Source organism: Ictidomys tridecemlineatus, chromosome 11 (assembly GCF_052094955.1).
Source record: "Ictidomys tridecemlineatus isolate mIctTri1 chromosome 11, mIctTri1.hap1, whole genome shotgun sequence".
Taxonomy (NCBI): Eukaryota; Metazoa; Chordata; class Mammalia; order Rodentia; family Sciuridae; genus Ictidomys; species Ictidomys tridecemlineatus.
In genome coordinates, this window is record NC_135487.1 from 121,088,021 (window position 1) to 121,159,422 (window position 71,402).

At 40.3% G+C, this 71,402-nt stretch overlaps 5 protein-coding genes across 5 annotated transcripts; 2 read left to right on the forward strand and 3 right to left on the reverse strand.

The window, feature by feature from the left end:
- Window positions 1-8,127: 8,127 nt before the first annotated feature.
- Window positions 8,128-11,453, reverse strand: LOC101958725 (T-cell surface glycoprotein CD1e, membrane-associated). Its single transcript, XM_005339432.3, has 6 exons — window positions 11,320-11,453; window positions 10,710-11,006; window positions 9,893-10,171; window positions 9,387-9,665; window positions 8,910-9,003; window positions 8,128-8,818 (listed from the first exon to the last, which is right to left on the reverse strand). Exons 1-6 carry the CDS (start codon window positions 11,378-11,380, stop codon window positions 8,653-8,655), a joined length of 1,176 nt encoding a protein of 391 aa, XP_005339489.2. The 5' UTR covers window positions 11,381-11,453; the 3' UTR covers window positions 8,128-8,652.
- Window positions 11,454-21,668: 10,215 nt separating this feature from the next.
- Window positions 21,669-25,303, reverse strand: LOC101959005 (T-cell surface glycoprotein CD1b). Its single transcript, XM_078027838.1, has 6 exons — window positions 25,195-25,303; window positions 24,690-24,938; window positions 23,784-24,056; window positions 23,310-23,588; window positions 22,984-23,077; window positions 21,669-22,200 (listed from the first exon to the last, which is right to left on the reverse strand). Exons 1-6 carry the CDS (start codon window positions 25,301-25,303, stop codon window positions 22,179-22,181), a joined length of 1,026 nt encoding a protein of 341 aa, XP_077883964.1. The 3' UTR covers window positions 21,669-22,178.
- An 11,420-nt stretch (window positions 25,304-36,723) lies between these two features.
- Window positions 36,724-39,679, forward strand: LOC101975458 (T-cell surface glycoprotein CD1b). The gene is made up of 6 exons (XM_078027839.1): window positions 36,724-36,784; window positions 37,042-37,308; window positions 37,922-38,200; window positions 38,394-38,675; window positions 38,918-39,011; window positions 39,661-39,679. Exons 1-6 carry the CDS (start codon window positions 36,724-36,726, stop codon window positions 39,677-39,679), a joined length of 1,002 nt encoding a protein of 333 aa, XP_077883965.1.
- A 7,049-nt stretch (window positions 39,680-46,728) lies between these two features.
- LOC144367797 (T-cell surface glycoprotein CD1b-like) lies at window positions 46,729-49,719 on the reverse strand. The gene is made up of 6 exons (XM_078024945.1): window positions 49,659-49,719; window positions 49,096-49,362; window positions 48,193-48,465; window positions 47,704-47,997; window positions 47,394-47,475; window positions 46,729-46,750 (listed from the first exon to the last, which is right to left on the reverse strand). The coding sequence occupies exons 1-6, from the start codon at window positions 49,717-49,719 to the stop codon at window positions 46,729-46,731; spliced, it is 999 nt and encodes a 332-aa protein (XP_077881071.1).
- Window positions 49,720-61,972: 12,253 nt separating this feature from the next.
- LOC144367798 (T-cell surface glycoprotein CD1b-like) lies at window positions 61,973-62,796 on the forward strand. The gene is made up of 2 exons (XM_078024946.1): window positions 61,973-62,081; window positions 62,368-62,796. The coding sequence occupies exons 1-2, from the start codon at window positions 62,018-62,020 to the stop codon at window positions 62,793-62,795; spliced, it is 492 nt and encodes a 163-aa protein (XP_077881072.1). The 5' UTR covers window positions 61,973-62,017; the 3' UTR covers window position 62,796.
- The last annotated feature ends 8,606 nt before the right edge of the window (window positions 62,797-71,402 follow it).

Here is a 71,402-nt window from a genome sequence, read left to right on the forward strand (position 1 = left end):
CATTAGGGAAACTAATCCCTCCCACTTTTGTACCTTAAATTGAATACCGGGTGGTGCCTGGATTGACAACACACTGATAAAGATCGGCACGGCAGTAGCAATACGTGGAGGTTTGAAGTTTTGCTGGGTCTGCCACACATGTAGTCAGAGCACTTTCTTCCAGATGACAATAGTTCATACATGGCCTGTCACCAGCATGACAGGCCTTCCAACAACTCTCAATGGTTTTAATAGGAGAGAGACAGAGTTAGTGCAGGTTAAGATTCATAGAGTGCCTACCACTCCATATATCAAATTTACCTCTAACTTAGATATAAAATAACAGGCAAAATAAGTCATACACAGAAAATTAAAGGCCAGGTATTTTCTTTCACATGTGGAACCTGGAACAAAATAAGGGAAAGAAGACAGGAGGGGACATAATATCATAAATATATAGGGAAGAACAGTTTAGCAGAAGGAGGAGATTGAGAGGGAGGGAGGAGGGATAGGAAAAGGGAGAAAATGTGGAATCAAATTAACAAAAATCACATTATTCACATATATACACATGCCATACGGAATTCACTTTAATGTATGTGTAGAAAGCACCAATTAAAAATAAATAAATGAGTGAAAGGAAGATTAGTAGAGAAAAGAGAATATGGGCAGGGAGAAAGGAAGGGAAGAGGGTAAATTAGGTCTATAATGGAGTAAACTAAATTCCATGAACATATGATTTTGTTGAAGTGCACCAAACTTCTGTGTATAACAAAAGTGCTCTAATAAAAATTATTAAATAAATAGATAAATGGGAAAAAAACCCTCCTGCATTTGATTCAATGCATACTTTGTTATAACTACTAACTTTAGTTCTCCCTCTCTTTAGTCTTGCCTGCTTACACAAACATACATATAAATGAATTTATAATTACTAGAATATTTTATGCAACAGGTCTATTAAAATTAATAAATATCATTGGGCATGGTGATGTACACCTGAAATTACAGCTACTTGGGAGACGAAGGCAGGAAGATTGGCACTTCAAGGTCAACCTGGGTGATCCAGCAAAACTAAGTCTCAAAGTAAAGAGGGCTGAGGATATAGCTCAGTGGTAGACCATAAGCCTAGCATGCAAAAGGCCTGTGTTCAGTTTCTAATACAACACACACACACACACACACACACACACACACACACACACACAGAAAAGAGAAAGATAAGAAAGAGGATAAACATTAAACACATTCTATAACATTCTAGCATTTTTGTATTTAAAAAGTGTTTATTTTGCTTTCATATTTTGAGAATTATTATTGTTCTTCATTTGAAAACTATTGGTAGCCTAAATGCTTTCTTGACCCCCCGAAATAATGGAACCAGCTCTCTCCCCAAAAGGAATTTCTCCTTTTCCTTTAAATGTAAAATCTGCCTACTGGGGTAATACATATGCATTTAGTGGCAAACAAAGATGCCACTCCTAGTGTTTTGGAAATATTTTAAGAATAACAAGTTGAAAATACTTTTTAGTTCTTTTAACATATCGAGTTCAAATTGAGTCTATGCAAATCCTTTCAAATCTGTGAGATTTTTTTACCACAATTTAGCTAATTTGGCCAGCCAGTGGCTTAAAGGAAAATGATGAAGAGATTCTTTGTTTCATCCCAAGACATAGGGGAGAGTCAGAAGCTGATGCTCTTGCACTCAGGAGACTTCAGAAAACTAAACACAAGCAAGGCAGCTCCTGGAACTGGTTTTCAAACTGAGGCTAGGAACTGAGGAGTGATCCACATTTCATGTCTTCCTATGAAGCATCCCTCCATAACGTCACCTAATAATTGCTCAGAAGCTTTGAAAGAAGCAGGTGGTAGCAACCCCTGGTATAGATATCACTTTCTCATCATGGATAACAGCAGCTGTGAGGCTGCTGTAAAGAGCACTTCAGGCAGCAGAGAGTTGGCAAACGGAAGTATGTACTGGCGAGAGAACACAAAGCAGGTGCTACTTGTCACTTGCTGGAAGGCTGTGTTGTGGAAATATTTAGAGGTTCTGAATTTCTTCGGGTGCAGATAAGCTGATTGGGATCATAGTAATTTTGGTGTAGATACAATCATGCCCCATTTTGTTATCCCTGATACTTGTGTTTAAGAATTAGTATTTTTTTTAACTACTTGACATGAAAAAAAAAAACACCTCTATACACCTTGTATAAAACTCAATGAGTTTGAGAAGATATACCTATGAAATAATCACCACCAAAGCCACACATATATTTACTACCTCTTAAAATTTCTTTCTTCCTTCTTTATGATTTGTAGTAGTATTGTGTGTGTGTGTGTGTGTGTGTGTGTGTGTGTGTGTGTGTATGGTAATAACACATAAGATCTACCCTCTCAGCCAATTTATAGTTGCACACCCTATGAGGTCTAGTACATGTCCAGAATATGTTATTTATACATAACTGAAACTTTGCACCCTTTAACCATCCCTCCCCCTCGTATTTCTTCCCTGCTGTGACCCCTGCAAGCCATGATTCTGCTCTCTGCTTCCGAGAACTCATCTCTTTTGACCTGCAACAATTTTCAATACGTGTGCCGTGGCCTTTAAGGTCCCTAAATGGTCTGACCCCAACTCACCAGCCTCATCTGCTACCAAGTCCTTCATCACTTATGCCAGTCCAATTACAGTCCAGCTACTGTAATCCTCATGACATTTAGAAAAGTCCCAACGTAATGACACTTCATTTCTTGTTCCTTTATTTGGAATTCTGTTTCCCCCAGATATGCACAGATTGCTTCTTGTTCTTCCTTGAGGTCTCTTCTCAAATACCACATTCTCTCTGGGCCCATTTGTCTATGATCTTTAAAATGATGGCCCTCGTTTCTCTCTGTTCCTCTCTCTTGATTCAGTTCTCAATAGAAGCATATCTCATCACTTCATGTATAATATTTTTGTTTACTGTCTCCCATACTCCTCCACTATTAATTTAAGCTCTATAAAAATAGGGTATATTATTCTTGAGTCTCTGCTGTATTTCATTACCTGTAATAGCACTGATCATGTAACAGGTTTCCAATACATATTTGTTGGATGTATAGTATAGTAGTGAAAGAAGAAATTTTGGAGGATTATTAGGAGGACAATGTGAATTGATATGAATAGGTATGCAAAGAGTGTCTGACTTACCAAAGGCTCCATTCAAAAAAATTTATTATTCAATCAGCTGAAACCAAAGAAGAGATACCTCTCATTTGCTTTAATAATTGAGTTTATGCTCAATCATTACTTTATCATTACTATATCATTGATAAAGGAGTCAATAATTTGAGTTCACACTTGGATCAGCATCATAAAGGGAGTGAGAGGTCAGACAACTTATAAGGAGGCATTGGTGCCTGACTATATTGGAAGAATGACGACACAATCCAAAGAAAGATTTGATCTTGATAAACTAGTAAACTGATGGGATCATTTGCGGAAGAAAGTGAGAATGGGAAAATGGTAAATGAGGAAAGATGATGAACTGGTTCTCAGAAATTAAGGGTAAAGTCAAAGTTCCAAAAACCTCCAGGTACTTTCTGTGAGTAATTTGAAGAAACAGCCCTGTGCTTCAACCACGCTGCTCTCTTTGAACACAGGCTCCAGGGCAGGTGTGCACGTGTATCTTTGCAAATCTGCAGGTGGTGCACTGGGAGGCCCAGATCCAAGTTTCAGTTTACACTGCTCCACTTAATCAGGTCTTCCACATCCTCAGCTTGGCTCATTCATTAGGCAGAGAACATCACACAGGCATCCTCCAGGGCCCTGGTCTCCTGAGTGGATATGGCTACCATGCCCTTCTCAGCTTTGACCCCCACATATTTTGATTCTTCACGTTTTTTTCGACCTTCTCCAGCAAGGATGCTATTTCAAGAGCAAGGATACCTCCTCAATCTCTTGTTCCAAGCTCAACATCTGTCATTGCTAGAATATTTGTGTTCACAGTAGAACAAATTAAGTGGTTTTATTTTTGGTGGACATGGAAAGTGCTATCTTTTCTTTCACTCTTTTTTTTAAATAATAGTTTCTATGTTTGAGCCAAAATGATATAGTTTACAATACTAGACAACACCTGTCTCCTGAAGTGATTTAGGGTCATATTTCTTTTTCAATACAAGAGTTTGAATCCTGATCCAGTGTTTTTGTTTAAACAGATACATTTTTTTTTAATCTGAAAGTTTCTTTTCCATCTTTAGTTTTTGTTACAATTTAGTTTGTTGAAAAACCAGGTTCTGTGTTATTTAAACTTTCCACAGTCATGCTGTTTGCATCCTCATGATGTAGTAAACACTGCATGAACTTTTCAAGGATACTTATTTTATACCTATGATATTTAGGGAAGGAGATCAGGAATCTTATATGTACATATATAATCTCAGTTTTTGAGAACATGTTTCATTCATTTTAGGTTTTTTTTTTCGTTAGTTTTAATTATACATGACAGGATTATTAGGAGGATTATTATTACAGTCAATTTTGACATACAACATGGCATATATCTCATTATTGGATCCCAGTCTTGGGCATGTACATGATGTGGAGATTCACTGTGATATGTTATGTCAGATTTATTCCACTGTCTTTACTATTCCTGTCCCTCCTCCCTTCCCTTCATTCTTCTTTATATAATCCACTGAACATCTGTTCTCCACCCCTTATTGTGTGCTAGCATCCACATATCAGAGAGAACATTAGATCTCTGGGTTTTGGGGATTGGCTTAGTTCACTTAGCATGATGGTCTCCAGATCCATCCATTTACTCACAAATGGCAAAAGTCGTTCTGCCTTATGGCTGAGTAATATTCCATTGTGCATATATATCATGTTCCTCTGTTGAAGGACACCTAGATTGGTTTTATAGTTTAACTATTGGTTTCATAGCAGATATTGAGCTGCTATAAACATCGATGAGGCTGTGTCACTGTAGTGGGCTGATGTTAACTCCCTTGGATATATAGAGAAAAGTGGAATAGTTCGGTCAAATAGTGATTTCATTCCTAATTTTTTAAAGGAAACTCATACTGCTTTCTAGACTGCAAATTGCATCAATTTATAGTCCTACGTGCAATGTATGAATGTGCCTTTTCCCCCACATCTTCACCAACATTTATTGTTACTTGTATTCTTGATAATTGCCATTCTAACTGGAGTGAGATGAAATTTCAGTGTAATTTTAGTTTGCATTTCTCTAATTGCTACAGATATTGAACATATTTTCAAATATTTGTTGACCGCTCATATTTAAGAAGTGTCTGTTTAGCTCCTTTGCCCATTTAATGATTGGGTTGTTTGGTCTTTTGGCATTAAGCTTTTTGAGTTTTTTTGTATGGTGAAATTACTCAGTTTAAAGGCTTACATGGCAGGGTTAGCATAAAATGTTTATGACAATATCCTGGATCAATATTGAAAAATTCCCCAAATCACGTTGATCTGGTGTTTCTTATCAAATGATTATATGTCCTCTGACTTTTTAAAAACCCATCTGTGCCAGTTTTATGAGGATTGGGAATGCACATGAGTAAGTAGCCTTCATCCACCTCTCCAGGAAGCATATCTTGTGCTTCATTCAAACCTATGCCCACATCTCAACTAGAGCACCTTCTCACAAAAAGAACTAGACTGCATTAAGTTAGTGCGTTCAGAGACCTAGAGTTTCCTCAAAATCACAGCACACAACAGTCATCCTTCCCTAGGAGACTCCCTGGGATTTACCAAAGCATAGCAGGAAAAAAACCCACAGTAGCATGTTATGGGCAACGAGGCTTTTCACTCTTAAGATATAAGAGTCAGATTAGATGCTTTGGGATTGCCTTCCTCCTTCCTAAGTCTACATCTGTACATAAGATGCTGTCATATACAGAAAGATTATAACTGAAGGAAAGAGAGAACTTAGAGTGAGTAATTTTTCATCTTTGAACAATATGAATGATGTACCTATAGCTTTTAGTGACACCAGCACTTTGGAAACTCATTGGTACCTGGAAATATATCACCCATCAGATAAAGATTGGTGTCACTAAAAGCTCTTCTTGAAAGTCAACAGTTGGTATCACTTTTTAATTGAAATATATATTTATTTTAATATACATATTCATTAGCCCAAAATGTCAAGCTATAACCTAAGCAAGAGGCTACAATGTGATCAAGACATTTAGGATGTCTTGATGAAATTTAGGATGACATACTTCCTATGCTTTAAATGAAAAAAGTCAATAAATGCATAAAACAATGAGGTAATTACAACTAAATTAAATATTCAAAATAAACAGAATACAATGCAGTAATGATAATTCTTGGAAATCTGGGAATGGAACCACCAGTTGACCCAGCTGTCCTTCTCCTCTGTGTATACCCAAAGGACTTAAAAACAGCATACTACAGGGACATAGCCACATCAATGTTTAGAGCAGCACAATTTACAATAGCTAAAATGTGGAACCAATCTAGATGCCCTTCAATAGATGAATGGATTAAAAAAATGTGGCATATATACACACTGGAATATTATTCAGCAATAAAAGATAATAAAATCATGGCATTTGTAGGTAAATGGATGGAGTTAGAGAAGATAATGCTAAGTGAAGTAAGCCGATCCCAAAAAACCAAATGCCGAATACTTTCTTTGATATAAGGAGGCTGATTCCTAGTGGGATAGGGAGAGGGAGCATGGGAGGAATAGATGAACTCTAGATAGGGCAGAGGGGTGGGAGGGTAAAGGAGAGGGCATGGGGTAATTAATGATGGTGGAATGGGATGGTCATTATTATCCAAAGTACAGGTATGAACACACAAATTGGTGTGAATATACTGTGTATACCACCAGAGATACAAAAAATTGTGCTCTATATGTGTAGTAAGAATTGTAATGCCTTCTGCTGTCATATAAATAAAAAATATATAAAAAGATATTTGAAATAAACTAAGAAAAAAACAAACAGAATATTGGAATGGGGTACGACTGAGGTGGAGTGTGTTACTTAGACTAATCGGCAAAATTCTTTCTATACACGTGACACTTGGAACTGAGAAGAAGCTTGATGTAATTGAGGGACAGAAAGAAATTGAGTGTCACAGAAACACAAGATGTGGTAGAGGAAAGATCATGGAACCATGAAAGTTAGCCTGTGTCAGATGGCGGCTTCAAAAATTATTGTGACTGGAATAATGGCAAAAAATATTTAAATAAGAAACATAGGAAAGATGTTTCACTAGATACCTTGTCTTAGAAATGAAAGGTCTGTACCTGAACCTCTTTATTTTCAAAGAGGTCACCCTCACAGGTTTAAACCATGGAGAGAACACTTGGCTTCCAACATTTGCTGCTCCAAACAACCCCTCAGAATCCTGCCTTCCTCTCTGGCCTCAGCAAAGCCTCTAGATTAGCTAACCGAATGCGTCATACAGAGGGCGATGGACTCTCACCAGTGGAAGGCAGCCTCAGGGCCTCCTTCTTAGGCAAAGACTCTGCCCTGGATAAGTGACTGCTGAAGTTGAAAATGCTTCACATGAAGTTATTAGCTTACACTAAGAAGCCTCCACACTCTGTTCTATTATCTCATGCAAAGAAAGGAGTTGAATGGACATCTGCATGAACTCTGTGCTCTAATAGTTTCTCGTATTCCAACAAGCTCATTCCAATGTATCTCAACTCAACTAGATAATTTAATAATTTATGTAAAAAGAAGGGAAACAAACTATATGATGATGGTGATGAGGATGATTTTCCTCTGGCTCCACCCATTAAAATTGTCCTCCAATCACATGTTGTCTTCCTTATTTCTCAAAATGTACAATTTTCCCCCAGAATATGTGCATCAACAAAGACATAGACATTTTCTTGGAAGTAGGAATGATAATTTGAACCTGTCCTGGCTTGACAGGTGATATCCCACGTGATATGGTTTTATTTAAATATCCTGAAGATGCATTAACATTATTATGCAAATCACAGTAGAGTCTGAGGCATTTACCTGCCTCCTTTGCCTCTGGTGAGAGGGAAATAAGAACTGCTTTAGTGAGCACACAGTGAAATGATGCAGAGATTTCAGAGAAGAAATGGACTAAGACAATATTGGTTTATGTGAAAGTAAATATATTTTGGCCATCATTGGTTAAAATATATTACATCCAGGCAGAAACAGAAACATCATTTATGAGGCTAGTGCCAAATGAAAATGCAATATTTCTTGGGGTATTTTGAAGCATTAAACCAAGACGGGTCCTTTCAGAGCAAGAAATCATGTGCTTACAAGTACACACATCTAAATCCTACTTTCAAGCATCTGAGAGGAAAGGGAAAAGCAAAAAAACCCTAAAGGATGATTGATCAGAGCAGGAAGAGGTGAGTGTGTTGGGGAAGACCAGTCCAATCTGGGGAGTACAGAAGAGCTTTCAAATGGGCAATCCTGGGAAACAACCATGAGAAGAAGGCATCTGAGTTCCATCTCGAAGGATCAGTGGTGATGAACAAAGCAAAAATAAAAGATATTTCCGGAAGATGAAAAGCAAAGGGTGTCCAAAGGGATGGATATCTCTGCCACAATAAGTTGTTTGAATGATATCATATTTTCTTCAGAGGACAAGAGGCATATGTAAGAAGTAGACAAGGAGTTTACGTTCAAGGCAAACCAATGTCACCAGAGTTGGTTTAGACTTGTTTTCCACTTCAAAATTCTCTTTTTGATCCAGGACTCTGATGTCATGTGAAGCTGATGTGCTGGATTCCTGGGGTCCTGGGTTTTGGCTCCCAGGGGAAAGGCAGACTTGGATCTACAGGGAGATGGGATTTTCCAATTGGAGCTGTGAGACAAGAAGAGGATCTTAATCTTAAAGAAGGGGAATCACAGAGAAAGGGGATGAACAAACAAAGAATAAAAAAAAAAAATCACACCTCTGCTTTTTACACCACAAGTGCAGTCCAAACAGCAGGACCAAGGTGATGATGGCAGCCAAACACACCAGAAGCAGCAGGATGGTGTATCCACCTGGTTGGGATAACACAAGCAGAGGGACCCATGAAATGCTCCTGATCCGCCACAGGTTAGGCTTCGGTCAGGAGGGCAGGGGGTTTCCTGGGGTTCTCACTGTGTTCTAGAGCCTGTATTTCAATCCCCCCTCTCTATGTCCATCATGTACCCACCCCAACCCTCTTCCACCAAATCAATCGTTTCTTTTTTCTTTAGTTCCTCAAATTTCTGGTTTCCAATTTCTTTAAATTTACTTGCTATCACTCCCTCCCCCTTCTTTATTTGGATTTTCCCACTCTTATCCTTCCTGCACTTAGGATTTCTACCTATTTTCCCAGTTCCTCACTGAAAATCCCTAGGGCTATTTTCCGCCATTCCCCGCTGGGTCTCAGTTCTCTCACCCCAGTGAATGATTAAATCATGGCTTCCCAGACTGCTGTGCTTCACCCTGCAGGCCAGGCCAGCTGCCTCCCGAGTGGCCACATTCAGAGTCACCCGAAGATACCACGTGCCGTCAGCATTGGGCAGGAGGTCACCTCGCTGAGTGCCCCGTTGCTCCTGGTCACCCCGCATCCACATCACCCACACGGGCTTTGGGTAGAAACCAGAGACGTGGCACACTAGCAGCAGACGGCCAGGCCCAGGACTGGGGCCACTGGACAGCCAGACCTCAGGCTTCACTATACAGGGGAGGAGTGGGGAGAAATGGAAGTTGTGTGAGCACTTTGAGCTCAAATTCAGGTGCCTTAGACGTTTGAGTTATCACTTTTTTCATATTTTCTTGGGAAAACAATCCTGAAGCCAGGCGTCTCTCCCTGGGACCTCTTATTGCGTGTTTCAACAAGATGATGAGAAAGGGCGAATCCAAACAAAGGAGTAAGAGCAATAGGAGTAGGAGGGGACTCACCTTGCCGCTCTAGCTCTGACTTCCCTGCCGCAAGGACGCCTGCCAGAAATTGAGGGCAAGTGTCATCGAGGAGGCTCTGCACTATTTCCTTGATATCTTCGTAGAGATTGAGCACCCGACAGACGTTCTGGGCCCGACTGCCTCCTCTTGGAGATGGCTGCCAGGAACCCCCTTGGAAGCTCAGGAAGTCTGCTCCCTGGTATGCTCCATTAAAGAAGCTCTCTGAGGCCTGCCCAGCATGCAGTCTACAACCTGATGATGTCTGGAGCTCAAGGGGGTCTGAGAATGGACAGAAAAGAGATTCAATATGAACATTAAAAAAAAAAAAAATCCAGAGAGCGGTGGAATTCAAAGGAGCAAATTGCTGGGGAATCCTATAGGAAACTAGAATTGAGATGCATTAAAATGGGAAGCAGATGTGTGGGAAGAAAACTGGAAGCTGATAAATGTATATTGGAATAATCATACTGGAATAATCGATAGGGAAGGCATAGAAGACAGGAGACCGGTCTGGGAAAACTCCCGTGGAGTGGTGAGGTCAAGGTCAGGGCATGCGAACACTCAGTCCAATGACAGAGGGGCAGAACAGGAGGGTGTGTCCAGGGTGGGAAGAGAGAAGCTCAGGCGGGCCCTGCTGTGCACATGGCAGGATGGGGGTGGTGAAGGGTGAAGCAGAGAAGTGAGTGTGAGCCAAAGGGAGGCAGGGAGCAAGGTCAGGAAAGGTAAAGATGGTAGAATCTGGTCCACCACTCTCCCCCCACCTTTGACGATGGCCAGAGAGCACAGACAGAAGAGGAGCTTGGAACACCACACTCACATTCAAACTGGAACTGGCTAGAAAAGGCCTGCACCACCCTGATGAAACCGTGGAAGTACATCTGGAACAGTGACTGAAGGCTCTTCACCTCCTCCTTGCTGAAGTTTCCAAGGGACCAGGGCTTCAGGTCCTCGAGGGAGCCTAAGACCTTGTCCCAGCCCAGAATCTCCAAGTCACCCAGCCAGCCGGAGGCCTGGGTGCTGGCCCAGCTGTGGTTGGCAAAGGAGGAGATGTGGACTAGGCGGAAGGAGAGGGGCTCTTCTGCTGCTGCATGATGTGGTCCCAGAGCCTGGGGAGCTGAAAGGGAGGAGAGTGGCCGGTGGAGAGAAGAGATAATGCAGGAAGAAGAGGAATTCAGGGTGGAAAGAAAGAATGCAGATAGTTACAGTTTGCAACTATCCCAGTGCCCTCTATTCCCTAATCCAGGCCCCTATTGCTAAAATCAGAGACAGAAACTGAGACGAGAAGCAAGAATTCTCTCCCAGGATGCAGTCTGGAGTGTAGACTCCAAGGGCAGATTGTAAGAGAATTGCCTCCTTCGGGCAGATTCTCCAAGGGCTTTCTCTCCTGTGCCTGACCACAAATATCTTTTCACCTGAGCTCTTCTTACCAGTTGTGCTTTGCCCATGGCAGAGAAGTCCCTCGAAGAGGAGAAGGAGCAAGAGCAGCATTTGGAGCTTTGATGTCTTGGCCAGGAAGCTCTCTTCAGAAGTCAGATATATGCTGCCCTCCCCACACCTTCTCCTACTCTCCTCTGTCTCTCTTTGTGGCACAGACTAACCTCTCCTTCTACCCACTTCCCTATCAGAAAATCCTCACTTGCCTTGCTCAGCCACAGCCTCCCATAAGGTCTCTCATTTCCCTCTCTCTCTCCCACTGTTGGCTTCCAAGTTTTTCCTCTCTTACCTGCATTCTCCTGACCTCCTTTATTGCACCAGCTGCACAAATCCCGCAGTCTTGGATTTGGACAAAGTCTGTAGTCTGTCATATGGCTACAAAAGTCAATGGCATTTGGCCTTAGAGAAATCTAGTTCACCAGTGTTGTCATCTGCAAAAGGAAGTGGTGGAAGTCACGCAGGTGGTGCACACTAACCTTCCTGCAATCTTCCCTTTGCTTATCTATCTGGGGTCTTCTCCTCTTCATCACCTTTTCTCCCTTTTATTGGTTCTCTCTGTCTTTCTCTACCTGAGTATTATTTTTTGCCTCTATATGTTTATTTTTACTCTGTATGATTATAATCCACAAACTTCTTTCTTAGAATGACATGTTTGCTGGGGTGGTATCCTACCCTGAAAATAGGCACTGTGCTTGCAAGAGAAACTAAGATAGATGAACTTCCAAGAGAAACTCCTTTATTCTTTTTTAAAAAATATTTTTAGTTGTAGATGGACACAATGATTTATTTTGTTTATTTAGTTTTTTTTTTTTTTTTTTTATGTGGTGGTGGGGATCCAACCCAGGGCCTCACACATGCTGGGCAAGTGCTCTACCACTGAGCTACAATCCCAGCCAGAGAAACTCCTTTATTCTTGCTGAAAGTTGAAAGAGCAAGTGCATCATGTTCCCAAAAGAGTGGGGCTTGTTGTGAATGACAGCTTCTTATTTCTGCAGAAAATTCAGGTTACTGTGACATATTTATTTTAAGTATCATCGGAAAAATTTGAACCATCCTACATATTTTTACTAACGATATCAAAAGGGGTATATGCCATACAACATGATAAAATCTATTAGAAAGCTGATATTAAAACAGATGTAAATGTAGAGGGAAGTCAGTGCTAGAATTTAGGGAACAAAGAAAGAGTCAGTACAAGAGAAATGAGTAAACCTTGACTATGAAAGATTATTCATGCAACACTGGAAAATTTTTCTTTGTGTTTTTTTTTTTCATGAAAGTGAAAGATGCTAAACATAGAGTGATGTGGTAAAATGGCATTTAGGAAAACTGCCTAGATCCCAGTTGGATTAACTGGAGGATGCATCAGAGTGGTAACACGAAGATGGCAGAGGACCATCGTGATCGGAATAAAGGCAACAGAAGTGAGAACTGAGAGGAGTGAAAATAGCAAAGATAATACAGACTTAATAATTGTGACTGGGAGGAAATGATATGGGGCCACACAGCTAGAGAACACAGGTGTTATATGGTCAAAATTCAGATGCACAGTTCAATGCGTATTGTGTTATTGTGGGTTGTGTTGAAATTCAGGCTGTACTTGGAGGAATTTAGATGATTCACGTTATGTGGGTTGTTGCAACGGGTGTTATGAACTAGAACCTCCCAAGCATGAGGTGGCACAGAAAAAAAGACTTTCCCCATCTCTTTCAAATTATATTTTAAACTTACTTTAAGAATGTCATCATCTATGCTTTGGGAAATAATCAAGTATCTTGAAATGTGTTCATTTATACATTCTTTGAATCATTATAAATGTTCATTGAGTGCTTACTATATGCCAGGCATTTTACTTAGAACTAAAAATATAATGGTAGTTCAAATTAACAGTGGGGAGAATATATAGTCCTTGTGCTGGTAGAGTTCAGCATGGAGAGAAGAAACCATAGAGAGGAATAGAGGACCATAATTGTGTAAGCACCAAATCTGGAAGAATACAGTACTTTTACAACAAATGATAAGAGAAATATACAATGGGGCTGGGGATGTGACTCAAGCGGTAGTGTGCTCGCCTGGCATGCATGCATCCCGGGTTCGATCCTCAGCACCACATACAAAAAAAGATGTTGTGTCTGCCGAAAACTAAACAATAAATATTAAAAAAATTCTCTCCCTCTTTCAAAAAAAAAAAAAAAGAAAAGAAATAGACAAGATCAAGGAACAGTTTCCAGAACACAGTGACAGACCATGGTCCAAGGGAATATTAAAAGTTAACTTGGAAAGAGAATCTATTACATGAAAAAACTATGCAATTATGGGGAATATCTTCCATCTGAGGAACTGAAAAAGTTACAATTCACTTGTATTTCACAACAAAACTTCTCAACCATTAAAATGTACTTCTCTGTTTTAATCATGTCTTTTCTTGAGAAAATGGAAAAAAAAATAAATTCAGACATGATCACCCACTGGATCTCAGAGCATACTCTAGCAACAGTTATATCATGTTCACATTCAATGACAAGTTCAGAAGACTGGTCATCTGATCTTGACCCAGTCCGCCCACAGTGGCCTGCCACATCTGCAATTTTCAAAATCGGTAGTAGGCGTTTTAGATCTCATTATTCTATCAGTTCATTGCGTTGTAAGTTTCCCTTGTGCTTGTCAACCATCATTTTCAGAGAGACAGCTTCTCCGGTAAACCCTGGGTGGTCTGGGTCTTCCTTCTGCCTGCTACATGTTAGGCGGAAGTGAGCTCAAGTAGAACACCTCACTTCGGCTACACCATCACCTGTTAGGCCCCTGAGGTCCCTTTGAACATCCAACGAGCCTCTTCTAAAGTTCTTTGATTCTGCACGACACTGCATCTTCAGAGGAGTGGGAACATTCACAGTGCATGCTAAGACCCTGCAGTTGGAAGAGTCGTTGCTATAATTTTACTGTAGGAAATTTCCAGAATGATAGAGTAAGGAGCTTGGCTGACTATCTCCACCTAAAATAGTGATAAAACTATAAAACTGTGATCACACTATTAAAAAACAATCACTTGAAGATCTGGAAAGGAATCAAAGGTATGCAACTAGTTGAGAAGTGCTGATTCTAGAAAACAATTGAACCTAGGTAAGCACAGTTGTAAGTCCATCTCTTTCCCATATACAGTACCTTCACTGCTTTGTACCAGGGCAAGGAAAGAAAGAAAGAAAAAAAAGCATCTTTGCTGGATGTGGCTAACTTGATTTAGAGTGCAGTAGGAGGAAAAACAAGAAACCCAACATTATTACCAAAAACAATAACAAACTCCATGGCAAACAAATGGGAAAAGTTTGCTTCCCAGTGGGCATGAGGGTGTAGCATTGAAGGAGGTGAGCAGACATACTGTGAAAGAGGTGAGGAGAGTACCTGCAGACCAGCCAGAAAATCTTGAGAGACATACTGTGAATAAGATTATCAACTGGACCAGAGTAGCCCCCACGTGTTCCTGGCAGTCTGGAAGAATGCCCACAGGTACACAGCTGCAAGCATGCTCCCAGAGATCATAAATGACCATCATTTGCTTTCTGCAGTTCCCTGCAGGAGTGTGAGGCTTGTGTACAGGCTAGGAGGAAACAGAAATAAAGTGGAGCAAAAAGGAAAAGTCAGCACTGACTTGCAAACTTCCAGAGCTTGCAGTAGACTTCCCAGCCTGAGGGAAAAATCCAATGGCAAAGGGCAGAAGCCTTAACAGCTCAAAATGCTTGAACAGAATCTTGGACCAAACACAGAGCCATCACTATGCTGTGTTGACATAGAAGTGACCTGTAAGGAATTGGACTTAAGAAGAAAAAATAAATAAAACAATTTTTACAACTCAGAAGAAGAAATAACAGCACCTGGTACCATTCTGAACAGGAGATGATACTATTGAAGAATCAGACTAAATACATGATCTGCAGATGCATTTTTTTTCAGCAATAAAAGATGCATGAAAATGAAGAGGCACATAATACTGTACATGGGGGCAGGGAAGGAGTCAACAGAAACAGCATTTGATGTTGCTTAAATGTTGAGCTTAGCAGAAAGATCCCAAATCTCCTATGAAATATGATCACTGACCAAAGCCCATATTGAAGAATTAAAATAGAGTACAACAACAATGAGAAGAATAATGGAGAATACAATTAAAAAGAGAGAAATAATTTTTTAAAGATAAATGGAAATTCTGGAGTCTAAAAGTACAATAAATTTCTGTTAGGTACAAGATAAATATACAAAAAATTATATTTGTATATATATATATAAAGTCTTGCAAAAATGAAATGGGAAAGTGATTTTATTCACTAAATGGTCAAAAAGAATAAAATATCTAAGAACAAATTTAACCGAGGAAATGCAAAGTAGGTACATTGAAAACTATACAATAATGCCAAGAGAAATTAAATATCTAAATAAGTAGTGATATATTATTATATACTACTAATATGCAAAATAAAGATAATAAATAAAATGAAACACATAATACTTAAATTCATCTTATATATACATATATTATAAACAACTCATCTTGCATTTGTGCAAATAAAGCTGATTTTCTGGGCTTTTTTTTTTTGTTGCTTGATATCACTTTGAATAGATAAGGGTCAAAGGAAAATTCTATAGTATAATATTGGTGCGTTTATTTAGCATGATTTATCTACATAAACCACTTAATTTTTATTTTTAATTTCTATTCCTTAATATGTTCTAAAAGACAAAATTCATGCCCACACCATCTTTCTTACACCATTCATATTATTTACTCATTGACGATCCAGCAGCACCTGTCTTATTCTTAAATTTGATGTTAAATATTCCAAATTTTTGTAATTAATTTATTTCCAACTTGAATTTTGTTTTCTATACTTTGGCTGTAGTGACACCAAATGATATGATCAGCTCCCTTTTATTCCAGATTGATAAAGTGTCCCCCCATCAGTAAATACTTGATTATACTGAGGGCATTATTAACTAATAATAAAAAGCCCAATGGTTAATTTTTTTCCTTTTAACCTCATAATATAAACAGTTACATTAATTGACTTTATCTTAAAAAGTAAAATGCCCATCCATGCCCATCCTTATAATTATTATGTAATAATCCTACATATTTATGGGGTATAGTGTGATACTTGAATAAATGTATGCAATGTATAATGATATTTATCAAAATCAAGATAATTCATATTTTTAACTCATTTCCATTTCATTATGCTGTGAGACTTCAAGTTCCTCTCTTTTACCTCTTCATAAAATATGTAATGCCTATTGTGAACTAAAGTCACTCTATTTTCGATAGAACACTAGAACTTTATTCTCCTAAGTTTTGGTGCCCACTGTATGTCACACAGGGAGTTTAGAATTTCACGGTTGCCCTGCTTGGTTTCCGTCTTGCTCTGGTATGATCCCTACTTCTATTGTCTTATCTTCCCCTTTTAAAATAGAAACATTTGATCCGTGCCTGCCTCACATTGTATCCTGGAAGTGTGTAACTTTTTGAAAAAACAGGGGCTTACATTAAATTTGCCTTGAGTCTCAGAGGAGAGTTTAGATTTGAACTATTGAGCAATGTGAGAACAGTTGACTTTGGGACTCTTAGTGATGGAAAGAATAGATTTTGCTCTATGAGATGTATAAATCTTGGGGATCAGGGGCAAAAATACGATGACTTTAATACGAATGTTGTCCCCCAAAAGCACATCTGTTAAAGGATCGGGGTCCCCAGATTGGCTCAATTAGCTCAATTACAAGGTGCTCTGAGTCTTCAGGAGGTAGGGCTTTATAGGGGGTTCTTTATCAATTGGGATGTACCCCAAGGTTGATCAAGGGATCCATGCCCATCCTCAGTCTCTGTTCTTTTTCTCCCTCCCCGACTCCCTCCTTTCTGCTTCCTGACCCATGATGTAAAATGTTTGCTATGACATGAACATTGCCTTAAGATACCCTCACAGTCTCACAGAAGCCAAAAAGCAAAGGAGCTGCCCAATTGTGAGCTGGTGCCCCAGAAATATGAACTAAATAACCTCTTTACCATATTTATAACTGTCTTAGGCATTCCACTTTAGGGGTAGAAAATTGAATGATACAGTAATCAAATTAAAAATGTTAAGCAGTTATTATCCATGTTGTTCTGATTTTCAATAATGGTTACGTGTCCAGCCCACAAACAAGCCAGACACCCACTCTCACATCTAAATCTTCAAGACAGACACCATTTAGCTCCATCAGGAACCCAACACAACTGCATGATGACTGCAATGTTTCTGTTAAGGACTTTTGGGATGGATTGCTACAACATAGGACTCTTCTCCATCCACACTATCTACACTGTGGTTTATTATATTCAATGGCTAAAGATTCTTTGCACTATTAGTGAAGTACACAGTAGGATGGTGTGGCCATTGCATAAACCTGGTTTCTCACTACCAGAAGTGTCACTGTTCTGATCAACTCTAGGCAAGGCAGGTGACACAATTCAACAGGTTCAAAAAGCTACTCAATGTAAAATATTTGAGTAACAGAGATAATACTAAATTTCATACTTTAAATTTTCCATCCTAGTCAATTCAACATAATGAATATTGATTTAAAATTTAAAATTTTCATCCTACTACTTCACTCCAGGTTTTTTAAATAAGCATAGTTTTTAGTTTAAATCATAGAGTGTGTGCCCTCTTTCATGTAGTACCTACATCCCTTTTCTAACAGTGAGTAAAAAGCCCTAAGTTTCTATTTTCCCAAAATGTTACCCAAAAATAAGAACTGAAACAAGAATAAAATAAGAAGTAAGAAAAGATGAATCCTAACTAATTTTATTGACTTTTAAAATATCACTGGACTTTTACTTATGGGAATGGTGGATTACGTTATTTAGGCTAAGCTATTCTCAAGAGTACAACTAGTCATAGGCTGAAAAATTCTACCTGATGACATCTGAGAGCTATTAACACAGTGAGGAATTAGAGAGCTACAAGCCAGGAAAGGAAAGAAGTCTTGCCAGGCAGAGCCCAGGGTCTGGAGCCACATTTCCTTCACCCAAAGACCACAAACTCTAAAGACACAGGGGCTGAGCAGAACATTTCCCAGGCTTGTGGGGCCAGGGAACAAAAGTTAGGATTCTGTGGGTGCAGAGGAAGAGAAGTCCTGGTAAACACCACAGGCTTTGTTTTGCAATTCTAAAGCCTACATTGTCAATCTCTCTACCCCAGGATAAAGTAAATCATAAATAGGAAAAAGAAAATGGAGCATCTGTGGTTAAAATCCAGATTTGAATATTGCATTACTGATCTGATTCAGATCAACAAGCATGGCTGGTCCTGAACTCTAACTGTGAAGTGGAGTAATAAAAAGGATGAAAGAATCAAAGTCAAGTTTACCACATTGTATGCAAAATTTATTTTGAAAGTTAAATTTATGTGTGCTGTAAATTCAAATACACAACAATCATAGGACACAGGAAGTGGATAAGTGATAATAAAATATTCCAAAGTAACTAAACTAGCAAAGTGGTAAAATATTAACTAGTTTTAGGAAGTAAATAACATTGCATCGATGGAAATAATAACGTTAAGATGATGGGAAAAGACAAATAAAAACACTAACCCGGAGGAACCTGATCAGGCCCTACTCAGTCCTGAAAACATGACCTCACTGGCACGGAAACATTAAAATAAGAAACACAAGGAAGATGTAGCATTGTTAAATATTTAGGCAGGTGATAGGACATTCTCTAAATTATGAATCCAATGATATTATATTTAAAAAGATATTAAAAGTGTATAATTTTGGTGGAGATTTTTATTCACATACCTATGTGAATGATCGAAAAAGTAAATTGCTGAATATGTATTAGATGTGCACAACACAATTAATAAAAGTGACCTAATTGATGTATTTAGAATTCAATTTTTAACACCAGAACCAGAATTATCTTCCAATAAACATGGAACACTTATACTGAAAACAATGTTTATCCATAAAACATTGTGAACAAATTTCAAAAGAGTGAAAAAACACAAAATATTTTTGCTGACACAATGGAATTTAGTCACGACAATGCTATTCCTGGAAAATCTCCACCCTACCTGGAAATTTAGAAATACAATTGTACATGTTACAATGAACAATTAGAAAATATATTGAATTGACAAAAATGCAGTATATCAAGCTGACTTACAAGCACTAAAGCCCTGTTTAATGGAATTTTTAGCCTTTAAATAAAGTAAATGTGGGAGAATGAAGTACCTATAAATTTCCACCAAGACATAAGAACGAGGAAAGCAAATTAAACCTGAAATATGTAGAAGAAAAAAAATGAAAATAAATTGCACAATTTGAGTGACTTGTACAATATACTTGAAACTTATTAAACCTAACAAAAAGTAAATTCTGGATACACAATAAGAAGACCTAGAAAGATTCTTAAAAACTTGTCACAAAACAGTCTAGATGCCCTTACACACACACACACACACACACACACACACACACATACACATACAGTGAAATTTTACTCAGCCTTAAAGAATTAAATTATGGCATTTACTGGTAAATGGACGGAGTTGGAGAATATTATGCTAAGAGAAGTAAGCCAATCCCCCCAAAACAAAGGCCACATGTGTTCTCTGATAAGTGGATATTGATCCATAATGCGGGGCGGGGACAAGGAAAGAATGGGAAAACTTTAGATTAAGCAGAGGGAGAGGATGTGTTGGGGAGAAGATTGTGGAATGAGGTGGAGATTATTATCCCTATGTATGGATATGATTACACAGATGGTGGAACTCTACATCATGTTCAAGAAGAGAAATGAAAAATTTTGCTCCATTTGGGTAAAAAGTAAAATTAAATTAATAAAAAATATAACTGGCCACAAACCCCAGTTCGGGAAGCTGAGGCAGGAGGATCACAAGTTCGAAGCAAGCTTCAGCAATTTAATGAGGCCCTAAGTAATTTAGGGAGACCCAGACCCCAAAAGCAGGGGGAGGGTGCTGGGGAAGTGCCTCTTGGGTTCAAACTCTGATGAAAAAAAATGGTCACAAAATTTGATACTTTTCTATTAAGGAAACAAACAACCTTCCAACACATGACTCTCAGGAGTCCAGCCCCAGTAGGGATCCAGGATTCCTGAAGGATGAGTGGCATCTGCGAAAGAAGAGACAGGATGACAGGTTGCAAGTTAGGAGCAGTCTCCAGAAAGATCTGCCGCCCCTGGAGGGCCCTTTACTTTTATACCATTTTTACAGGTATACTTTCAGGTAGTAAATGGATAGCCTCAAAGCCCAAAACTTCTTTGATTTACATGATTTTCAAGAGTTACAATCTTTTCTGACATATATAGATTACATAAGATGTTGAGTACATTGTTTAAGATATTTTTCTATAACCTTTGCCAATCATGATTAAGCTTTTACGTTTTCACCTCAATCACTATGCAACTAGACTACGTCTCCTGTCTTACTATTAATGTTTTAACTTTAAAGCATCCCTATAATTATATGTTAACTTCAAAGCATCCCTATGGTTATTGGAAAGCTTTCTTACTTCTAAACTAAAGTCCCAATAAAACACACTTAAAATAGTGAAAGTTTATTACTTAAAAGGCTACTATTCTGAAGTGCCTCTAAAATATATCCGTATTAATTCTACATTAATTTCCAAGGTAATTTCCTTTTCTTCATTTGACCCATTTAACTGCTTTCTTACAGAGTTTCCTTGATCCTTGGTCAAAGCACACCAATTCTTATGTCTTTGTGATCTTTAACTAAAGGGCAGACTCCTCACCCTAACCCATTTGCCATCGATATTAACTATGTGTTTCCCATTCTCATCATGAATTCCTGCGTAAGGCAAAGGGGGGGTCTGTTGGTGGGGGGCGTGTATGTTGCACAGGTTGTGACTTTACAATGGGGGGCTTAGTGTAAATTGTTAAGCTTTTCTCAGGAACCTTGATTTGCAATCTTTTCCCCATGAATTTCTTGGGAAATAATAACACTATTGTTTGTATCCTGATATTGAACACACCTTGGGGCATGTCTTAATTGTATGCTTAGTCTCATTCTGGGAATTTTCCTGCAACCCCAGGCAATACGTACTTTTATTATTCACTGACGTATGCCCTACTCTCCATAACATGAGTATCATAAACAAAACACTTAACATTCCCCACGGTTCCGGTGCCCTACCTCAGCATCCGCCACCCTGTGACCCTGTCAGACAGCAGGTGCAGGAACGCCTTCACCACATGTGAATTCACTGCACTACTGAATTCTGCTAAATCTACACAAAAACATGTAAATGAAAATAAGCACAAACAAAATGTCACACACTCTGGAAAAAAAACAAAGAACCATTTTTAATCTCATCTTGTGTAGTCAAAAAAATCCTTTGTACCAAAATCTGAACAGAACACTCTAAGAATTAAGTGAACATACATGTAAAACCCAAAACAAAACATTTAAAAAAACTGAAGCCATGTGTATATATTACATGCAAAACAGGTAAGTTACGGACACATAATTTTGTTCTGCCATTTGAAGATCATTAAGTGTAGGTCACATAAAAAATATATAAAACTCTCAAGAAATTCAGAATATGTTTCTGATGAATGATGAAATATGGGTGGGTACTACCTTTGATAGCATCTCAAAATAAATTCACAGTTCTTAATTGTTTTTCTGCTTGTATATAAATTATATATATATATATATATGGGGAAATGCTTTGATCAGCATCAATGCTAACTTGATGAAATGTATCAAGGTTGACTTCTGGGATGGCATCCTAAGTTTCTGAACTTCTTGGCACTTATTTCAGATGGGAGAGAAGACATGGTGAGAGCTCACTGGATGTCCTGATACGACCTGTCAAGAAACCAGAACAAAAGCCAGTTGTATCTAAGACATGTGTGCATGTCCTCACTTATAGGAGAACCATTCACAGTAGCCAAAAGTGGAAATGGTCCAACATCCAGTAATGAATGAAAAAAATGTGTTGTCTACACATGGAATGGAATGATATGAAATATTATGCCTCCTAAAGAAAGAAGGAAATTCTGATAGGCTACAACAGACTTGAACACTTATTGCTAAGTGAGATAAACCAGTAACAAAAATGACAATTACTGTATGTTTCAGATTGGAAGAGTTACACAGGGTAGTCAAATTCCAAGAGATGGAAAGTGGAAGGGCCACCAGCCAGCGGGGAGAAAGGGAACAGAGAAGTGGTTTTTCTTTTTTTTTCTTTTTACACCTTTATTTTATTTCTTTAATTTTATGTAGTGGTGAGGATCGAACACAGCACCTCACATGGGTTGGCGAGCCCTCTACCACTGAGCCACAACCCCAGCCCCAGAGAAGTGTTTTTTATGTGAAAAGTGAGTTTCCACTTTACAAGATGAAAAAGGTTTGGCAGAAGGATGATGGTGGTGGATGCAAAGAATGGAAATGAGTTTAACACACTCAAAAATGGTAAAGATGGTACATTTTGTGTGATCTTTTCCACCATTTTTAAAATTAATTCTAAGCAGGTAGCAGGAGTGAAGAGGAAGTTCTGGTGGAAAGAAGGAGGTTTTGTGCTGCACATAGATGGCAGGAGAAAACAGTGGGAGCACCCACAGAGAAGGAAGACTAAGGAAATAAACTCACCTGCGCCTCCAGAACCACAATGCAAGCCCTAGAAAAATGAGCGCACAGGGCACTATGATTGCCAAAATGACCAAGCCAACAGAGAGGGGGTGTCCTGTGAATGGGGAGAGAGCACAGGGGATAATGTCCCTTCAAGTCCTGTACATTCACCTCTTCCCTTCCCTTGCGTATCTCCACAGCCTTCATTCTCTAAAGTCCCTTTGTCCACTCTTCTCTCCTGCTCCCTGTCCACAGCCCCCACACCAACCATTCTATTTTCCACTCAACCTTCCAATCTCTCCCTCTGTGCTTGAGCACCACCTCCCCCATCTACACCCCTTTCTCACCCCAATAGAGGACGAGGTCCTGCCCTCCTAGGCTGCTGTGCTTCACCCTGCAGGCCAGGCCAGCTGTGTCCTCAGCTGCCACATCTAGGACTGCTCTGAGATACCACGTCCCATCTGCATTGGGCAGGATGTCACCTCTCTGGGTGCCCAGCTGCTTCTGGTTACCTCGAATCCACATCACCCATATGTGTTTGGGGTAGAAGCCAGAGACATGGCACACCAGCAGCAGACGGCCAGGCCCAGGACTGGGGCCACTGGACAGCCAGGCCTCAGGCTTCACTGGGACAGGAAAGGGAAGGAAGGAAGGGTGTCACATTATGACACTAACCCAGAGCACAGGGACCCACACACCCATTTCTATCTCTACTCATTTGGAAATGAGAACAGTGACCCATGAAGCCCCTCTTCTTCTCTGGGTACACCCCTACTCCTGGGCTGAAGAGGCAGTGGACAGTGACACCCAGCAGGACCTACCTTGCCTCTGCAGGTCTGCCTTCCCTGCTTCCAGGACGCTCAGGAGATATTGGGGGCAGGTTTCTAACAGCAGCTTCTCCACTGTTTCGCAGATACCTTTGTACTTCGTGATGAATGTGCAGAATTTCTGTGCCCTGAGTTCACCTTTTGGGGAGGGCCAAGCTGACTTGAAGCTTATGAAATCCATTCCTTTTAAAGACCCCCTCAGGAAGCCCATGATGGTTCCCCCCGAGCGCAGCTCACAGCCTGCTAAGCCCTGGATCTCAAAAGGGTCTGTGCAGAAGGAAAACAGAAAAGTTACTAAGTAGCAAATATGAAAGAAAGGGATGTGGGGAGACCCCAGGTTGTTAATTCCCTGGGAAGATAAAAATCTGGAAGGTGCCATGTACAGCCTGAATAATTACAGCATTGAGAGACTTTCAGGAAGAAAGCACTGAGGGGAGGTATGGACATTGTGAACAGGGTATGAATCCGTGTATAGAGTGGGTATAGGAGAGAGGAGAGCCAGAGGGTAAGGAAGAGTGTCCTGCAGTCACCAGCACAACTTTCAAAGGAAACCAGAGCTTCAACATGGAGAGGAGAAGGCTGAATGGATGATGAGAAGAGGAGGCACATTTTTATGTCTCTCAGGAACAAAGAGGAAAGGAAGGAGCAAGATTCACAGGAGACACACACAGGGCTGGTCACAGAGGAGAGCATACCCATCAGATCAGGTGCACATGCAACAACATCTGGAGGTGTGGAGTCAGAGCCAGAGCCCACTCTAGAGAAGAGTGTGATTGCAGCTTAGTAAATAAGGGAGGAGGGGGAAGGACCTCAGGGAGCAGTGCCCTGGAGCAGGGGAGAATAAGTCAATAACGACCTTTCAGGTCTGAGGGCTGCACTTACATTTCAACTTGAACTCACTGACATGATCCTGCACTTCGCTGGTGAAAACAGAGAAGTAACTGCGGAAGATCTCTTCCACCATCTGAATGGCCTCATCACTGAAGTTGCCCTTGGCCCAGGGCTTTAGGAAGATGGCAGTGCCTGTGTCACTCTCCCAGCCAAACACCTGCACATCATCCAACCAGCCTGAGCAGTGGTTCTGTGTCCAGGTGCTGTTGACAAAGGATGAGATTTGGATGACATGGAAGGAGGTCGGCCCCTGGGAGGCTGTGAAGAAGGAAGGAAAGAGAGTGAAGAGAAAGGGAGAAGCAGGAGGGAGAGAGAAATCATGCGTACTGACATGCATCATACCTGACACACCTGAGATCCCAGGACCTCAGGCTGCAGCCCCACCTCCAGCAGGTGGAACAGGGCTGGAGTCAGGAGGGGGCAGGACCTCAGAGTCCAGGTGCACCTGCGCAAGGCACCCTGCCTTCTATCAGAAACTCTGCGCCAGTTTATGAGCTGCCCAAGCACTTCTTACCTTCCTGATTGTCACCACCTGGGAAGAAAATTGCTAGCAATACAAGTAGCAGGACCAGCTTTGCACTGAGAGAGGACTCTTGACTTTCAGCTGATATTTGAACTCTCATTTCAGAAACCCTGTGTGTCAGCACTCGGTAGTGACTTCCTCTCTTCCAACTGACAAATCTCTTCCTCATACCAAGTGCATAATGGAGAAGTACAGTGCCTCCCACAGCCCTGGGGACTCCTACTCCACCTCCTATTTCCCCTGTACCCCTGACTCTAGATTTAGTTTCACCTCCAAAGTTTCTAGCTGCCCCTTAGGTCCTCAGGATCCTTGAGATGAAATCAGAAAAATCCATATGTGATTCTGAAAGGTCTCTTCATCTCCCTAAGCCTTTATCTGTAAATTAAGGGAGTAGTAGGTCATTTCTCAGCTGCTCCTGTGTTAGGAAGGGTCTTCCTGGTTGACCCAACCTCTCTCCATTCCATGTGCCTGTATTCTCTGGTATTTTTGTTATTCCTTCCCAGGATTAGATTATTAGTGTCTCCTTTTTCTTGTGTCATCTCCCTTGTCTGGTTACTTCAAACTTGACCTCAACTTGGTCAAACTCTTTGAATTTCCCACTGTAACTGTAAAGTCAGACAATCTACCAGAGTCCTGGGAGAAAAATCAATAGATATAATATAGATGACCAGACAAGACCACAGAGAAAATGAAGAAAAATCTCACTCTTATTTTACTTTCCCTATTTCATTTACCAAAATAGAATACAAAGAAATGAACACAAAACCACTGATGTTGAAAGATTTCTTTCAGTTGAGTCAAGTGAAAATGTCATTAACGCCTATGATGGAAGTGGAAAGATGACAGGTGATACAGTATATAGAAACCCTGGACCAAAGAAAAACATAAAACACTGTGAGGCGAGGGAGGCTTGCTCTGTTACTCTGTCCTTAATGGTTTGTTGGTATTATTGTTTCCTTTTTGAACACTGGGAACTTCAGTGGTTGCTTTTGTTCTTTCTCTACAAGTGTATGTTACCCTATCCTTAGTCCTGGGCCTGTATGTGAAGGCAGACAGACAAACACACTAAGTGTTGGAGGCACAGCAGTAGCAAGGGAGAGGAGAAGGAAGAGAACATACTGAGGGAGAACTCAGGTACCAAGAGGCTAAGTGCATTTGGAAGCCTTTGTTCTCTTGTATGCCACACCCTGTGTGTCTTCTTATGAGAAATGTTTGTTCAGACCATTTTCCCGGCTTTAATTGGATTACTGATGTTCTTGAATTTTCATGTTGGAATTTCATACATATTTTAGATATTAAGTCCCTTTCAGATGAACAGTTGGCAAATGTTCTCTCCTGCAGGATGTCTCTTCAAGTTATTTTCTTTGTTGTGTAGAAACTTCTTACTACGATAGAATCCTCTGTGTAAATTTTGGATTTTGTTGACTGCTTTTGGCTTCCCATGCAAAAAATTATTGCCTGGACTAATGTCTTCATGGTCCCCCCCTCTATATTTTATTCTAGCTGTTTCATACTTTCAGGTATTATATTTAGGCTTTTGATGCATTTTGTGTGTTTCTTTTTATTAACATGTGAGATTTGAGTGAAGTTTTCATTGTCTATATATGGATCTCCATTTTCTCCAATACTGATCATCAAAGAGGCTGTCTTTTCTCAAGTGTGTGTGGTTTTGCTGCCTTTCATGAGACTCAGTTGACTGGAGATACATCTTTGTACTTCTGGGATCTCAATCCAACACATCTTGGTCGTGGCCCATGCAGGTGATGAATCTGGGTTTCTCTGCATGGAGTGGGCTGGCTGAGAAATAGGGTGAAAAATCACACCACACAGAAAATTGTTTTAAAGAGCTGGGGCAGGATGGCTCTTCGACCTTAAGGGTTGAGCTTCCAGGCTGGAAAGAGAGAGCAGGAGCTGTGTTTGCTTTATTTTTATGGGGGAACTTCAAAGGTTTTCTACAGAATGTTCTTAGAAAATTAAGGTAGGAGTTGGGCTGTCCAGTTCCCAATGGGTCAGGCCCAACTCCGGAGCTAGGAGATCAATCTTCCTACCCAGAGAAGACTGAAGTCACCTGTGTTGCATAATCTATTAAGTGGGAGGGGTCACAAAATAGCTTGCAATGCCAGACCAAAATCTCCTTGGCTCAAGGCTGATTAAAGACACTAATTAGCTCAAGAGTGGCTTCCCACACCAACATACGGGGAGTATGTCCTTATTAAGATGACCTCTCTTAGGTAAGTTCTCATTCTACTTTCAGTCCATTTGTCTGAAAAAAAAATTTGAGGGGCTTTAATGCATATGATCAAAGGATCATTTATATAAGAGGTTACATTAGGATTTGTTGTTTTCGATAGAATTTCATATCTGAGGATAATGCTAAATTGCCCAGACTTGGTTTAGAGAGAAATACAACTTGTTGGAAAGAGAAAAGGTTGTTAATGGCATTTTCCCCAGTGATCAACAGATCCACTTCTCATAACATGTCCTATTATTTCCAAGGAAGCTCTTTCACCAGGTCGTGAACAAAAGATTAATTAACAACATTAGTTAATTTCTACTTATTATCACTATAAAGAATAATAATAAATTCCCCACAAGGGTTTGCCATTCCTCTATTTTGCAACACTTGGGTCTATGTGCTTTACTTTCACAAGCCTGATCACAGATCAGACTGTCATGAGTTGTTCCAGACCCAGGGTTTGATGATCAGTTGTGTCTTTGTTGATTCTGCTGTGAGCCAGCTATGAGATCATCAGAACAAAGTCAAGGAAGAAGAGTGACAAATAAATCTACAGTCAAGATCACAGCAGTTTAAAAAGTTTTTATGTTTCATTCAATATTTTCAGGCACCCAGTGTTCAGCTTACTCTGTATACTTCAGGTTCACTGTGTGAATAGGTTTTTAAGAACCTAGAGTTAAGGTGTTGCACTTGGACGTGAGAGGCATTAGTATGAGTGCCTGCAAGGTCTGTGCACACTCAAGCAGAGTGACAAGCAAGAGGCACCAGGGACAGGCCCAGCGCTTGCCCGTCCAAGACACACTCATACCACTGTTGCTGCCACCATGAACATACCATCTAGGCTTTAAACTTGGCTCAGGGAACCAACACACCTGCAAAGATGTGAACATGACATCAGCTAAAGAAACACTCGGCACTTTCTTTTCACAGATTACTACCTTCTGTTCCATGAGGACTCCTCTCTCCATGAATGACCCTTTTGCCAAACATAACCTGAGTAGGAAAAATATTTCAAAATTCACATTCTTAACTATCCTAATCAAGGGTGCCCAGGACACAGGGCCATAACAAACTTTTGTACTAATAAAATGTCCTGTGAGAATAGGAATTAATAGGTAAAAATGGAACCCAGTTTTCTGAGTCCCCGATAAATAATATGTTGATAAATATCCTAAAATACTGCCCCTAAAGCAAAGGAGATGATCATCTCCATTTATGTAGAAAGATCATTTAACAAAGTCACAAAGTTTATCTTGAAAGCAACTCTCTCAACAGTAAGATATAGAAAGTAACTTCCTCAACATAATACAAGACAACTATACAAATCTCACATAATGAATGTGGAAAAGTTGAACATGTAACTCCAAGAAATCTACTACAAGACAAGGCCCCCACCTACCACTTCTATTGAGCACATCACTAGAAATCCTAGCAAAACCAATCAGGCAAAAAAAAGAAAAAAAAAGAAAGAAAGAAAAGAAAAGAAATAAAAACACCTATTTGAAGGGAAAGGCTAAAATCATCACTGCTTTAACATGTGACCCTGTAGATAGAGAATCTCAAATATTTATAATAAATAAATGAATTCAGTGAAACTGCAGAATAAAAAGCATAGAAAAAATGAGCATTTCTATATACAAACAACAGTCTACCCTCACAAAAAAATGAAAAATAAAATCTCATGTATCATAGTATTAAAAATAAAATATTTAGGAAAAAATTTAAACAGGATGTAAATGATATGTATGCTAAATACCACGAATGTTAACTAAGTAAAGAGGACTCAAGCAAATGGAAAGATATCCCTTGCTCATAGATTTAAAAATATTGTTCAAACTTCACTATTACTCAAAGTGATCTACAGATTCTAATTAATACCTATCAATCAAATGACCTAGAATAGGCAAAAACAAACAATTGTGCAGACAAAAATAGAGCCATCACCCCACCTGATTTTAAATGTTTGAGGAGATGGATATGTTTCACCTGATTATACCATGTTTGTATGCATTGAAAAGTCACATGGTACTCCATTAATATATAAAACATTTCTATTTTTAATGTATCAATGAAAAATGAATATAATTTAAATGAATAAATAAAATAATATGGCAAAGCTCCGTAGTAATTGAAAGTGCAATTAGTATAAAAAAGGTACATATCAGAGGGACAGAATGAGGAGCCCAGAAATGAACTCAAACATATTTGTTAAACTAATTTTCCACATGAGTGTCAAGACTATGTAATGGGGAAATGATAGTCTCTTTAATAAATGGTACTGAAAAAACCGCATTTTCACAGGCACAATAGTTAACTGGACACATATTTCACCATACACTAAAGTCAATTCTAAATTGATTAAAGATGTAAGGCCTACAACCATGAAATTCTTAGAAGAAAAGATAAGGGAATTTGTGAATATCAGCCCCAAAACTCAATTTCCAAGAGCAAAGATAAATGAACAAAACTATACAAACTCACAGAACTACAGAAACACCAATATCCAGACTTAAAAATGGACAAAGACATGAATGATATTTTTTTTTCAAAGAGGACATAGAAATGGCCAGTAGATGTATGAAAAGATGGCCCCAAATCACTAGTCATCATGGAGGTGAAAATTGAAACTACAAGGAGACAGTACCTCATACCTTTTAGAGGGGATATTATCAGAAAGACAAGGGACAGTAAGCATTATTGAAGGTGTACAAAAATGAGAAGCCCTGTGTATGGCTAGCAGGAATATCTCTTGGTGCAGCCATTATGGAATGCAGTATGGAGGTTCCTAGATAAATTAAAAAGAGAATTGGCATAGGACCAGCTTCCAACTATATACCTAAAGGAGATGAAATCAGTATCTTATAAAGTTATCTGCAGTCTCATATTCATTGCACAATTATTGACAGTAGCCAAGATACAGAAATAACAAAACAAACACAGAAACAACCAAAGTGTCCATCAACAAATGGCTAAAGAAAAGTGAGTTTGAATATTCTTCAGCTTTCTTGCCATTTGCAAGCACATAGATACAAGAAGAGAATTAAAGAGCAACGGCTAGGGAAGTGGGGGAGGGAAGAAAAAGGGGAGATGTAGGTTTGATTCATTCTATATCAAATATGCAGAAAGAATAAGTGCCGAGATCATATATATATAATCAGTATGGTTACATTATAATATAACAATAATATTGACTATACTCAATATTATTAATATTGTTGGATTCAGAATATTTGCTAAAAGAGAAGATTTTTAGATACTCTTGCCCAAATCAATCAATAGTAACTCATTGTGAGATAATTGATTTGTCACTTTGCTATGTACCATATCAATTTTCATATGTATATATACACATCAAAGCAATGTGTTGTATACCTAAACTATACATGATGAAAAGTTTTTAATACAAAATAAATTTAATAATCCATTTTCATTCATTACAAAATCCTTGTTATTTTCTGACCTATGAAAACTTGGTCAGAGTCTGTGATTACTAAGTACAATGCCAATTTGAAACCATGTGGTAAGGAGTGATTATTGATTTCCAATGAATAATTTTATATATGCAAAGAGAGAGAAAGTAATATAAATAACTGACTTTTTCCTGCATAGGTTTAAAAACGTTGTCAACTCCTTATTGAAGGAAATTTCATATGTCATATACCTTTCATGAAATTTTCAACAGGTATATCTAAAACATAAACATTATTTTTTTTAATGTGTAACAAAAATTACCTTATGATACCTAAAAATCAAAGTTTTCTCACTATCATTAAATATCTAATTACCACTCAAAATTCCCCCACTGTCTCATGAATTATATTTTTATAATTTATTGAATTAGAATAATAGTAAGGCCTTACCTTGAATCTTTCTAACCTATCACTTTCTCCTCTCATTTTAAAATAGGATAATATGGTTTCAAAAACCAATTCCAAGAACTAGATTAGTTTGATTTTCTAGACCTTCTCAAAGAAAAAAGGAAAATACTATGGTTTCTGAAGGGTAAATATCATCCTCAAGTCATAGTTATGCTTTCAACTCATGATCAGAACAACTGGGTTCTACTCATCCATCTCACATCTACTTTTCTCCCACACAGAAAATCCTACTTCCCACTGAATTTACCTAATAACATATCACTACATACTCACCACATCCCCCAAGTGCCCACGTCAGACTTAAAAACGTAAACACTACTACTGAAAACTACTTATTTATTTATTTATTTTTTTGACCCTAGAGTAGATTTCCCTAGAAGGTAAAGTAAAATAGCCTACTTTAAATCTACTTCAGACAGCCCCTGGCTCCGTGGAATGGCATCAACTTGGGCAGTGTTCTTGTTCAATTTATATTTTGCTTCAATTTTTACAAACCGATGTTTTGTTCAGTAATTTTGACAAAATTTACACTTGGAGCAGGATTTCCAGAATAGCAGGGCAATGAACAGAATATCCTTTCCCCCCAAACTCAGCGATAATACAGGATAAAATTCTCAAAATAGAATACCTCGGCATCCGGAATGAGCGAGGGCGACAACAAATTGGGAAGAGCTTGCTCACAAACAAGGACCCAGGCTCCTGGGAACAGTGGGGGCTGCACAACTTAACATGGGGAAGCGCCTGCCCTTGCCCTGGCCAGACAGTCAGCTGGGCTGAGGACCAGCAGTCCTGCTGCCACCGAAGGGCAGACCCCATTTGGAACCCCATACACAGGCCCCATGCCCAGAGAGCTTGTTGAGACAGTAGCCACAGCTGGTTAAAAAGCCAGAGGTCAGCCTCCCAGCTGCCAGAGGCTGCAGAACTGGAGGGAGAGAAGGCCCAGGCAGGGCTGAGTAAGACACCTGGGAGAGGAGACAGGCAGAGTGGACTCTGAGAGGTGCCCATTTGTTTGCAGGGGTCTGGAAGGCTGCACACAGGCTGAGGAAGGGCCAAAGAGGGATGTGGGGCGCTACCCCTGAGCTATTTGAGCCTCTTCACTGGTTTTGGAGCCAAGGAGATTTGGGGCTGGCGTTGCCAGCGATTTTGTGGCTCCTCCCACTAACTGGATTGTGCAATGCATGTGACCTCCATCTTCCCTGGGCCAGGAAGACTGATCTCCTTGCTCCAGAGTTGGGCGTGACCCATTGCTACTGGACAGTCCACCTCCTGTCTTAACTGGCTAAGAACATTCTGTAGAAAGCCTTTGAAGTTCCCCTACATACATAAAGCAGACACAGCTCTTGCTCTCTCTTTCCAGCCTGGAAGATCAGTCCTTAAGGACGATGCGCTGTCCTGCTCCTGCTTCTTTAAAACTATTCTCTGTGTGGTGGGATTTTTTTGTCATATTTCTCAGCCAGCCCACTCCACATAAGGGGAACCCAGCTTCCCAGGCCTGCAATGGCCACGACGAAGGAGCGACAGTTATCAGCCTCTCCTGGTTACACACGAGGAGGACTTGAACAAAGAGAAAGCACAACCAGGACAGATTTTCCAACTGCTCAGGTGTTAGGTGTGCCCCAACCACCAGCAAAAGGCAGAAGCTTTACTAGCTTAAGGTGCTAGGCACAGTCAGGGACCACTCACTGTCTACCAGGTAGGAAAGGGAGGGAAGGGGAAAGGGACTGAAGAAACAATTGTAAAAACAACAACAATAAACAACACTGAGCCAAGACATCAGTGACAACAAACTGCAAGGCTATAAGAATTTACAAAGTTAATCCAGGCACATAACCAAACAAAAATTTTCCTCATTACATGTCTTACACTTAGAGCAGGATAATACAAAATAGAAAACACAAAAAAGGAAAAGAACCCAAACCAAAACAATGACTTGATTTAAAGAGACCTGTACTAGAAACAAACCAAAGTTTTCTTAAATGAGATGATGGGTAATAAATATTCAATAAAATTCCATTCAACAATAAAAAGGAGCAGTTTTCCTGATATAATTAGCAGCATAGATCCCTTATATCCTAGCATAAATGGAAAACAAAGTTTCCATATAAAATATTCCTTCAATGTATTCCCACCTTAAGTAGCTCAGGAAATATAGTTCTATCCGTAAGAGGCATAAAGCAGGAGATTAGTTGTAAAAGGCCAGTTTGGGGTGGTTTTAAAGAAAACCAAGTGTTAGGAGTCAGCAGGACACAGTCTCAGCTGTTTTCACTCTCAATACTTCAGCATCTGGGTGTGACTCTCTCCTATTTAGTACTTAGCAAATGCTGTTGGATTAATGGATGAAGTCTAAAGGGACTACAGTCTAGCCATGATGCTCCCAGGACATTCTTGTTGGGAATTTGTCTTTCATACACATCTTGTTGCCTTGATCTCATCTCAACCCAGAGGACAAATTGTATTGCTCTTTTTAAAAAAAATATTTTGGGACATCTCTGCCCATATGCATTTTACATGTGACTTGTTTCTCTCCCCACCCCCCCTCCCTCTCCCTCTCTCTCTTTCCCTACCAATTGAAACTAGTTGCCTCACAAACATCATTGGAAGGTATATAATGAGAAAAATTTACCAACACAATAGATAATCCAACACAGGGACAGGTGAGGCTTTTGGGTTTTGTTTGGTTTTCCACTGAGCACATATGACATGCATAAAAGTTTCCATTGTCATGGTCCCTACACCCAAGACACTTAAAAATAAAAGACAAAACAGACCCCAGTAATACCAGTACAGGCGGAAGTGAGGCATGCATGCCATAAAGTCCAGTTGAAGTGCTCTCTGGACATAGATGAGGGAAAACCTGCTTCCCTTCAAGGGTCAAGAAAAATCTCTGGAGGAACTGGCATCAGGGCTTTGAGGGCTGAATACTACATTAAAAATGGTGAATCTAAGAATACTATTTCCCAGTTACAGAAAATAGATTGCCTTACATGAGAAAATGATTATTAGGTAGAAAGGGGGGAAAATATCTGGAGAGTAGAAGAGAGGAAGGACATTCCTGTGCTGTCCTGAGTTCCTAGGCTGTAGGGCTCCCATCACATTGAGGGAAGCGTGAGGCATGGAGAGGCATCTCATGCCGTACAGTGTTATGGCCTGGGAAGGAAAAGAAATGGGAGAAACTCTAAATATGTTGGGGAAGGTTGCTGAGGATAAAGTGGAGTGATCAAGACAGAAAAGTTAAGACAGGTGACAATGGAATACAGAACAAGAAATTTGGAAAAGACAAGGAAATTTGAAGAACCCATGAGTCCCTCTTGAAACAAATTACAAAGACTTTCAAAATCATTAGAGGCACCATTGCTGCCAAGGGGATAAAAGTCATGGAAAGGGGTTCACTGTGGATACTAGACACATACTTGGATTTCACCTTAACCCCACCGCTGATTCTACTCCCTCCTCTAATTTCTTTACTGAACATGTACATTCTGGGGATGAGCCAATCAGGCATCCTGTTTTAATCACTCTGTTCCTACTTTTCCAAGAAATGTTCCTTGTCTAACTCCAAATCTCCCTGGTGTCCCACTGTTCTGTACCTCAAATCACCCATGTTGATTCCTTTCTCACAATTCTTTCTGCATCAGGCATCACCAAACTTTCCTCTTAGGACCAAGACCACCTGCTCACACTTCCAACTCCCATTTCCCTGACCCCAGCAGAGGGTCATGCCCTGGCCTGCTGGGCTGCTAGCTTCACTCCACTAGACAGGCCAGCTGCCCCATCAGCTAACACACCCAGGACGGCCAAAGACAGTGTTAGTCAGCTTTGCTTTCCCATGACCAAGAGACCAGAGAAGAAAACTTAGAGCAGGGAAAGTTTATTTGGGGCTCACAATTCCAGAGGTTTAGTCCATGCTTGACTGAGTCCACCGTTCTTGGTCAAGGTGAGGCAGCAGCACATCATGGCGGAAGGGCCTAGTGGATGAAAGACACTCAGCTTGTGCTGAAGTCAGAAAGCGAAGACAGGGAAGGGAAACAGGGCACAGGGAAATGCACCCTTCCAGGACATGCCTCCAAACCCACCTCCTCCAGCCATGGCCCACCTGCCTGCAGTTACCACCCAGTCCCATGCATTCAAACCAACATGGATCCATTAGGTTACAGTTCTCGTGATCCAGTCATTTTACTTTAGCCTATTCCTACATGAAGAGGGGGGATTCAGCATCGTCTCATAACCATAACAGAAACCATGTCACATCAGCATTAGGAAGAAGATAAAAAATTTTGTTAAATGCCCCATTGTTGCTGCTCACCCCACACGCACATCATCTAAACAAGTTTTGGATAGAAACCAGAGACATTGCAAATGAGCAATAGTCAGTCACCTGAGGACTGGGTGAAAGGAGAGCCAGGAATCTGGACTCACTGCAGAGAACACAAAAGAGATTCATATGCGAGGACTTATGTAGAGCTAGGAAGACATTATGCATTTAATATGCAAAATTATACTTTTTTCTCTCTGGTAAACTTATATCAGGAAAACTTCATTTTGTCCTTTTCTTTGTCCTGTTTAACCAGTTTAACCATAAAGGGTCAAGACTTCCATTTAAATATCTTATGGGAAAGGGGATGCCTGATCTAAAGTATCCTCTTGAGGCACCAGGGGCAGCTGATACTTGCATTATGATGAATGATACTAGTAACTTGTCAAGTTTCTGCAGAATGTGACCACCTTTCTTGGACAAAATAATCAAGTCTACAAGGTCTGGTTCAAGCAATGAGGCTAAATATTGCCTCCAAAATAGTGTCCCCAGGACTGGGTCAGAGGTAGATTTGATACCTGGACATCTAGCACTCCAAGCAACTGAAAAGGACATATGGGAAGCAGAAACATGGTTGAAAAACCAATAAGAATGAGAATTAGGGAGGCCAGAGAAGGTGTGTGATATAGGGAAGAGACACCGAGGACCTTGGCAAGGGCTAATGACAATGCAGAGAAAGCAGTGGGAGAGAGGGAGGCTGCATTGGGCAGATAAACCAAAAGAACCATTCCAGATTAAAGAAGATTGGATCAATTGTTCAGTATTTCCCCAATAATTGACAGAGATGTAAATAATGGGTTAAGGACATGAATTGATATTTCAAAATCATATAGGGACTTTTGTGAGCTCATCTGAAGAAGGCTGAGGACCCGGAGAGAGGCTGGAAACTTTGGAAGTGAGACTAAGTCTGAGAGCTCAGGGCTGCAGGGGAAATGAGAGGTGGAGTGGGAGTTCCAGCATTCTGGGAAGCATGTTGTATGAGAAAGCCATTTGCCAGTTTAAAGAAGGAAGACACTACAGAGTGCAGAGAAATAGGGTTTGCTGACATGAGAGATCAAACACCAGCTGAGAGTCAGAGGTCCTCTGTCAGCGAAATGCTGCTCCTGCTACTTGTGTTGCTAGCAGTTCTCCTCCCAGGTGGTGACAATCAAAAAGGTAAGCGTAGCTCTGGCAGCTCATGAACTGGTGCAGAGGGTCTGGTGGAAAGTAGGTTGCGTTTGCCCAGGTGCACCTGGACTTTCAGCCCTCTTCCACCATGTTGGAGGGGGCCACCTGAAGCCCTGGGGCTCTCAAATGTCTCAGGTGTTGTATTTCTGCAGCCCCTGGGATCTTGGTATCTTTCCCGTGTCGATGGTTTTTCTTTCTCTCTAGCTTCTCCCCTTCACTTAAGTCTTTTCTGGTTTTCTTCACAGCCTCCCCAGGGCCGACCTCATTCCATATCATCCAAATTTCAACCTTTGCCAACAGCACCTGGACAAAACATTGTGGCTCAGGCTGGTTGGGTGATCTGCAGATTCATGGCTGGGATAGTGACACAGGCACTGCGATATTCCTGAAGCCCTGGTCTAAGGGCAACCTCAGTGATGTGGAAGTCACGGAGATGGACAATATCTTTCGATTCTACTACGTTGGATTTACCAGGGAAGTGCAGGAACACCTACTTGACCTTCAGTTCAAATGTGAGTTCTGTCCCCCAAACTGGGTTCTTTCTGTGACCCTTGGTTCTCACTCCCTGTGGTCCTTCTCTCTCCTCTTTTCTTTACCCAGATGCATGCACACACTTCTCTAGAGCAAGCTCCCTCTCCGACTCCTCTCCTCCACAATCTGTGACCTGGGTGGCTCCTCACTCCTCTCTGACAGATAAAGGTGTCTGCTGTATGACTAGCCCCTGGTGTGTCTCCTGTGAAACTCTCTTCTTAATTTCCTACTTGTGCCTGAGTTCTGTATAGTGTGGCCCATTATCTTATCCACCCCTACAAACATGGCCATGAGTTCTTCCTTCCCTGGGGACTTCTGCTTCCTTTGGGATATCCGTGCTGGTGACAGCATGTCCCTGGCCTTCTCCCTCTCCCTCTCCTCTGCCCTGTAACCACCATCCCCTTTACCACAGCACTGTCCCCTTCATGAGAGGCACAAGTCTCCCCAACACTCTACCTCCAAATGCTGTATTAACTTATAGTTTCACGTTCCAGAATTTTTCCTCACCCAGAATCTGTATCCTGGGTCCTCCCCACATCCCTTTCTTCTTGTTTGATGATTAGTAACTTTTATATCTGTTTTCCTTCTGCACAGACCCCTTAGAGATCCAGAGCATAGGAGGCTGTGAGCTACAGTCTGGGGGAGCCATCGTAAGTTCCTGGAAGGGGGCTGTAGGAGGCCTGGATTTCCTGAGCATCAATACTACCTGTTGGCCTGCCCCAGGACCCAGCAGCAGCAGGGCACAGAAGGTCTGTGAAATCTTTGCAAAGTACAAAGGCATCTTTGACACAGTGGAGCACCTGCTCTATAAAACCTGTCCCCGGTTTCTCTTGAGCGTCCTGGAGGCAGGGAAGGTGGACCTCCAGAGACAAGGTGAGTCCTGCCGTTTCCCTTTCAGCTCTCCTTAAATCCAAGAGTGGGAAAGCACCCAGGGAGGAGGAGCGCTTCATCAAGGATCTATTCCATTCCCAAAGGAACAGAGGGGCTTAATGTGTACATCAGTCTGTGTCCATGTGCTCTGGGTCAGCACCAGCAGGTGACACTCTCCCTGCCCCTGTTGCCCTAGTGAAGCCCAAGGCCTGGCTGTCCAGTGGTCCCAGTCCTGAACCTGGCCATGTGCTGCTGGTGTGCCACGTGTCTGGCTTCTACCCCAAACATGTGTGGGTGATGTGGATGCGAGGTCAACAGGAGCAGCTGGGCACTCAGCAGCGAGGTGACTTCCTGCCCAACGCGGATGGGACCTGGAACCTCCGAACAACCCTGGATGTGGCAGCTGGGGAGGCGGCTGGCCTGGCCTGCAGGGTGAAGCACAGCAGCCTAGGAGGGCAGGACCTCGTCCTCTACTGGGGTGAGAAAGGGCTGGGGCCCAGCTGGAGGTGGAGGGAGGGGGTGCCCCACACAGAGGATGGGCCTGGGAAGGATGGGGAAGAGGAGGAGGAAGGCAGGGGGAGGGGTGGTGGTCAGAGAGGGGAGAGAGGTGAGGAGAACCGACCTCTAGGAAATGAAGGCTGCAGAGCTGGACAAAGGGAGGCCAGGGAATGAATGCGTGAGATTCAGAATGATGGTCTGTGTCCTCCCTCCCCATGGCAGGACGCTCCATCCCCATTGGCCTGGTCATTCTGGCAGTTATAGTGCCCACTCTGATCTTTCTGCTGGGCCTTGTGTTATGGTTCTGGAGATGCAGGTGAGATTCTATTTCCTTACTCTTCCTCTTCTGTCCACTCTCCCACTCTTCCTGCCCTGTGTCTATTTACATTATATCAACCTCCATTTTCCACCAGACCTTTCTTCTTAACTGCCATCTCCTGCATGGAGCTAATATAAAAATGTGGTAAATGACACATACTATGATTTTCTATCTGTACCATTTTAAATGTGTTAAATGCATTCACATTCTGTGCATCCCTCACCATCATCCACATCTCCAATCTTTTTCATCTTGCAAAATGGAAACTCACTTTCCACCTATAAACTCTTCTCTGTTCCCTTCCTCCCCACTGGTTGGTGGCCAATTCACTTTCCATTTCTACCAATTTGAATATCCTCTTCAAGTCTTATAATTGGAATCGTGCAGTCTTTGTCACTTTGTGACAGGTTTATTGTATTTAGCAGTTTGACCACATGGTTTATCTATGTTTGGAATACATCAGAATTTCTTTTCATCTCAAGGTTGAGTAATATTCCACTGTATGCACACAACGTGTCTTTCTCCATGTATCTGCTACTAGACTCCTGAGTTCCTCTACCATTGACTATTGTGAACTATGTCACTATGAATGTGGATGTACACACATCTCTTACATTGAGCTATTTTTTTCTTGTTTTCTTGACAGGTCATATCAGGACATCTAGGAAGGACTTATTATGTCATCTCACATCTGTGATAAATATGTACAACCCAGAAACTTCAGATGTCAGACCAATTGGAATCTCATATTTCACGAGATAATCATTGTTTTTTTTTTTTATCAGATCAGGATTCTAATAGTTTACAGGAAAACAATCACTCTCTGTATACCAGCAGAAAATAAGGAACATTGCACATATTTTGAGATAATATCAGCAGTAAAACCATCCGGATTTCGTCATTTATTAGGTACTTATTCTGCCTTGCTGACAGTGTTTTATAACTTTTATTAAGTTAATGTTCTGACATGTAAGGATTTTCAAATGATAAAACAACATTATGTCTCTGTAACTTACTTGTTTCTGTAGAAAGTCGGCATGTGTGTTGAAAATACATTTTAAATTTTGTTTACGGTTTTATATCTTAGTTCATTTAATTCTTACAATTTTCTTGTCCAATATTGGTATTATGGGTTTTTTGACTATATAAAAGAAGTTATAAAATGTTTCTATTTCTTTTTGTTACTCTCCACGTATGGGGCAGTTTGTATGTGCTCATTTTTTGCTTGTATTTTTCCTTTAAAGTTTTTTATAAATATTTGTCAGAATTCGCCAGGGAAACTTCAGGAAAAATTTTTGACAGAAAAGTTTTAAATTTTGTATTAGTTTAAAAAAAAATAAACCTAACTCTATTCAGAACAAGTATTCAAATTTTTCTTTTCGTGTATTTATTAAGCTTCAAATATTTTGTACAAGTCATCCAAATTGCTCAATTCATTATAACACTTGGCTCATATCTCCCTTTTACTGTATTAAAGTCTGTAGGTTTGCAGTTATGTGCCTTTTATCTGATAATGAATGTCTGTTATCTCATCTTAACAAAGATTTATCCATTCCTGTAAGTTTCAGAGATCCAAATTTTGACTTTGTTGGTTCTTTATATGATCATATAATTTTCTTTATTTTTTTCTTCTTTCTGTCTCTTTTAATGTGCCCTTCTATTTTTAATTATTTGATGTAGATTCATATAGAACTTATTTTCACAATTATTTTTTCACATTTGCTTTAAAAGCTAAGTGTTTTCTGGAAGCAGGGCTTTAGTCCAAGTCAGGATGTGTGAAGTGCTACACGTGAGAGAGAAGTGGGGAAGGGAGGGGAGGGGAGGGGGGATAGTAGAGGATAGGAAAGGCAGCAGAATACAACAGACACTAGTATGGCAATATGTAAATCAATGGAAGTGTAACTAATGTGATTCTGCAATCTGTATACGGGGTAAAAATAGGAGTTCATAACCCACTTGCATCAAAGTGTGAAATATGATATATCAAGAACTATGTAATGTTTTGAACAACCAACAATAAAAAAAAGAAAAAAAAAGTGCTACACGTGGTCCACGTGGCCTTTGTTGTTTCGATTTTTTAATTGTCCGTTTCTTTCTTTTCTTTTCCTTTCTTTCTCTTTTCTGTTTCTTATTCTTTCTTTCTTTCTTTCTTTCTTTCTTTCTTTTTTTTTTTTTTAGTACCAGGGATTGAACCCAGGAGAACTTTAACTCTGATCCACATCCTCAGCTCTCCCTGCTTTTTAAAAAAATTTGAGACAGGGTCTTCCTAATTGACTGAGGGACTCAATAACTTGCTAAAGCTGGCTTTGAACTTGTGATCCTCCAGTTTCAGACTCCTGGGTGGCTGGGATCATGGGACTGTGCCACCACACCCAGCATTTTGTAATACATTAATTATTTAGAATATGTAATTCTGAATTTCCAGATAAAGGAGCCGTTTCTGTTTACTTTCTTAATCACTCATTCAGCTTTATTCCCCACTGTGCCAGAGACATATTTTGTATGTTTTCAGTCATTTGAAATTTGTACATATTGTTTTACAGACAAACTTCATTTTCAGTATAAATGTTCCATGTTTACTTCAAAAGAATACACATTCTTCTGTTAAAAAGTTGGATTGTAAATATATCAATTAGGACATTTTTATTAACTGTTATTTATAACAGATGAAGACATCAAGTGCTTTATTTTTTTCATTTTAACCTTTTAATGTAGACAGTTATATTAATAGACTTTATTTTTCCTTGTTGAGAGCCACAGTTAAGTTGTAATGACGCCTGGCATTTTGCCAGAGGGAATGGTTCAAAGGTGACCCTGATCCGGGAATAGGGTGGCTCCTTTTCATTATTCTGACATAAACTTATATATTTATTGGTTATAGTGTGATATTTCAAAAAATATATGCAATATACACTGACAAAAATCAAGAAAACTAGCATACCTCTCCTTTCCATTTCATCATGTTGTGAGACTTCAAGTGCCTCTCTTGTAGTTCTTTATAAAATATAGACTGACCCCTTCAGTGGATGAATGGATTAAAAATGTGGCATATATACACAATGGAATTTTACTCATCAATAAAAGAGAATAAAATCATGGCATTTGCAGGTAAATGGATGACATTGGAGAAGATAATGCTAAGTGAAGTTAGCCAATCCCAAAAAACCAAATGCTGAATGTTTTCTCTGATATAAGAAGGCTGACTCATAGTGGGATAGGGAGGAAGAGCATGGGAGGAATAAATGAACTCTAGATAGGGAAGAGGGGAAGGAAGGGGTCAGGGGATTAGCAAGGATGGTGGAATGTGATGGACATCATTATCCAAAGTACATGAATGAAGACACGAATTGGTGTCAACATACTTTATATACAACCAGAGATATGGAGAATTGTGCTGTATATGTATAGTAGGAATTGTAATGCATTTCACTGTCATTTATTTTTTAAAAAAACAATTTAAAAATGAAAAATTATAGAATGGCTATAGTGAACAAAATTCACCCTACTTTGCTATAAAACACTAGAATTTTATTCTCATACCTAAGATTTTGTGCCGATTGTTCATCTTCTTGCCATTCTCCCTTTTTAAGGTGATAGACTAATTTGAAGTAAATAACCTCTTTACCCTTTATAAATGTCTTGGGCGTTTCACTTTAAAGGTAGAACTGAATTATACAGTAATCAAATAAAAAACGTTAACTTTCAAGTATCCATACTGTTCTATTTTCGATAATGCACATGAGTCCAGCCTACAAACCAGCCATACATGCCCCCATATTTGAATTCTCAAGACTGACATGGTTGGGCTCAATCAGGAACCTAACAAAAGTGCATGATAACTGCAGTGATTCTTTTAAGGGCTCTCTGGGATTTATCACTACAACACACTACTCTTCTCCATCTACACTACCCATATAATGATTTTTATATTCAGTTGCTGAGGGCCATTACCAAGTAGGAATGACGCATCGAAATTTCCTTGCCAAGCGTACCCCATGCTGCTTAGAGGACATTCGGTGGGACATTGCATGCATGCTTTAATAAGGTGACCTTGCTCAAGGACCAAGGCGGATCCGGGTTTAGAGCTGATCAGGTTTGAGGAAGTAACCGGCTCCTTGAGTTTAAGGCGTTGCCAGTTTAAGATAATGGGTTTTAGGGAAGTTAGAAGTTGAAGATTATTGCTGGGATTAGGGTGTTCCTGCTGCTTGTTCCCATTGAGTTCTTGTGAGATTAAAATGGGATTTGTAGATAGCCTCGTGGAGTAGGTGAATTGTGCGGGAGACAGAGAACGCGATTGCCCCTGGACCTGTGTGGAGGCGGTGTGAGAGCGGGAATAAAGAATTGCTGTTTGAACCTACAAAGTGTGGGTGCCTCCTGAATCTTGTGCCAAGCCCAGACATTGGCATTCAGTGACTAAAGATTATTGTTACCTCAATCCTTGCACTATTAGTGAAGTAAACGGTAGAATGGAGTGGCCCATGAACCTATTTGCTCACTAGCAGAGGTACCACTTTTCTGGTAATTATAGGCAAGACAGGTGACAACTCAACAGGTTCAAGAAGCTATACCATGTGAAATATTTGAGTAACATAATACTGAATTTCATCCTCTAAATTTTCACTCCTAGTCAATTCAACATGATGAGCATTTATTTAAAATTTAAGATTTTCTTTCTACTACTTCACTTCAGGATTTTAAAATTCTTCATATTTTTAAGTTTAAAATCATAGAGCGTATGCCTAGTTCCTGTGGTACACATGACCCTGTTCTAATACTGACTGAAAAAGTCCCAAGTTTCTCTTTTTTTCCAAAATGTTACCAAAAAGTAAGAATTGAAACAAGAACGAAATAAGAAGTGAGAAAAGATGAATCCTAACAAATTTTATTGACTTTTAAAATATCACTGGACTTTTACTTACGGGAACGGTGGATTAGGTTATTTAGGCTAAGCTATTCTCCAGAGTACAACTAGTCATAGGCTGAAAAATTCTATCAATGTGATGACATCTGAGAGCTATTAACACAGTGAGGAATTAGAGGGCTACAAGCCAGGAAAGGAAAGAAGTCTTTCGAGGCAGAGCCCAGGGTCTGGAGCCACATTTCCTTCACTTACAGATACCTACAAATTCTAAAGACACAGGGGCTGAGCAGAACATTGCACAGGCTTGTGGGGCCAGGGAACAAAAGTCAGGATTCTGTGGGTGCAGAGGAAGAGAAATCCTGGTAAACACCATGGACTTTATTTTGCAATTCTAAAGACTACACCGTCAATCTCTCTACCCCAGGATAAAGTAAATCATAAATAGGGAAAAGAAAATGGAGCATCCGTGGTTAAAATCCAGATTTGAATATTGTATTACTGATCTGATTCAGATCCACAAGCATTGCTAGTCCTGAACTCTGTGAAGTAGAGTAATAAAAAGGATAAACGAATCAAAGTTAATTAGAATAATAAAAAAGGATAGATGAATCAAAGTCAATTATTGTGTAAAAAATTTATTCTGAAAGTTAAATTTATGTGTGCTGTAAATTCAAATATATAACAACCACAGAACACAGGAAGTCGTAAAAGGATAGTAAAATATTCCAAAGTAACTCAGTTAGCAAAGTGGTGAATTATTAACTAAGGCTAGGATGTAACGTTTAGGATTATGGGAAGGTTTATAGAATAGACAACAAAGGAAGAGTAGAAGATCATCAAACCAAGTTCATAATTGGCAAGGTGGTGTAAGTAAAAAGATTGGCTCTAAAAGAGGTGGAAAACAGGAAAGAGAAAGAGGCAGGAAGAATGAAGCAATATGAAGATAGCAGATTGAGCTATAAATACAAATCTAGTAGTAAATTATATTAAAATAAATATCCTGAATATTTAAATGACAAATACTAGGAAAGTGAGTAGGAAATGACTTACTGTTACCCGTATTGTATTCACAAGAGAAGTATAAGAAATGAAACTGAAGAGAAGGCTTAGAGTTAAGAAGATGGAAAAGGACATAAATAAAAACACTAACCCTGAGGAACCCGGTCAGGCCCTACCAAGTCCTGAAAATATCACCTCACTGGCACGGAAACATTAAAAGAAGAAACACATCATAAAGAAGATGTAGCATTTGTAAATATTTAGGCACATGATAGGAAATTCTCTAAATTACGAAGCCAACGATATCATATTAAAAAAGAGATTAAAATGTATAATTTTGTTGGAGAATTTTATTCACATATCTGTGTGAATGATAGAAAAAGCAAATTGCTGATATGTATTAGAGGGGCACAACACAATTAATAGACACGACCTAACTGATGTATTTAGAATTCAACTTTTTAACACCAGAACCAGAATTCTCTTCCAATAAACATGAACACTTCTCTGGAAAATGATGTTTATTCATAAAACAATATGAGCAAATTTCAGAGTGAAAACTCACAAAATATTATTGCTGATACAATAGCAATGATATTTCTGGCAAATCTCCACACTACCTGGAATTTCAGAAATATAATTTCTAAATAACATGTTCATAATGAAAAATTAGAAAATATATTGAACTGAACAAGATGACACAGTACTTCAAGCCTCCTGACATGCACTAAAGCCCTGTTTCAATAGAATTCTTAGACTTTAAATAAAGCAAATATGTGAGAATAAGTTACTTAACAATTTTCACCAAGAAATTAGAACAATGAATGCAAATTAATCCTCAAAAAAGTACAAGGGAAAAAATTTGCATGATTTGGATGAGTTGTACAAAATATTTGAAACTTATCAAAGATGAAGAAAAATAAAATTCCAAATATACAATAAAGAAGAGCTAGAAACATTCTCAAAGACTGGCCACAAAATCCAGCTTGGGAGGTAGAGGCACAAGAGGATCACAAGTTCAAAGCCAGAGTCATCAACTTAACCAGGCCCTTAGGTAATTGAGGAAGACCCTGTCTCAAAAAATGGGGGTAAGGGTGCAGTTGATGTGACTCAGTGCTTAAAGCATCCCTGAGTTCAATCCCTGGTGGGGAAAAAAAAAAAAAAAGAAAAACGTGCCACTAGATTTAATGCTTTTCTATTAAAAAAACAAAACCCATAAAACCTCCCAACACATGACTGCACTGGTGAATTCCACGAAATCTACACAAATAATTCAAACAAAAGTAGGCACATCCAAATTGTCCCACACACTGGGGGGGGTGGTGGGAAACACAACCATTTCATTTTATTTTATTAAGTCAAAAAATCCTTAATACCAGTACCTGATAGGAACACTGTAATAGTTAAATGAAAATAAACAGATGTAAAATCCCCAAGAAAACATTCTGAAGGTGAATCCATGTGTTGATATTACATGCAAAACAAGTGGGTTACAGACACATTAGAGACACATAATTTTTTTTTTTGCCATTTCAAGTTCATTAAGTATGAGGCACATATTAACTGAATAAAAAAATCTTAAAATTCCTATTAAATTCATAGTATGTTTTTAATGAATGATGAAGTTTGGGAGGAGTACTATGTTTGATAGCATCTCAAAATAAATTCACAGTTCTTATTTGTTTTGCTGCTAGTATATAGATTGTGACTATCTTACAAACTATGGGGAAAATGCTTTGAACAGCATCAACAATTACTTGATAAAATGTATCAAGGTTGACTCCTAGGATGACATCCCAAGTTTCTAGATTTCTCAGAACTTATTCCAAATGGGAGAGAAGACTTGATGAGCGTTCACTGGATATCCTGATACGACCTGTCAAGAAAGCCAGAACAAAAACCCAGTTGTGTCTAAGACATATGTGTACATCCTCACTTATAGGAGAACTATTCACCATCGCCAAAAGTAGAAATGGTCCAACATCCAGTAATGAATAAATGTCTAAAAAAATGTGGTGTGTACTCATGGAATGAAATGTTATACCACCTAAAGAAAGAAGGGAATTCTGATGGGCTACAACAGAACTGAACACTTATTGCTAAGTGAGATAAATCAGTCACAAATGACAATTACTACATGCTTCCAATTGTAGGAGTTACACAAGGTCGTCAAATTCATAGAGATGGAAAGTGGAGGGGCCACCGACAAGTTGTGGGACAGGGAACAGAGAAGCATTTCTGAGTGCAAAGTGAGTTTCCACTATGCGGAGGAAAAAGGTTTGGGAGAAGGATGAAGGTGGTGGATGCAAAGTATGGAAATGCATTTAACACACTTAAAAATGGTAACGATGATACATCTTGTGTGATTTTTACCGCAGTTTTTAAAATTGATTCTCATCAGGTAACAGGAGTGAAGAGGAAGTTCTGGTGGAAAGAAGGAGGTTTTGTGCTGCACATAGATGGCAGGAGAAAACAGTGGGAGCACCCACAGAGAAGGAAGACTAAGGAAATAAACTCACCTGCGCCTCCAGAACCACAATGCAAGCCCCAGAAAAATGAGCACACAGGGCACTATGATTGCCAAAATGATCAAGCCAATGGAGAGGGGGTGTCCTGTGAATGGGGAGAGAGCACAGGGGATAATGTCCCTTCAAGTCCTGTACACTCACCCCTTCCTTTCCCTTGTGTATCTCCACAGCCTTCATTCTCTAAAGTCCCTTTGTCCACTCTTCTCTCCTGCTCCCTGTCCACAGCCCCCACACCAACCATTCTCTTTCCCCCTCAACCTTTGAGTCCTCCCTCTGTACTTGAGCACCACCTCCCCCATCTGTACCCCTTTCTCACCCCAGTGGAGGACGAGGTCCTGCCCTCCTAGGCTGCTGTGCTTCACCCTGCAGGCCAGGCCAGCTGCCTCCCCAGCTGCCACATCCAGGGTTGCTTGGAGATACCACGTCCCATCAGCATTGGGCAGGAAGTCACTTCTCTGGGTACCCTCCTGCTCCTGCTCACCTTGCATCCACATCACCCACACATGTTTGGGGTAGAAGCCAGAGACGTGGCACACCAGCAGCAGACGGCCAGGCCCAGGACTGGGACCACTGGACAGCCAGGCCTCAGGCTTCACTGGAACAGGAAAGGGAAGGAAGGAAGGGTGTCACATTATGACACTAGCCCAGAGCACAGGAACCCACACACCCATTTCTATCTCTACTCATTTGGAAATGAGAACAGTGACCCATGAAGCCCCTCTTCTCCTCTGGGTACACCCCTACTCCTGGGCTGAAGAGGCAGTGGACAGTGACACCCAGCAGGACCTACCTTGCCTCTGCAGGTCTGCCTTCCCTGCTTCCAGGACGCTCAGGAGATATTGGGGGCAGGTTTCTAACAGCAGCTTCTCCACTGTTTCGCAGATACCTTTGTACTTGGTGATCACTGTGCAGAATTTCTGTGCCCTGAGGTCACCTTCTGTGGAGGGCCAGCCTGTCTTGAAGCTCAGGAAATCCATTCCTTTTAAAGACCCCCTCAGGAAGCCCATGATGATTCCCCCTGAGCGCAGCTCACAGCCTGCTAAGCCCTGGATCTCAAAAGGGTCTGTGCAGAAGAAAAACAGAAAAGTTACTGAGTAGCAAACATGGAAAGGGATGTGGGGAGGACCCAGGATGTTGATTCTGGGTGAGGAAAATAAAATCTGGAAAGTGAAATGAAGAGCCTAAATAATCATAGCATTTGGAGATTTTCAGGAGGAAAGCACTGAGGACAAGTATGAATATTGTGAACGGGGTAAGCATCTGTGTAACGTAGACCATGGGTACAGGAGAGGGGAGAGGCAGAGGGTAAGGAAGAGTGTCAAGCCGTCACCAGCACAGGTTTCAAAGGAAACCAGAGCTTCACATGGAGAGGAGAAGGCTGAATGGATGGATAGGAAGAGGAGGCACACTTTATGTCTCTCAGGACAAAGAGGAAAGGAAGGAGCAAGTTTCGCAGGAGACATACCTGGGGCTGGTCACAGAGCAGACCTGTCATATCTAGCAGAGACAGATGCACAGGCAACAAGATATGAAATATTTTGTGGAGGTGTGGAGTCCAAGAGGGAGCCTCCTCTAAGAGGTGTGTGCATGCAGCTGGGTGAAGAAAGGAGGATGGGGAAGGAGCAGAGGGAGCAGTCCTTTGGAGCTGGAGCTAAAGTCCCTAACATCCCCCAGGTGTGAGGACGGAACTTACACTCCAGCTGGAACTCACTGACGTGATCCTGCACTTCACTGGTGAAAACAGAGAAGTAGACTCGGAAGATCTCCTCCAGCATCAGAATGGCCTCATCGCTGAAGTTGCCCTTGGCCCAGGGCTTTAGGAAGATGGCAGTGCCTGCCTCACTGTCCCAGCCATGAATCTGCAGATCTTCCAACCAGCCTGAGGCTTGGTTCTGTGACCAGGTGCTGTTGACAAAGGATGAGATTTGGATGGCATGGAATGAGGTCGGCCCCTGGGAGGCTGTGAAGAAAGGAAGGAAAGAGAGTGAAGAGAAAGGGAGATGCAGGAGGGAGAGAGAAAGCATGTGCATTGAAAAGATGCAGGAACGGAGACCCCGGGGTCTGCAGATGCACATGGCCTGATACATTTGAGAGCCCCAGGGCCCCAGGCTGCAGCCCCACCTCCAGCAGGTGGAACAGGGCTGGAGGCAGGAGGGGGCAGGACTTCAGCATCCAGGTGCACCTGGGCAAGTACAGCCTGGTTTCTACCAGACCCGCCAACACTGGACCATCCAGAGTTGCCAGTGTTAGTCTTACCTTCCTGATTGCCACCACCTGGGAAGAGAACTGCTAGCAACACAAGTAGCAGGAGCAGCATTTCACTGAGAGAGGCCCTCTGACTCTCAGCTGGTGTTTGATCTCTCATTTCTGAAACCCTGTCTCTCAGCACTCGGTAGTGACTTCCTCTCTTCCAACTGACAGATCTCTTCCTTATACCAATTGACTGGAGAAGAAGTGTGCCTCCCACAGTCCTTGGGACTCCTACTCCACCTCTCATTTCCTCCTGTAGCCCTGACTTCTAGCCTTATTCTCACCTCCCTGCCTTTCCGCTTCTCTCCAGATCCACAGCTTCCTTGAGCTAAGCTCAGAAAAATCCCTACGTGATTGTGAAAATTCGCTTCATCTCCCTATTTGTAAGTCTGTAAATTGAGGAAGTAACAGTAAGGAATTTCTCAGTTGCCCCTGTGCTGGGAAGAACCCTTCTGGTTTATCCACCCAACTCAGCCTCTCTCCCTTCCATGTCCCTGTCTCTGGGACTGTCATTATTCCTTCCCTGTATTATCAGTGTCTCCTTGTCCTTGTGTCATCCTCCTTGTCTGGTGGCCCTAGTTCACCTTCATATTTCTGATGTTCTATTTTCATATCTTGACTCCAACTTTGTCAACCTCTTTGAATTTCCCACTGTGTCTGTAAAATCAGCCAATCTCCCAGAGTCTTGGGAGGAAAAAAAATCAATAGACATAACATAGAACAATCAGACCAGAACACTGAAAGATGAAGACAAACATCTCTCTTATTTTATCTTCCCTTTTTTTATTCACCAAACAGAATACAAAGAAATGAACATGAAACCACTGAAAAATCTCTCAAGTAAAAATGTCAGTTAAGTAAAAAATGTCATGAAAACCTACAACAGAAACAGCAGAATGATGGGAGTTCCGGCATATAGCACACCTGGCCCAAAGCAAAATATAAAACACTGTGAGGCTGGGGAGGCTTTCTCTGTTACAGTGTCCCTTCATCGTTTGTTTTTCAACTGCACAAACTCCAGTCCTTGCTTGGGTTTTTTTTTTTTTTTAGTTGTATTTGGACACAATACGTTTATTTTATTTATTTTTACATGGTGCTGAGGATGGAACCCAGGGCCCCTCAATTGTTAAGCGAGCACTCTACCACTGAGCCTCAACGCCAGCCCCTGCTTTGGTTCTTTTTCTACAAGTGTATTTTACCCTATCCTCAGTCCTGGACCAGTACATGAAAGCAGACAGACAATGCTCACTAAGCCTTTGAGGCACAGCAATAGGAATGGAGAGTATAAGGAAGAGAAAATAATGAGTGAGAACACAGGTACCAAGAGGCTAAGTGCAATTGGAATCTTTTGTCCTCTTGTATGCTGAACTCTGCATGCCCTGTGTGTGTTCTGATGAGAAATGTCTGTTCAGGTCATTTCCTCAGTTTGAATTGTGTTCTTGAATTTGGGGAATTTCATACATATTTTAGATATTAGTCTTTTTCAGATGATAGTGGGCAAAGGTTTTCTCCCGTTCTGTAGGATGTCTTTTCACTCTGTTATTCCTTTGCTGTGTTAGCAACCTCCTAGTATGGTAGAATCCTCTGTGTCAAGTTTGGGTTTTGGTGACTCGGCTTTCAGCTTCCCATCCAAAAATTCTTGCCTATACTAATGTCCCCAAGTGTCCCCCCCCATATTGTCTTCTAGCAGTTTCATAGTTTCAGGTATTATATTTAGGCTTTTAATGCACTTTGATTTTTCTTTTTTAATTAGGGCATGAAATTTGGGTGAGGTTTCCTTCTTCTATGTATGGACGGACCTCCATTTTCCCCAGAACTGATTATCAAAGAGACTATCCTTTCTCAATTGTGTGATTTCTCTGCCTTTGTTGAGACTCAGTTTACTGAAGATGTATGTTTGTATTTCTGGGATCTCTATTCCGACATATGGAGTGTGTTCTATTTTAAGCTGGTCTCATTCTACTTTCAGTCCATTTGTCTGTAAAAAGAAAATTTGAGTGACTTTTATGCATGTGATCAAAGGATCATTTATCACTGCTTATCTAAGGATTCACTGCTGTTTTGTTACTGTGTCCTAAATGAGGGTAATGCAAATTTGACCATAGCTGTTCTAGAGAGAAACATAATTTATTGAAAAGAGAAGAGGTTGTTAGTGGCATTGTCCCCAATGATCAACCGATTGGGTTCACATAACATGTCCAACATTTCCAATGAAGCTCCTTTGCAAGTGGTAAACAAAATTTTGGAATTCTGAGGGACAGTCATAAACCCCAAAATTTTTCAATAAGATTAGTTTATTTCTAACTATTAGTTATTATCACTATAAGGAATAATGATGAATTTCCCACAGTGATATGCCAGTTCTTCATTGGAAAGTTCTGGGTTAGTGTCCTTTATTTTCACAAGCCTGAGAAAAGATCAGATGATTGTCATGAGCTGTCCCAGACCCAGTGGTTGATAATCAGTTGTGCCATTGTTGACCCTGCAATGAGCCGGCAATGAGATCATCAGAACAAAGTCAAGAAAGAAGGGTGACAAATAAACCTTCAGTAAAGATCACAGCAATTTAAAACGTTTTTATGTTTCATGTAATATTTTCAGGCACACAGTGTTCAGCTTACTCTGTGTACTTCAGGTTCACTTGTGTGAATAGGTTTTGGAATGAAGGGGTAAGGTGTTGTCCTTGACCCTGAGAGGGATTGGAATGAGTGCCTGCAAGGTCTGTGCACACACGAGCACAGACGCTCTGAGAAGCAAGAGATACCAGGGACAGGGACAGCACTTCCTGTCCAAGACACACTCATACCACTGTTGCTACCACCATGAACATACCGGCTAGGCTTCAAACTTGGCTCAGGGAACCAACACATTTGCCAGGATACTCTATTCCATGAGGACTCCTCTCTTCAAAAGAACCTGAGTTGGAAAAATATTTCAAAATTCAAATTTGTAGCTATCTTAATCCAGGATGCCCTGGACACAGGGCCATAACAAACGTTTGCAATAATAAAAATTTCTGTAAGGAGCTGGAGTTGTAGCTCAGTGATAGAGCACTTGCCTTGCAAGTGTGAGGCACTGGGTTCTATAGTAGAACCACATAAAAACAAATAAAGACATTGAGTCCATATACAACTAAAAAAAAGTTCTGTGAGAATAGAAATTAATAAGTGAAAATGGATCCCTGTTTTCTGAGTCACCAATAAACTATATGTCAATAAATATCCTAAAATTCTGCCCCCAAAGCAAAGGAGATGATTATCTCTCTTTATGCAGAAGAGCATTTAACAAAGTTCCAAGTTTTTTTCTTGAAAACAATTCATTCCACAGTAAGATACAGAAGGGAATTTCCTCAACATAAGAAAAGACATCTATGGAAATCTCACATTTTCATTGGGGAAAGTTGAACATTTAGCTTCCAGAGATCTAGTAGAAGACAAGGATGTCCTCACTCACCACTTCTAGTCAACAAAGCACTAGAAATCCTAGCAAAAGCAATAAGGCAACAAAAATAAATAAAAGCACCTAAATATGAAGGAAAAATTTCAAAACATCACTGCTTTAGCATAGGATCCTGTCGACAGATGATCCCAAACATTTAGAACAAATAAATGAATTCAGTGAAACCGCAGAATACAAAGCATAGAAAAAGGAACGTTTTATACACAAACAAAAACCTACCCACACAAAAAATGAAAAATAAAATCTCATGTATCATAGTATTAAAAATAAAACATTACAAAAAAAGAAACAGGATGTGAAATATGCATAGGCTGAACACCATGAACATTAAGTAAAGAGGACTCAAGCAAATGCAAGATATCCCTTGCTCATGGATAAAAGAATATTGTTAAAATCTTTCGTATTACTCAAAGTGATCTATAGATTCTAATCAATACCTATCAAATAAATGATCTAGAAAAGTCAGAATCAAATCCAGGAAAGAAAAATAAAGTCAGAGCCATCAGTTCACCTGATTTTAAATGTTCAGGAGATGGATATGTTGTATCTGATTATACCATGTTTGTATGCATTGAAACATCACATCGTACTCCATTAATATGTACAACTATTCTGCTTTTAATGTATCAGTGAAAAAATAAATATAACTTAAATGAATAAATACAATATTGTGGTAAAGCTATATATTAATCAAAACAGTAAGATACTACCATAAAAAAGGCATACACCATGGATACAGAATGAGGAGCTCAGAAATTAACTCAAACATTTTTGTTAAACTAATTTTCAACAACGGTACCAAGAGTACTTAATTAGGAAAGGATAGTCTCTTTAATAAATGGTCCTCGGAAAACTGCATTTCCACAGACAAAATAGCTAACTGGACTCACATTTCACCATTCAAAATAGATTGAAGGAATTATGCCTGAAACCATAAAATTCCTACAGGAAAAGAAAAGGGAAGAATCCTTGACATTGGCGTTGGCAATGAGTTATTGAATATCACCACAAAAACTCAATCTCCAACAACAAAAAATAAATAAATAAGACTACATCAAACTAAAAACATTCTCCACAACAGAGAAAACAATCAACAAAATACTTATATAACCTATATAACCACAAAATTCTTGCAAAGTGTATATCTAATAAGTTTTTAACACCCCAAATATATAAAGAACTCACACAACTCAACTACAGAAAAGCTATTCTCCTGTTTTAAAAATGGACAAAGATAGACAAACTCTAGATAGGACAGAGGGGTTGGAGGGGAAGGTAGAGACCATGGGGTTATTAATGATGGTGAAATGTGATGATCAGTATTATCCAAAGTACAGGTATGAAAACATGAACTGGTGTGAATATACTTTGTATACAACCAGAGATATGAAAAATTGTGCTCTATGTGTGTAATAAGAATTGCAATGCATTCCTCTGTCATATATACATTAAAAAAAGACTTGAATGACATTTTTTTCAAAGAGCAGATAGGAAATGGCCAGTAGACATATGACAAGATGCTCAAAATCATTAGTCATCAAGGAAGTGAAAAATTGAAACCACAAAGAGATATCACCTCATACCTGTCAGAGGGGATTATCATCAGAAAGACAAGGGATAGCAAGCATTACTGAAGGTGTGCAAAAATGAGAAGCTCTGTGCATGGTTGGCAGGAACGTCTCTTGATGCAGACACTATGGAATATAGCATAGAGATTCCTAGATAAATTTAAAAGGGAATTGCCAGAGGACCATTTTCCAACTATGTACATAAAGGAGATGAAATCAGTATCTCATAAAGTTATCTGCAGTCTCATATTCATTGCACAATTATTGACAGTAGCCAAGATACAGAAATAACAAAAGAAACACAAAAACAACCAAAGTGTCCATCAACAGACAAATGGCTAAAGAAGCATGTGTTTGAATATTCTTCAACTTTAAAAAAAAGAAGAAAAAGGAGATCATGTAATTTGCCACTATATAGAATACATAAAGAGAATTAAAGAGCAGTGACCAGGGAAGGATAGAAGGGCAAGAAAAGGGAAGACGTAGGTTTGAATCATTCTGTATCAAATATACAGAATAAATAAGTGCCAAGATCTTATGTATAATCTGTATACTCACATTATAATACTATAATATAATATTGACTATACTCAATATTATTAATATTGTTGGATTTAGAATATTTGCTAAAAGAACATATTTTAGATACTCCTTCCAAAAATCAATCAAGCAATAGATAATTATTATTTATTATCAATAAATAATAATTCATTGTGGGATAATTGATTTAGTAATTTGCTATGTAACAATTTCACTTTTCATATCTCTATATGTAAGAGAACAATGGAGACAGAAGCAAGGTGCAGAGGCAGAATGGCAGAATGGCCTCTTGCCCAAGCTGCTGGTTTTGTTAATATCCATAGGTTACATTAGGTCACTGGCTACAGAAAGACATTATTGCTCTTTGTGTCAATAGGCAAGTTACAGAGTTAGCAACATTATGCAGCCTATTGATCAGTCACTTACTATGGTTGCAATATGCTGTGAGGAACCTTATGTAGCTTTCAAGAAAGTCCTTTGTTTAAGTTACTGTTATGTGGACAGGTCCAGGCACAGTAGAGCTTGGTGAAACATGTGGTTGTCTAACAAGAGAGTTTCTTTATTCCCAGAAACTGTGCCTGAGATCAAGGTCCAGGCAAATAAGACTCTAGCCCAGAGCCTCCTTATGAAGGGCATTGCCACAGCAGCTAGGCATTGCACGTGGATTAGTCATCTTATTAGTTCCTGGGGGAAACTACAGAATATTCCAATCATTGGGAAATAGGGTACCTGTTACTCCCAGGAGTTTGCTCACCAGAGGAACACTATTCTATGCATTTCCACAGCCAGACATATATATGTTAAAGCAATGTGTTTTACACCTTAACTATAAATGATAAAACATTTTTAAATAAAAAATAAATTTCATAATTCATCTTAATTCATACAAAATATTATTTTCTGAATTATCAACCCTTGATCAGTTTGTGATTACCAAGTGCAATGCCAATGTGAAGCCACATGGTAAAGAGGGACTATTGATTTTTAATGAATAATTTCATACAGTCTTTTTAAATATATTTTTTTAGATGTATAGACCTTTATTTTATTCATTTACTTATATGTGGTGCTGAGAATCGAACCCAGTGCCTCACACATGCTAGGCAAGTGCTCTACCACTGAGCCACAGCCTCAGCCGCTTAATGAATGATTTCATATATGCAAAGAGAGAGAAAGTAGTATAAAGAACTGACTACTCTTATATAGGTTTGAAAATATTATCAACTCATAATTGAAGGAAATTTTATATATCATATTTCATTTATGAATTGTTCAACACATGTTTCTAAAATGTAAAGATTATTCTTTTAAATATAACAAAAATTGCCTTGTAGTACTTAAAAATTAAAATTCTCTCATTATCATTAAATGGCTAATTACCACAAAATTTCCCCACTGTCTCATGAGTTATATTTTTTTTTACAATTTATTTATTGAGCTAGAATAAAATTAAGAGCATGCCTTGATATTAGCTGATATATCTCATTAATCTTTTTAACCTATTATTTTCTCCTGTCATTTTAAAATAGGATAATATGATTTCAAAACCCCATTCCAAGACCTAGGTTAGTTTGCCTTTCTAGATCTTCTCAAAGAAAAAAGAAAATACTATGATGTTTTAGGGTAAATATCATCATCAACCCCCCTAGTTTTACTCAACCATCTCACATCTACTTTTCTCCCACACAGAAATTCCTAGTTCCCAATGAATTTACCTAGTGACATGTCATAACATACTCACTACATCCCACAAATGCCCACATGTCAGACTTAAAAAACGTAAACAAGACCATCAAAGTGATTACTGAAAACTACTATTATTTCAGTAACTGATAGTTACTGAAAATTATTATTTTCGACCCTAGAGTATATTTCCCTAGAAAAGTAAAGTAAAATAGCCTACTTTAAATCTACTTCAGATAACCCCTGGCTCCGTGGAATGGCATCAACTTGGGCAGTGTTCTTGTTCAATTTATATTTTGCTTCAATTTTTACAAATCGATGTTTTGTTCAGTAATTTTGACAAAATATACACTTGGAGCAGGATTTCCAGAATAGCAGGGCAATGAACAGAATATCCTTTCCCCCCAAACTCAGCGATAATACAGGATAAAATTCTCAAAATAGAATACCTCGGCATCCGGAATGAGCGAGGGCGACAACAAATTGAGAAGATCTTGCTCACAAACAAGGACCCAGGCTCCTGGGAACAGTGGGGGCTGCACAACTTAACATGGGGAAGCGCCTGCCCTTGCCCTGGCCAGACAGTCAGCTGGGCTGAGGACCAGCAGTCCTGCTGCCACCGAAGGGCAGACCCCATTTGGAACCCCATACACAGACCCCATGCCCAGAGAGCTTGTTGAGACAATAGCCACAGCTGGTTAAAAAGCCAGAGGTCAGCCTCCCAGCTGCCAGAGGCTGCAGAACTGGAGGGAGAGAAGGCCCAGGCAGGGCTGAGTAAGACACCTGGGAGAGGAGACAGGCAGAGTGGACTCTGAGAGGTGCCCATTTGTTTGCAGGGGTCTGGAAGGCTGCACACAGGCTGAGGAAGGGCCAAAGAGGGGCAGTTAGCAAGCTCTGCTGGTTACACACAAGGACTTGCACAAAGAGAAAGCACAAGCCAGGACAGATTTGCCAACTGCTCAGATTATGTGTGTGCCCCAACCACCAGCAAAAGGCAGAAGCTTTACTAGCTTAAGGTGCTAGGCACAGTCACTCATTCCCTACCACGAAACTACACTGACCCAAGTGCTGCTCCTAGGAGACTGGGTAAATAACTACTTATTTTTTCAATAAGTAGGAAAGAGAGGGAAGGAGAAAGGGACTGAAGAAACAATTGTAAACAAACAAACAAAATACTGAGCAGAGACATCAGTAACTACAAATTGCATTGCTATAAGAATTTACAAAGTTAATTCAGGCAGGTAACTAAGCAAAAACAAATAGAAATCACAAAAAATCAGAAGAATCCAAACCATAACAATGACTTGATTTAAAGAGACCTGTACTAGAAACAAACCAAAGTTTTGTTTGACAAGATGAATTCATGACACGATGAATAATACATATTGATACATGAAATTCCATTCAGCAATAGAAAGGAACAGGTTCCGACATAATTAGCAACATAGATCCCTTTATATCCTTAAGATAAATGGAAAACAAAAAGCCAAATATAAAAAAAAAATACCTACAATGTATTCCCATCTTTGTAGCTCGGGAAATATATACTCACAGAGGCACAAAGCAGGAGAGTGGTTGCAAAAGGCCCAACTGGTGTGGTTCTGAACAAAACCAAGTAGAAGGAGTTATGGGATCCTGCATCTGATGGTGGTGTTGCTCATGTGAGGAAATCTATTTGTTGAACTGAATGGAACCATACAGTTAAGATGCATGCATTCTACTGAAAATTTTACATTAATAAAGTTGACTTAATAAAATTTTTAAAGTAACAAAATCATAGACACAGTAAGAAGGACATGGACCTATGGAAAAGAAAACATCCCACTTCAGAGGGAGAGGGTCTCAGCAGTTTTGCCCCGACTCGTTCAGCACTGTGTGTGATGCTCTCCCATTCAGTGCTTAGCAAATGCTGTTGAATTAATGAATGAAATCTAAAGGGACTACAGTCTATCCAAGGCACTCTCAGGACATTCTTGTTGGGAAATTGTCTTGCATAAACATTCGGTGGCCTTGATTTCATCTCAATCAAGAGAACAAATTCAGTTGCTCCTTTTTCTTTACCATTTTGGGATATCTATGCCCACCCACATCACATTTCACATATGACTTTACCATTTGGGGGTATCTATGCCCACATCACATTTCACATTTCTCTCTCTGTCTCTGTCTCTGTCTCCCCACTCCCACTCCTTCTTTCTTCCTAATAAACATAAAGCAGTTGTCTCATTATATGTAATGTGTCAAGAGAGTAAGCTGTGATTTCTCTTAAAGATTTCAGGAGAAGAAGAGGATAGTAAGGGAGGCTAGAACCTCTCAACAAATTTAACAAACATCAGACAACTACAGAGACATCAATGACTCAAAAGCTACCCCGAATTCTAAAAGAAATATAATGGAAAAAAAATGCCAGCACAAGAGTCTAACACAGATACCAGGCATTCGTGTTTTCCACTGAGCAAATATTACATGTAAGAAAGCTTTCTTATATGCCATGTCCATATACCTAAGGAGCTTAAAAATAAGGGAAGACCCCCGGTAACAGCAGATCAGGCAAGAAGTGAGGCATCATGCATTAGTGTCCAGTTTACACTCTGTGGGCACCAAGGAGGGAAAAGCTGCTTCCCACTCAAGGGTCCAGAAAAATCTCTGAAGGAACTGGCATCAGGGCTTTGTGGGTTGACTACAGTAAAAGTGGTGAATGGAAGAATGCTATTCAGAGTTACAGAAGACAGATTGCCTTATATGTGCAAATAATTATTAGGTAGAAGGAGGAAAAAAATAAATAGGAGAGTAGAACAGAGGAAGGAAATTCCCAGCTGTCCCATGTTCTGAGGCAATGGGGTTCCCATCGCTTTGAGGGGGGCATGGTGAGGCATCACATGGGGTACACTGTCATGAGTTGGTGAGGAACAGAAATGGGAGAAACTCTAATATGTCGGAGAAGGTGACTGAGAATAAAGCAGAGTGATTAAGAGAGAAAAGCCAAGACAGGTGACAATGGAATGTAGAATGAGAAATTGAGAGAAGACAAGGAAATGTGAAGAACCCATGAGTCCTTCTTAAAACAAATTACAAGGATTATCAAAAGTATTAGGGGCACCATTGTTGCCAAGGGGATGAAACTCATGGAAAGGGGTTCACTGTGGATACTGGACACACACTTGGATTTCACCTTAACCCCACCGCTGATTCTACTCCCTCCTCTAATTTCCTTACTGAACGTGTACATTCTGGGGATGAGCCACATCAGGCATCCTGTTCCAATCACTCTGTTCCTGCTCCTCCCAAGGAACTTTTCCTTGTCTAATTCCAAATCTCATGGTTCTGTGTCCCCCTTGTGTCCCACTGGTCTGTTCCTCAGATCACCCCTGTTCATCCCTTTCTCACAATTCTTTCTGCATCAGGCATCACCAAACTTTCCTCTTAGGACCAAGACCACCTGCTCACATTTCCAACTCCCATTTCCATGATCTCAGCAGAGGGTCATGCCCTGGCCTGCTGGGCTGCTAGCTTCAGTCCACTAGACAGGCCAGCTGCCCCATCAGCTAACACACCCAGGACGGCCAAAGACAGTATTAGTCAGCTTTGCTTTCCCATGACCAAGAGACCAGAGAAGAAAACTTAGAGCAGGGAAAGTTTATTTGGGGCTCACAATTCCAGAGGTTTAGTCCATGCTTGACTGAGTCCACTGTTCTTGGTCAAGGTAAGGCAGCAGCACATCATGGTGGAAGGGCACAGTGGATGAAAGCCATTCAGCTTGTGCTGGAGTCTGGAAGGAAAGACAGGGAAGGGAAAAGGGGCCACAAGGAAATGCACCCTTCCAGGACATGCCTCCAAACCCACCTCCTCCAGCCATGGCCCACCTGCCTGCAGTTACCACCCAGTCCCATGCATTCAAACCAACATGGATCCATTAGGTTACAGTTCTCGTGATCCAGTCATTTTACTTTAGCCTATTCCTACATGAAGAGGGGGGATTCAGCATCATCTCATAACCGTAACAGAAACCATGTCACATCAGCATTAGGAAGAAGATAAAAAATTTTGTTAAATGCCCCATTGTTGCTGCTCACCCCACATGCACATCATCTAAACAAGTTTTGGATAGAAACCAGAGACATTGCAAATGAGCAATAGTCAGTCACCTGAGGACTGGGTGAAAGGAGAGCCAGGAATCTGGACTCACTGCAGAGAACACAAAAGAGATTCATATGCGAGGACTTATACAGAGCTGGGAAAACATTATTCATTTAGTACGCAAAATTATACTTTTTTCTCTCTGGTAAACTTATATCAGGCAAACTTCATTATGTCCTTTTCTTTGTCCTGTTTAACCAGTTTAACCATAAAGGGTTAAGACTTCCATTTAAATATCTTATGGGAAAGGGGATGCCTGACCTAAAGTATCCTCTTGAGGAACCAGGGACAGCTGATACTTGTAGTCTCATGAATGACACTAGTAACTTGTCAAGTTTGTGCAGGAGGTGACCACTTATCTTGGACAAAATAATCAAGTCTACAAGGTCTGGTTCAAGCCATGAGTCCAAAGGTTGCCTCCAGAGACATTGTCCCCAGGATTGGGACAGAGGCTGGCTTTGATGCAACCAGCAATCCAAGTAATAGAACAGGACCCATGGAGAGCAGAAGTCAGATGGGAAAGGGCTAATGACAATGAGAGAAGGCAGTGGGAGGCTGAGAGACTGAGTTCGTCTGATGAAGGAATCATTCCAGATTGAAGAAGATGGGAAGTTGATCAATTGTCCAGTATTCTCCTCTGATGGACAGATATGTCAATAAAGGCTGAAGGATGTGAAGTGACCTTTCAGAATCGTACAGGGATGTTTCTGAGCTCATCTGAAAGAAGCTGAGGCCCTGGAGAGAAGCTGGAACCCTTGGAGGTGAGGCTTAAGTCTGAGAGCTCAGGGGAAATGAGAGGTGGAGGGGGAGTTTCAGGGCCGGGCCGTGGGAGGCATGTTTCCCTTCTGACATACACTTTGTAGGAGGAAGAAATTTGCCAGTTGAAAGAGAGGAAGTCACTACTGAGTGCTGAGAAAAAGGGTTGCTGACATGAGAGATCAAACACCAGCTGAGAGTCAGAGGTCCTCTGGCAGAGAAATGCTGCTCCCGCTGCTACTTCTACTGCTAGCAGTCCTCTTCTCAGGTGGTGACAATCGGGAAGGTAAGCAGCAACCTAAAGTGGTACAGAGGGTTTGTTGGAAAGCAGGCTGCACTTGCCCAGGTGCACCTGGACTCCGAGGCCCCGCCCTCTCCCGACTCCAGCCTTCTTCCACCAGCTGGAGGTGGGGCTGCAGCCTTAGGCGCTTGGGCTCTCAAATGTGTCAGGTGTTAAGTTTCTGCAAACCCTGGGATCTTGGTTCCTGCATCTTCCCACTATCCATGTTTTTTTTTTTTCTTTCCCTCTATTTTGTCTCCTTCACTTAAGTCTTTTCTGGTTTTCTTCACAGCCTACCAAGGGCCGACCTCCTTCCATGTCATGCAAACCTCATCCTTTGCCAACAGCACCTGGACGCTGAATCGTGGCTCAGGCTGGTTGGAAGATCTGCAGATTCATGGCTGGGACAGTGACACAGGCACTGCGATATTCCTGAAGCCCTGGTCTAAGGGCAACCTCACTGATGAGGAGGTCACAGAGCTGGAGGAGATCTTCCGAGTCTACTTCTTTGGAATTACCAAGGAAGTGCAGGAACGAATCAGTGACCTCCAGTTGGAGTGTGAGTCCAGTCCTCAGAACTGGGGGCATCCTGTGCCTTGCTTACCCGCTTGCTTCTCAGCTCCCTTGGTCCCTCCCCCTCCTCCCTTCTTTACCCAGCTGCATGCACACACTTCTCTAGAGCAGGCTCCCTGTCCGAGTCCTCTCCTCCACAAACTCTGATCTGGCTGCGTCCACGCTCCTCTCTGACACATGAATGGCTTTGCTGCATGACCAGCCCCTGGTGTGTCTCTGGTGAGACTTTCTCCTTCTTTTCCTACTTGTGTCTCAGGGATCTAAAGCGTGGTTCCTCCTCTTATTCACTCTTTCAAACACAGGGAGGTCCATTTCCCTGTGGACTCCTGGTTCCCTTGGGAAATCTGTGATGGTGACGGCATAGCACTGATCCTCCCCCTCTGCCTCTCCTCTGCCCTGTAACCACACCCCCTTTACCACATCATTGTGCCATTCAGGAGAGGCAAAGGTGCCCCCCCCCCACCGCCCCGTGCTCTACCACTGAAAGTCTCTAAATGCTGTGATAACTTATTGATTCACATTCCACACTTTTTCCTCACCCAGAATCTGTGTCCTGGGTCCTCCCCACCTTGCTTTCTTCTGGTTTGCTGGTTAGTAACTTTTATTTCTGTTTTCCTTCTGCACAGATCCTTTTGAATTCCAGGGCATAGCAGGCTGTGAGCTACAGTCTGGGGGAGCCATCGGGAGTTTCTTGAACGGGGCTATAAAAGGACTGGATTTCCTGAGCATCAATACTACTTGTTGGCCTGCCCCAAGCGGTGGCAGCAGGGCACAGAAAGTCTGTGAATTAATCGCAAATTACAAAGGCATCTTTGACACAATAGAGCACCTGCTCTATAAAACCTGTCCCCGGTTTCTCTTGAGCGTCCTGGAGGCAGGGAAGGTGTACCTCCAGAGACAAGGTGAGTCCTGCCGTTTCCCTTTCAGCTCTCCTTAAATCCAAGAGTAGGCAAGCGCCCAGGGAGGAGGAGCGCTTCATCAAGGATCTATTGCATTCCCAAAGGAACACGAGGGCTTAAGGTGCACATCAGTCTGCATCCATGTGCTCTGGGTCAGCACCAGCAGGTGACACTCTCCCTGCCCCTGTTGCCCTAGTGAAGCCCAAGGCCTGGCTGTCCAGTGGTCCCAGTCCTAAACCTGGCCATCTGCTGCTGGTGTGCCACGTGTCTGGCTTCTACCCCAAACATGTGTGGGTGATGTGGATGCGAGGTGAGCAGGAGCAGCTGGGCACTCAGCGAGGTGACTTCCTGCCCAACGCGGATGGGACCTGGAACCTCCGAACAACCCTGGATGTGGCAGCTGGAGAGGCGGCTGGCCTGGCCTGCAGGGTGAAGCACAGCAGCCTAGGAGGGCAGGACCTCGTCCTCTACTGGGGTGAGAAAGGGCTGGGGCCCAGCTGGAGGTGGAGGGAGGGGGTGCCCCACACAGAGGATGGGCCTGGGAAGGATGGGGAAGAGGAGGAGGAAGGCAGGGGGAGGGGTGGTGGTCAGAGAGGGGAGGGAGGTGAGGAGAACCGACCTCTAGGAAATGAAGGCTACAGAGCTGGACAAAGGGAGGCCAGGGAATGAATGCGTGAGATTCAGAATGATGGTCTGTGTCCTCCCTCCTCACGGCAGGACGCTCCATCCCCATTGGCCTGGTCATTCTGGCAGTTATAGTGCCCACTCTGATCTTTCTGCTGGGCCTTGTGTTATGGTTCTGGAGACGCAGGTGAGTTTCTATTTCCTTACTCTTCCTCTTCTGTCCACTCTCCCACTCTTCCTGCCCTGTGTCTATTTACATTATATCAACCTCCATTTTCCACCAGACCTTTCTTCTTAACTGCCATCTCCTGCATGGAGCTAATATAAAAATGTGGTAAATGACACATACTATGATTTTCTATCTGTACCATTTTAAATGTGTTAAATGCATTCACATTCTGTGCATCCCTCACCATCATCCACATCTCCAATCTTTTTCATCTTGCAAAATGGAAGCTCATTTTCCACCTAAAAACTCTTCTCTGTTCCCTTCCTCCCTACTGGTTGGTGGCCCTTCCACTTTCCATATCTCTCAATTTGGCTACCCTCTTCAAGTCTTATAATTGGAATCATGCAGTATTTGTCACTTTGTGACACTTTTATTGTATTTAGCAGTTTGACCACATGGTTTATCTATGTTTGGAATACATCAGAATTTCCTTTCATCTCAAGGTTGAGTAATATTCCACAGTATGCACACAACATGTCTTTCCCCATGTATCTACTACTAGACTCCTGAGTTCCTCTACCATCGACTATTGTGAATTATGTCACTACGAATATGGATGTACACACATCTCTTATATTGAGCTCTTTTTTGCTTGTTTTCTTGACAGGTCATATCAGGACATCTAGGGAAGGCTTATGATGTCATCTCCCATCTGTGATAAATACATAAAGCCCAGAAACTTCAGATGTCAGCCCCACCTCAATCTCGATATATTTCATGAGATGATCATTGTTTTCATCACATCTGAGTTCTAACAGTTTGCAAGAAAATATCACTATTTCGATATCATCTGAAAAATAATAAGAACTGTAAATTTACTTTGACATTGTATCAGAAATAAAAATATCCATATTTCATCATTTATTAGGTACATATTCTGCCTTGTTGAATTGACAGTTTTGTCAAGTTAATTTTGTGACTTACATGTAGTGATTTTCAAATGATGAAACAAAAATTTTGTTTCTGTAACTTACCTTTTTTGTGAAATCTCTGCAAATGTATTGAATATATTCTGTAAAAATATTTTATTTAGTGTCTTACATCTTTGTTCATTTAATTCTTACAATTCTGATTTCAAACATTGGTGTTAGGGTTTTTTTTGACTATATGAAGGAAGCTATAAAATGTTTCTTTGTTTTTATTCTCCAGAGTATGGGATGGTTTGTATGTGCTCATTTTTCATTTTTATTTTTTATAAAGATTTGCTATAATTTACCATTGAAATTTCATAAAAATTTTTGATAGGAAAGTTTTAAATTTTATGTCCATTTTTTAAAAATAAACCTAACTCTATTCAGAATATGTATTCAGATTTGTGTATTTGGTAAGCTTCAGATATTTTGGTAAGTCATTCAAATTTCCTAATTCATTATAACATCTGGCTCATATCTCCCTTTTATTATTTTAAAATCTATAGTGTTTGCAGTTATGTAACTTTTATCTGATAATGAACATTTATTCTCTCATGTTGACAAAGGTTTATCAATTTGTATAGGGTTTCAAAGGTCTAACTTGTAACTTTGGTCATTCTTTCTGGGATCATATCATTTTCTTTGTTATTTTCTTGTTTCTGTTTCCTTTGGGTTTCATGGACTTTCCTATTTCTAATTTCTTGATGTAGATTCACACATAACTTATTTTCACAATTCTTTTCTCATATTTACTTTAAGAGCTAAATATTTCCTTGAACCAGGGCTTTAGTCTACCTCAGAATGTTTGATGTGCTCACAGACTTTGCTGTTTTAATTTATTTTCTAATTCTCCATTTCTTTGTGTTTGTTTTTTTGTTTGTTTGTTTTAGTACTGGGAATTGAACCCAACAATGTTTTACCACTGAGCAACCTCCGTAGCCCCACCCCTCTTTTTAGATTTTGAGACAGGGTCTCCCTAAGTTGCTTAAGGCCTCATTAAGTTGCTGAGGCTGATTTTGAACTTGAGATCTGCCTGTCTCAGCCTCCTGAGCCATTGAGATTATAGGCATGCGCCACTATACCCAGCATGTTGTATTATATTTGTTATTTAGTGTATGTGTTTCTGAATTTTCAGACAAGGGCACATTTTCTTTTTATAATTTTAATCACGAATCCAGCTTAATTCCACTGTGTCAGAAAAATATTTTGCATATTTTTGGCTTTTTGAAAGTTGTTCATGTTGTTTTATGGACAAATTTCATTCTCGGTATAAATGTTCCATGTTTACCTGAAGAGAATGTACATTTTTCTATTGTTTCTTGTTTTGTGTTTCTGCATTTAGCTGAATAATGATTCCTTATCCATAAGATGATGGTAAGAAGTCAATGTGGCTGTATCAGTTCCTTTGGGGTTCTTGAAGTCATGGTATATTCTCCCCTCAACTCTCTTAAATTTTGAAACCATTAGTTACACCCTGCTATTTCTCTCTTTTGAAAAAGAAGTATGTATACATATGTTGTTTTTTTATTCACTTGGACAATGTCTGTCTTTTAATCATTTAGGCTACTTATTTCAATATAATTTACTTGCTAACCTTAGGTTTAAAGCCATCATCTGCCATCGGGCAACTGTTTAATCCCTTTTCCTGCCTTTTCTCCCTCCTTGGATCAAACATTTCTGTTTATATTATTTTTTTCATTTATTCACTTGTTGGCTTCATGGTCTGTTTACTATTCCTTTGTTGATCCTCCTATAAACTTCCACATGATTACAAACAATGCATTCTAAGATTAATTGAATGTTACCACTTTCTGCTAGTTCAGTGACTCTAACACATTTTATGGTGGTTTATCTACTTCCTGACTAGGTGCTCTGGTTATTGTGTATTTAGAAATCTGTATACTGAATCAGGATGATTGAACACAATCAGTGTGGTAAAGATTTATTTCCCCTTTCAATTGCCCTGCTTCACAGTTAGGTTTGGAAACTAGCAATGCTTCCGGATCCTAATCAGATCAGGAACTGCAATTATTCAAATCTGGATTTCAATCACTTACGAGGGCTGCTCTTTTCCCCCCTTTTATGTTTCACCTGATACTTAGGGCCTAGGGATTGAGAATGCAGAGTTTTATAATAAAATCCAAAAGCCTGTTGTGTTCACCACAGCTTCTCTTCCTATTCAGGCCTCAAATTCCAAGTTTGCCTCTTGTTCTCATGATCCTGCTGAATATACTGCTCGGCCTCTTGTGTCTTAGCCATACCTTTGCAATTTGCAGATTCTTCTAATTGAACAAATCTGGCTTTGGACCCTGAGTGCTGCCTCTCAGGACTGCTTTCCTTTTCCAGCTCATGGACCTCTAATTCCTCTCTGTATTGAGAGCTCTCAGATGTCTTCAGATGGATGGCATTTTTCAAAAGCTACAACAAGTTGTATTCATCAGGATAGCTCCCCCTAAATAATATCGCCAGAAGGGAAATGACAGTATTTTAATGTTGTATGTTTTCATTAGTTATATATCATATTGAAATTCATTTGGACATAATCGTACATTCATACAATATAATTTGCTCTGTTAGTTTTCAGTACTTCCTCCATCTCTCCCCTCCTCCTTCTCCCTGTTCCCCTTCCTCTACTCTACGAGTCTTCTATTTATTTATAGATTTTAAAAATTAGTGCTGTATACACAAAGTGAAATCGACTGTGCTATACTTCTTTATGTAAATAGCATAATTTAGTAAATTTTTCCCACCATTCCTCCCTTTTCCTGTCCCCACTTTAGTGATATGTTAACAGTCATAAAAAATTGGTTAAGATTCATGTTGTCCCAAATGACAGAAGCTGCTTCTTTGTAAAGATTGAGCAGTCTCTTTTGGTGTATATAGACCACACTCTTTAATTCTAAGTGAAATAAGTCATCTACAGTAACACAAATACTGCATGATACCACTTATATGTGGAGACTAAAAATCAAGCTCATTGGAGTAGTGTGCAAGGTCATGGCTACCAGAGACTGAAGAAGGTGGTGGACAGAGCAGAGGGACATGTTGGTCAAGGGTGCAAAGTTTGGAGGAATCCAGACTTCTGATTTAGCTGGGTTTCCAGGGATACCCTGCCAAGAAGATAAGCTGGTTCTGTTGTGGTCTGTGTGGCCTCATACTTGGAGATATGCACACATGCCCTGGAAAAATGACTTGCAACTTGTCATTGACTATTGGCAGAGATAACTTATGCTGTTCCTGAGCTCTCCAAGACTAACAGAATCAGTACTCTGATGTATAACTGTAGAACACGCTGGCAGAAGAGGGTGGTATATTTCTTAATGCCAAAATCTGTTGTTTTATGTTTAACAATAATTCAGAAACAAAGCTCAAGAAGATACATGCTCAGACCAGATAGTTTTCAGTTATACACTCATGGTTCTTTTAAGATTCATTTGTTACCTCTTTAGTTCCCTTGTGCCAGGCACTTGGGGTCTCTGGATGAGGAGCATCCTTCAGGGAGGACGGACCTCCTGAGTCTGGATCTCTTTGTGACCCAGGTTAACTACTGTCTCAAAGAGGTTTTATGAGCAAATGAAATCCATACAAATTGTTTGGGGGTGTCTTAGGACTCCAATCCACCTCTAAATTCAAGGGGCAGAGGTCCGACTGGATTTAATATACTTCATCTTCTGCTTCAGTGGCTAGAGTAGGGTTGAGGGAGGACCATTAGGAAAGAAAGTCTCATACACATGGTATTTACACTGCATCATTTGGGCAATTAATACGCTTTAGCAATATGGAGATTCTTTAAAAGACTAGGAATAGAACCATCATATGACCCTGATAATCCACTCCTTGGTGTTTATTGAACAGAACAAAAAGCAGTTATACCTGCACACCAATGTTTATGGCAGTGCAGTCCACAATGGTCAAGTTATGGATCCAACCTAGGTGCCTGTCAACAGATGAATGGATAAAGAAAAAAATATATACCATATATATAAACAATGACATTTTACTTTGCCATAAATAGGAATGAAATTTTGTTACTTTCTGTTAAATGGGAGAACTTGAGAACATCGTGCTAAATGAAATCAGCCAGACTAAGAAAATCAAGGGCAAAATGTTTTCTCCCAAATGCAGAAACTAGAAAGAAATCAGGAATAAACTAGGGGGATTTTATGAAAATAAAAAAGAGAACAGTGAAGTAGAGAAAGAATATGGGCTGTGGGGTAGGGAGGAGGGGTGAAAAAAGGAAGCAACCACACAGTGAAATGAGCCACATTATGCTGCGTGCACGACTGGATACAACAGGGTGAACTCCGCTGTTATATATATAATTATCATGCACCAATGGAAACAGAAATGAAGACCAGCATAGTACAGGAATTAGGAACAGGAAGAAGGGGAAGAACCAAGAAATAAAAATGAGCAAAGTATGTGGTATGCATTTACGATTTTATCAAAATGAACCCTGATATTTTGTGTACCTATAATGTACTAATAAAAGCATTCTTTAGAAGAATGATCTTTGGACCAGAAACGTATCCTTTCTAAGAGATAAAGAGCTCTGCTATGGTCTGGGTGTGAAGTATCCCCCAAAAGTTCACATGTGAGACAATGGAAGAACCTCGAGAGGATAAATGGGTGACGAGAGCCTTAAACCAAACAGTGAATTAGTCCCCTGGCAGGATTAACTGAGTGGTGGGTAGGGTGTGGCTGGAGAAAGTAGGTCATTGGGGGCACGGCTTTGGGGTATATATTTTGTATCTTGCAAATGGAATCTGTCTCTGTGCTGCCTGATGATCAGGTGAGCTACTTTGTTCTGCCACATTTTTCTGCCATGATGTTCTGCCTCACCTCAAGCCCCGCGGAATGGAGCCAGCTACCTATGAACAGAGACCTCTGAAACCATGAGCCCTCAAACTTTTGCTCCTCTAAAATTGTTCTTCTCAGGCATTTTAGTCAGAGCAGTGAAAAAAAAAAAAAAAAAGCCGATTAGAACAAGTTCATATTGCCTGTGCTTGGCTTTTGGCTTTGTGTAGGTATGTCTTTCCTAATTGAAAACTCAATGTAGGTTTCTTCCTTCTGTTTAAGCCTGGGCATCAGTGACCATCAAGAATGTGGCTCAAGCAGTAGTGCGCTCACCTGGCATGCGTGTGGCCTGGGTTTGATCCTCAGCACTACATACATATAAAGATGTTGTGTCTGCCAAAAACTAAAAAATAAGTAATAAAAATTCTCTCTCTCTCTTAAAATATATATATATATATTAAAAAAAATAATACCCACCTTCAAGTATTTCAGAATACAATGGGGAGAGGCCTGGGGCCCTCTGCTGCAGCACGAGAGGGGTGTGTGCCTTCTGATTGTTCTACCTCAGCTGCCAGAAGGAACCCACTGGCTATGGGGGACTGAGGTATCTGATGAAGTTGATCTCATTCTGTCTCTCCTTTATATCAAAAAAACACTGCCCAATCCAATGTTTCTGTTGCATTTTCTTGGCAATCCTGACACCAAGATGCAGCGGACAGAAATCTAGGATTTCACTCTTGGATGACCTTTGCCATCCTCCATGTTGAAATCCTCCTGTGGGGTGGTAACCAGTGGGTGGTGTTGTGCTCAATAGAGACTCTCCATGATGATGAACTGTAGGACTCTTTGGGTTCACTTGATTATTATGTAGATTATCATTGCTGCTAACAATATCTAATATCTTTTTTCAATGAATTCTTTATTTGTGACTACTTGGCTTATGACAAGCCACATATTTATTCATACCTGCTAACAGACATGCATCTAAATTAACCTGAAATAATAGAAAGATGTATGAATATAAAATTTCTATTTACTGAAATTTATAAAAATTAAACATGTACTCCTACATTTTAAAACTGTAGGCTTTAAAATGAAATACTTTTACTTCATATATTGACAGTAATTGTTATTATTTATTTGAAGACTTTTGGTAGCCTAATTTTTTTATTGACACAAGAAATGGAATCAACTTCCTCTCCTACAGAAATTTTTCTTTTACTTTTAAATGAAGAACCTGGGTGCAGGAGCACACCTATGCTATTTAGTGGAAACTAAGGTGTAGCTACTAGTG

Bases quoted from the DNA above. Each gene is read 5' to 3' on its own strand.
- LOC101959005 (XM_078027838.1), bottom strand. From the start codon at position 25,303: ATGAGAGTTCAAATATCAGCTGAAAGTCAAGAGTCCTCTCTCAGTGCA. The intron at 24,939-25,194 runs GTAAGAAGTGCT...CCTTCTTCACAG, and splicing joins AGGTGGTGACAATCAGGAAG to CCTCCCAGGGGCCGACCTCC. The intron at 23,589-23,783 runs GTAGGTCCTGCT...TTCCTGTCCCAG, and splicing joins GGCAGACCTGCAGAGGCAAG to TGAAGCCTGAGGCCTGGCTG.
- LOC144367798 (XM_078024946.1), top strand. From the start codon at position 62,018: ATGCTGCTCCCGCTGCTACTTCTACTGCTAGCAGTCCTCTTCTCAGGT. The intron at 62,082-62,367 runs GTAAGCAGCAAC...TTTTCTTCACAG, and splicing joins AGGTGGTGACAATCGGGAAG to CCTACCAAGGGCCGACCTCC.
- LOC144367797 (XM_078024945.1), bottom strand. From the start codon at position 49,719: ATGCTGCTCCTGCTACTTGTGTTGCTAGCAGTTCTCTTCCCAGGTGGT. The intron at 47,998-48,192 runs GTAGGTCCTGCT...TTCCTGTTCCAG, and splicing joins GGCAGACCTGCAGAGGCAAG to TGAAGCCTGAGGCCTGGCTG. The intron at 47,476-47,703 runs AGATGGGGGAGG...GACACCCCCTCT, and splicing joins CTGGGGTGAGAAAGGGGTAC to CCATTGGCTTGATCATTTTG.
- LOC101958725 (XM_005339432.3), bottom strand. From the start codon at position 11,380: ATGCTGCTCTTGCTCCTTCTCCTCTTCGAGGGACTTCTCTGCCATGGG. The intron at 9,666-9,892 runs GTGAGTCCCCTC...TCCCCTGTATAG, and splicing joins GTCAGAGCTAGAGCGGCAAG to TGAAGCCTGAGGTCTGGCTG. The intron at 8,819-8,909 runs GTGTGATTTTTT...CTTGTCTCACAG, and splicing joins TTGTGGTGTAAAAAGCAGAG to CTCCAATTGGAAAATCCCAT.
- LOC101975458 (XM_078027839.1), top strand. From the start codon at position 36,724: ATGCTGCTCCTGCTACTTGTGTTGCTAGCAGTTCTCCTCCCAGGTGGT. The intron at 36,785-37,041 runs GTAAGCGTAGCT...TTTTCTTCACAG, and splicing joins AGGTGGTGACAATCAAAAAG to CCTCCCCAGGGCCGACCTCA. The intron at 38,201-38,393 runs GTGAGTCCTGCC...CTGTTGCCCTAG, and splicing joins GGTGGACCTCCAGAGACAAG to TGAAGCCCAAGGCCTGGCTG.